We start from the raw sequence: 72,089 nt of genomic DNA on the forward strand, positions 1-72,089 counted from the left end.
TGCTGCATGTATTATCTATTTGCAATTATCCATTGGCAATGTATAATTGCAAAGCGTACGACATGGTTTATTTAGATTTCCAGAAAGCTTTTGATAAAGTCTCGCAAAAAAGATTAATTCTCAAACTGAACGCAGTAGGGATTCAAGGAAATGCATGCACATGGATTAGGGCGTGGTTAACATGTAGAAAACAGAAAGTATTGATTAGAGGAGAAACCTCAAAATGGAGCGAGGTAACCAGTGGTGTACCACAGGGATCAGTATTAGGTCCTCTGCTATTCCTAATCTACATTAATGATTTAGATTCTATTATAGTAAGCAAACTTGTTAAATTTGCAGACGACACAAAAATAGGAAGAGTGGCAAACACTGTTGCAGCAGCAAAGGTCATTCAAAATGATCTAGACAGCATTCAGAACTGGGCAGACACATGGCAAAAGACATTTAATAGAGAAAAGTGTAAAGTATTGCATGCAGGTAACAAAAATATGCATTATAAATATCATATGGGAGATATTGAAATTGAAGAATTGAACTATGAAAAAGACCTAGGAGTTTATGTTGACTCAGACATTTATTCATCTAGACAATGTGGGGAAGCTGTAAAAAAGGCCACCAAGATGCTCGGATATATTGTGGGAAGTGTTGAATTTAAATCAAGGGAAGTAATGTTAAAACTTCTGGTCACCTTGTTACAAAAAGGATATTGCTGCTCTAGAAAGAGTGCAAAGAAGAGCAACCAAAATTATCCTGGATTTAAAAGGTATGTTGTTTGCAGACAGGCTAAAATAATTTAATTTATTCAGTCTTGAACAAAGAAGACTACGCGGCGATCTGATTCAAACATTCAACATCCTGAAAGGTATAGACAATGTCGACCCAGGGGACTTTTTTGACCTGAAAAAAGAAACAAGGACCAGGGGTCACAAATGGAGATTAGATAAAGGGGCATTCAGAACAGAAAATAGGAGGCACTTTTTTACACAGATAATTGTGAGGGTCTGGAACCAACTCCCCAGTAATGTTGAAGCTGATACCCTGGGATCCTTCAAGAAGCTGCTTGATGAGATTCTGGGATCAATAAGCTACAAACAACCAAACGAGCAAGATGGGCTGAATGGCCTCCTCTCATTTGTAAACTTTCTTATGTTCTTATGTAGCAGGTTTTTGTGTTTTTGTCCTATTTTTGTCACGATTGAAGAAATTCAGAACTGAAAATCAGAACTCAAGGGGTTAAAATACCTCCAGCACTGAGCCATTCTCACCCTCTGCTAGGAAAAAAAATGCAATTCAGTCCACCTCAAAACAAGAGTTGTTGGAGATCGGCTTTCATTTGCAGCCTGCTGGTTAAACATTTTGCTGTTTTTCACTTTTGACTTTTCTTTCAAATATTCAGTCAAGGAGACCAACACTTTGACAACATTTCTTATATACTTCTTTGGTTTAAAAAACCCTTTTTAAGACAGAGGTAAAGGGCAAGTAAGGCTAACTCTACTGTAAAATATTGGCAGCAGATACACAGTGTAGGAGGATCTGAATGGATCTTACTTTTAATACAACATGTAACACTTTGGATTTTAATATATTTTCATTCATCACATTGATCTGTCAGGTTCAGAACTATCAGGGTGGTAGAAATCAGGCTGTATCAGATAAAACCAGAGATCAGAACCCCTAATGCAGGTCCAGACACATGCAAACACACAGCCTGTGTACCTAAACCTTCATTTAAAAATGCATTTAATAAAGAGTGTTACAAAGAAAAGCCCACGCCTGTTAGTTACTATGCGCAGACCTCCAGTCATTGGAATGTGAAACTGGCTAAACCTCAGAATGCAAAAGCACCAGAAGATGTGTTCCACTGTTAGCTGAGCTCCTGCACCTGAGTAAGCAGTGAACTGGTGAAGCTGCAGCAAAGCCATGTCTAGTGTTCACACTGAGTTCATTAGGGGGTTGGTTCCGCACTCAGCACGGCTCCATTGGAGTGGAGTGTGAGCAACAAAGCTCACTTTGCAAACGAACCTAACTGAGTCCAGCTGAAGAGGTGAGGTCAATTCGTTTGGTAAATGAGTTGAGGTCGGTTCGCTTACTAAACTGCAGGGTGAACATCAGAGGAACTCAGCTCATTTGCACACATGAAACAAACCACACATTTTGACCTTTGTAGCTGGATGAGGTGAAAGTGAAGTTTCCATGTTGTTTTTGTATAGTTAGTTGGTTGGTAGGGTTGTGTGCATAAATTTCAGTCAAAAAATACAAGGGGAACAATATGGACAGTGCAAGAAACAAGGAGCAAAATTTCTCCTCCAGTGCTCCTTTCCATAGCAATATAAAGAGATACAAAATTATATAAAATTGAAATACATGCTGACAAAAAGCAGAAGAATCCCCCAATGACTGCCATCTAAAAGATCCCAAGATGCATTGCAGACGGTGTGAAAATCTAGTCCATTCATCATAAAGAAACAAACTGGCTTCACTAAACCTTTGTACCGAAGCCAATGTGAACAGGAGCTTAGTGCAAGTGATGACTAGGACATTAGCCCCCTCAACGCAAAACAATTCCATAGTAATGTGAGTTGTAATGTGAGACTGTTCTTACTACCCTGGTGAGCTCTTCAATCCTGACCTCTCCAGCACTGCACCACAGGGACAGTGTTGAAGGCTTACTACTCTGGTAAGCTCTTCAATCCTGACCTCTCCAGCACTGCCCCACAGTGACAGTGTTGAAGGTTTACTACCCTGATGAGCTCCTCAATCCTGACCTCTCCAGCTCTGCTCCACAGTGACAGTGTTGAAGGTTTACTACCCTGATGAGCTCTTCAATCCTGACCTCTCCAGCTCTGCTCCACAGTGACAGTGTTGAAGGTTTACTACCCTGATGAGCTCTTCAATCCTGACCTCTCCAGCTCTGCTCCACAGTGACAGTGTTGAAGGTTTACTACCCTGATGAGCTCTTCAATCCTGACCTCTCCAGCACTGCTCCACAGTGACAGTACTGAAGGTTTGCTATGTGCTGCTTGTTTTGTTTTAGCTCTCATGACGTTTTAAACACTGACCTTATTTGCATGCTCCTCTGAGCAGGGCAGTTTGTTTTTAACAAGGTAGTTTCATCCATAGTGTATTGAAGACCTGCAATGAGTTTTGCGGTTCTTCTTACTTTGTTTCTGCTTGCTATCGCTATTGTGATTGAATTCAAGTGGAAGGACATCATTCATACAGCTTGGTCCAGAAGCTTTGCATCACCCTTATAGAATGAACTAATATTGCTTCATAAAGTCGAATGAGACCTGCTGAATTATGTTACGTTAACATATTGAATTACATACCACTTTGTAGTTTTCCATATACTTAACGAAAAACTGACACAAATTTAAAAAATGTAAGATTTCAAAATCTAACATGAAATACTTCTATTATGGCTTCCGGTAGACTTTTACGATATCATTTTGTAGTTTATTTGATAACACAATGTTAAATAAAATATCTAAATTATGTTCATATATTTGTGGTGGGTTAGGGGAGGAAGTGACGTGACCCAGAAGTGATGGAGACAGGAAGCACGTAGTTTGGATTTTATTTACAACACCCACAAAAGTACAAAGTCCCGAGCAGTGGGTTTCCACACAATTGCAGCAAACAAAAAAAACTGCATCTGTTACCAGAGGCTTGCAATGAAAACAAATAGTCCAAACAGAACAGAAACACTGCCACGTGGTATTTCAGTAATCCACACAGCACAGCAGGCGGCTTGGGCTCCCTCTCCAAAGCAGGATAAGTAGTTCCTGAAGCTGCCAAGGATCACAGGGGAAAGTCCGGGCTCGAAGGCAGTCGGCCTGGGAATCCTCAGTCTGGGTATAAGCAAAACAAACAAATGACCAACACTCACAGCGCTCACGCAGCACAACTGTCTCAGTCCACGATAGGGAGACCGAATGGCAGAACCCCACAGCCTAAATAGTGCCGAGCCCTGCCCCTACAACCAGTGAACTGCCCCACCTCAGCCAATCGTCGAGCGCAGCACAGCTGATTGCAATAATGGGGCTCAACCATGAGGTCCTGCCCCAAGTTAAGATGGCCGCCACCACTGCAGCTTCTGCCCCAACCATGACTCCGCCTTTCTCCTGTGTCTCGGTCCTTCTTGCACAGCGCTGCCAGTAGTCGGGAGGGCGAATTACAAGAGGGACTCCTTTCATTCCTGTCACAATATTTTAATTGTCTCAAACCTAAAATTCTAGGTGATACTAAACTTTTGGTCATCGCTGTAGTCATGGTAAAAAATATAGTCATGGGAATCTTTGATAATTGTAATCTTGTGAGATGACGGAGAGAGTCCACTTACACAGAAATGGAGAAGGTCTGGTTGCAGTAAATGGAGATTTGGGATATGATGTTTCCAGTCTGATGCTGTGATGTTGTGTTTTATTGTTTATTTAATTGTAATAATTAATACAAACCCACATGGAAACTGCAATAATGGAAAAAAGCATTTTATACTATTTGAACTATTATCCAGTCTGACACAGGAGGTACCTCACAGTAGAAGGCATTATGAAGAATGAAATAGGTGTGTCTACTAATTACCCATATCAAGTTCGCTAGAGGAGGAAGCAGTAACAGAAAAGCATGGAAGATAGATGGATAAGCCATTCTAAAAGGAGATTTGGGAATAAAATGGGGGAACGCTGGGTTTTGGGATGCAGAAATGGATAACGGAAATAGGAACTGAGAACCTGAATCTAGTAAAAGAAATGTTAATGTGAATGTGTTACCTGAGTGGTTAGTTAGACAAACCAATTTGATGTATAGATTTAAGTGAGCAAGTGAATAAAGTTTGGGAAAAATTGAATTGAAAAGAGCCAAGCTTTTGTAGAGGACAAGAGTAAGAGGCACCGTGTATATTTAGAGATGGATCTAAGGACCCAAAACAGGGAGAGTGGCAATGGCGTATAATATTCCAGAAGCAGACATATGTAAAATAGTTAGGTAGTCTAATCATTTATCATGTAGTAGAAATGGTAGCAATTACATTTGCAATAAGTAAAAAATCAGAATTAAACCTTAAAAAAGCAATAATTTTTATGGACTCATTAAGTGTGGTAATAGCATTAAAAGGAGGTTTGACTTACAATTGTTACAAGATATCACATTATTTTTTAAATACAATTACATTATTTTACATACAATTGCATTATTTTTTTACACATTATTTTTACATACAATTCCTCATTTATACAGTTGGGTTTTTACTGGAGCAATTTAGGTAAAGTACCTTGCTCAAGGTTACAGCAGCAGTGTCATCCACTTGGGATTGAACCCACGACCCTCCGGTCAAGAGTCTACCAGCCTCTGATTCCTTCAGGTTGTGTTGTATTGGGGGTGGAAATCTGCAGTCAAGTCAGAATGGCCCGTACATAGAGAGAGGCACTTCACTTTTGAAACTGTTCCTTGTGAAAAAGTAATTTTTAGTAATTTGTGCCTTCTTGAAAACAGAAACACCTGCCAACCAAGCACCTTTTATCAGCCTCTATCAAAGTGTGTCAGATCTGTGGTCCTGTGGTCCCATTGTGGTTATAGAGCTTTTACCCTCATCTCATCTCACCGACAGGAGACAGAATCTGTAACACAGAGCATCACACAGCACTGCCTGTTGCATAGTCTCATCAGTAAGTGCTTGCAGATACACACTCCCCAGCTCTACACTGTATCACTGCACTAAAGGATTTTCTCTTAGAGATTATGAATAATGTAACTAATCTCAGATTTCCATGTTATTGTGACACATCAGGACCAGTACACTCTCTAGTTATTTCCTTTTGTTTTCCAGTTTTCTTTATTTTCACTCTGAGTTTTTATCCTGTCCAGAACATTACTTTGTTTCCTCTCCCCACTGACCTCCTTCCTGTGTCACAGGTAATAGGGCCCCCACTTGAATTGGGAGAGGAAACCAAGTACAACCAAGTCTGGAAAACAAAAATAATGTTCCGATCAGGAGAGATCTCTTCATAAATCTATTGTCAAGGTTCTATGTATAAACAGTGTGTAACCCCAGCCTGGGATTTGACAGCACGGTTTTCTGCAACAGGTGCCCAAAGTCTTCATTGTATCACTTAGATTATATGATTCTTTTTATTGAGCAATGTAAACTTTCCATTTGGCACAGCAGGTCCAGTACATGCTGGTACTATTTCCCCTTGTCATTGTACCACAGAGCTGTGCTTTGTTCCCTTTCTCTCTTCACTTTCTCTCTCCCTGTACCAGGACCCCTCTTGAGTCCTGCACTGGGGTCTGGGGTCCTATTACCTGTAACACAGCAGTGAAGTGAGTGGGGAGAGCAAACCAAGTACTGCCAAGTCTGGAAACACAAAAGAGAAGAGAAGGTTGTTCTGTAATGAGAGGATTGGAACGTCTCGGTTCAGACACGTTTAAAGGGATCCGGGTTGAAGAACAGATCAGTGAGAAACACTTTAATGAAAGTTCACGGTGGAAATATTTGGAATGATATCATTTGTTTTGCTTGTTTTGCTTCGTGAGGATGAGGAATGAGAAGGAAATAGAAAGATACCTGAAGTTCCAGTGCTCAGAAAGTAAACAGAGTGCAAAGTCCACTTTCTTCGTAGAAACAGGCAATGTACCTTGGGTACTCCAGTTCAAAATCAGCTTAGTTGACTTTATCAGGACAGCCTTGCAAAATAATCAAGAACACAAAAAGCAACGGATAAGGGTGCTTTCCATACATGCACAGACGTGCAGAAAATTCACCCTGTCTGCTTGTCTGTATTTCTGTCTGTATCAATCTACACTCCCCTCCAGTATTGTGTCAATTGAAATATGAGTATTTAAAGATTGTTTAAAATCACTAACTTCTTTCTCAGTATGGTATATTACTATAGTGTGTTTTTATATACTATAGTTAAAATTGACCGGTTACTTTGGGGAATCAGCCTATTCTGCTATATTACACAGTGATGTTTTGTTTAGTTGTATTTATTTATCTAATGAGTACTGTTGAAAAAAAATAAATAGAGGGTATTTAATTATTGTATATTCTTGTTGGGTGAATATTGTAGTAGGAAGCAAATAAAGTGTCACTGGCACTTAAATGTTTTCTTTATTGCTGTACTTTCTTGCTTAATAAAGATTAAGTAATCTGTCACACTCTGATGCCGTGAGCATTTGCTCTGTTCACTCTCAAAGTCCTGCTAGAATATTTTAATGTTTTTTTTTTTTCATAATGACTGTACATTCTAATAGGTTGCGGTGATTATTATTCTTAAATGGAAATACAAAACTAATAAAACACAGCTCTAAAACTCATTTCAATATGCATATTTTCTAAATGGTAACATGAGTTCATATCCTCTCCTTCCACATTACTCACTGCTCTTGTTTAAACACACACTGAGAGCAGGGAGGGAGGCTCCATGTTAGCAGTGGAACAGGAACATCTGCTGGATGCCATTCCACCACAGGGTGGGGTCCCTGTGCTGGTTGCCATGGTGACACAGTGTCTCCAGTATCTCTCAATGGACTCTGACCAAAGCATGACTGAATGAACCTGTAATAAACTGATAAAACAGGCAGTCATAAATATTAACAAGCAGACAAACTGTCTATGCGTGCAGAAATGTGGAGAACCTTTGATCTGTCTGCTTGGCTATCTTTTTGTAGAAACTCCCCTCCAACACGTATTGGGGCAGATGAGTAAATGCAGACTGACTGGGGAATGTGTGTGCATTTCACCCCACCATTTAGACATTGTTCTTGCTGAGTAACATGATATCTCTGAATAGATGTGTGTCTCCTTTTTGGATTTTAATAAGCAAGCTGTCTCAAATGAGCAGTGGTACCTGAAAATTTCTAGAAATGGCAAGCAACTAAATAACCATTAAATATATTGAGATCCCTGAATCATCTTCCCTTCAGTGTACTATCGTTCCAGGTACAGTATTCCTGTTAGTTTTCACATTTCCATTGCTTGATTTTCAAACAGGATATTTTTAAGCAACACAGGGTAAATATTTCAGAGCTTTCAATGACTTCCTGTGCTGGGAACCTCATCACTACCTGTGCTGCCTGGGGTCATTCAACTGCATCATCAATATCTTGGTAACTCCAGGAAATCATAAAGACTTATCATAAAGGTAAGTTTTGTTTGTTGTGAAATCATCAGTCTCTCCGTCTCACTGCAATGGTCCGAAATCTGAACAGAACTTAACATTTTCTTGTTATGCGATTCTAAAATACTGAAAAATTCTTAATAGCTCTCCTTCTGATTCCAGCCTAGGATCAAACTACATGCGGAATCTAGGGTATTGACACAGCTATTCCAAAGGCTGGAGTTATATCCTTCTCATAAACCTTTGCAAAACTAGACTATAACAGCATTCTGCTTTTATTCTAACATTGCCATTCTCAAACTCCAGTCCCATTCATAACTCTCTCCTCTCTGCCACTCTCACATTGTTTCAACAGTTTCTGCACAGCCTGCTCGTCTAAACTTGGCCTCAGTCCAAAGCCTCTTGGAGCTTTACAGAGTTCCAGGAGATCAGAAGCACAGTTACGTTTCGTATGTTGTGAAATCGTCAGTCTCTGTGTCTCACTGCAGCAAGAATGGCAGAAGCAAATATTATGGTAGCAGAGGACCAGTTTAGCTGCCCAGTGTGTCTCGAGATATTGAAGGATCCAGTCACTACAGCATGTGGACACAGTTACTGTATGGGGTGTATTAAGAACTGCTGGGATCAGACTGATCATACAGGTGTCTACAGCTGCCCCCAGTGCAGAGAGACCTTTACCCCAAGGCCTGTTCTGCGCAGAAACACTGTGCTGACTGAAGTTGTGGAGAAATTAAAGAAGACAAGGTGTAAACCTCCTCCTGTTCAAACTTATGCTGGACCTGGAGATGTGCCATGTGATTTCTGCACTGGGAGAAAGTTCAAAGCTGTGAAATCCTGTTTGACGTGCCTGGCCTCTTACTGTGAAACACACGTCAAGCCACACTATGAGGGTGCTGCTTTCAAGGGGCACAAGCCGATCAATGCAATTGGAAATCTGGAGCAGAAGCTTTGTGCAGAACACCAAAAGGTTTTGGATGTCTACTGTAGAAGAGATCAGAAGTGTATTTGTGTGTTATGTACTGTCAAGGAACACAAGAGCCATGCTACAGTCTCAGCTGAGAAAGAAAGGACTGGAAAACAGGTAAGGGTTTGAACCATTTTCTTATATCCATCCTAGAAGATAAGAATCCCCAGGGTTATTTAACATGTCTGTGTACACAATTACTCAGTTTCAGTTTTAATTTTGTATTAAGGCCTATGTAAAGAGCAGTAGTTTGTTATTTTCACTGCCTAAACTATTATGGATCAAAATGTATTTCTGGGTGTGACAGGGTAGCCTAGGGTGACGTTCCCAGACCAGATATGGAAGTTGACAGATACAATACAGACAGCCAGGCACTTCGGCGACATTTTTTATTGCACAAAAATAAAATAAAAAGGTTGTACAAAAACACTGCTCACAGAGCAAAATAAAATTTCAAACAAAAACAAATCATGAACACATACAACACGTAGGTAAGGCTGGGCAGTAGCCTTCACTGATCCTGCCATGCAGTCAGTTTTACTTTCATTTTCTCCTCACTCTCGCACACATGTTCCTCCTCTTTGAACACCCGCCCTGAACACAGAAGCTGCTGGGTTTCTATATATGTGACTATCTCCGGATTAACAATCAATTAATCAGTCCGGAGATGGTCAAATTCTGCACAAGGTTTTAGTTTGCATGGTCGACAGTAAATAATCACAGACCATGCATTCACACAAGCTGTATGGCAGAGACGAGCTGCTAATACCGCCTCTGCCAGATCACATTCAAATCAATATATTCGAGAACCACTGATAATTATTGCTAACATTGTAAAGAGGTATGGGGACAAAAATAAATGCAATATATTTTAACTAAAATTATTCTGACATTTTCAATAGCATACTTAAACAGGCCTATGTTCGGTGTGACAGGGTATCACTCAATACTGTGTCACTGTTTTTACACAGAAGCAGCTGGGAGAGACACAGACAGAAATACAACAGAGAATCCAGGAGAGACTGAAAGAAACTGAGGAGCTGAAACAGGCTGTGGAGTCACTGAAAGTGGGTATTGACAAGAGGGTAGCCAACATTATTAGAGATTTCAATTGCTACTTGAATAACTAGTTCAGTGATTAATAAGGCATTTCTTCCAATATCGTTCAACCTACCGTCTATTATTATTATTATTGTTGTTGTTTTTGTTGTTGTTGTTGTTGTTGTTGTTGTTATTGTTGTTGTTGTTGTTGTTGTTGTTGTTGTTGTTGTTGTTGTTGTTGGTTTAGTTGACAAATGGACTGGAACACATCTACAGAAGTTTACTGTCTATGCCTGATGTGTTTTTGATATCAATTCTAACCATGTCTCCTCTACTGTGTTCTTTCACTCAGAGATCTGCATGCATAGAAATAAAGGAAAGTGAGAAGATCTTTACAGAGCTGATCCGATCCATTGAGAAGATCCACACTGAAGTTATTGAGCTGATTGGAGCTAACGAGAAGGCTGCAGTGAATGAGGCTGAAGGACGCATGAAGAAACTGGAGCAGGAGATTGCTGAGCTAAGGAGGAGAAACGCTGAGCTGAAACAGCTTTCAAAGACAGAGGATCACATCCATTTTCTACAGGTAACATCACTGCTTTTTAGAAAATCTCAAGTACATAACTGGGACGGTTTCAGACAGACCTCTCCAATTGAATGAATCCTTGCTTTTCCCCAGGAATGTTTTGGACCCCATTCAGTTTCACTGAAAACAAATGTTCTCTACTTTCCTGTTATAGAATTTCCAGTCTCTCTGTGCCCCTCCTGACTTACTCAGCATTACTGTCAATACAGACATCTCTTTTGGGGCTGTGAGGAAAGCTGTATCTGAACTTAAAGACCATATTGAGGACTTCTGCAAGGGTGGATTAAGCAAAATAACCAAAACAGGTTGGTGTGAAATAGATTCCTTTGGTAGAGATTTCTCAAATAGACCATGGCTTGCAGACTGTGGGCTATATGAATATTGCAGATGTTTTATTTCAAATGATTTCCTCAGGTTGAAACGCCCCACCTCATTTACAATAACATCCCCAGTGATGATAGCAGGAAAGAATGCACGGTTTGAATGCACAATAGCATTCAAACAGAGACAGGGATTCAAACAAGTAGCAGTGTGGAGTAGTGGTTAGGGTTCAGGACTTTTGACCGGAGGGTTGTGGGTTCAATCCCAGGTAGGGGACACTGCTGCTGTACCCTTGAGCAAAGTACTTTACCTAGATTGCTCCATTAAAAACCCAACTGTATAAATGGGTAATTGTATGTAAAAATAATGTGATATCTTGTAACAATTGTAAGTCACCCTGGATAAGAAATAAATATTAATTAAACTACACATTAATTCCATATAGGATGCTAACTTATAGCCTTGCCCTTTTTTATCAACGAGGTATAGGAATTGGAGGTCATGGTCATGTTTGTACAGTAATCCATCGTGTATCCGCCCATCACATATCCACCCTAAACGTTTATCCGCCATGATCAGGCTCTTCAGCGACGCAAATCACATGTACAGAGCTAATGTAAAATGGCTACAGGAAAGCTAAAGTGAGTTGTGCTTACAATTGATTTGTTTTTCTTTTTTCATAAACCTATGCATTTTGCTACTGTGTAAATTACCCGACACTAATGTAAGTGTATGTAAATATATCTCAGTCTTCTAAACACCCACAGATAGATTTGAATTGCTACATGACAGGCAATTGGATACAAATGTCACCTGACCCTTCCACGACTTTCATTGCACATTCCACAGTACTAGCACTGCCTTTGAGAATAAAACCTGAAACGCTAGACTGAGAAACTGCTCATAGAATAGAATGGGAAACTTGACATAAGCAGGTACGGCATGGTACTGTAAGTGGGTTTTAATTTGACATACGTGCGTATGTCATGGTGTTGAAGTGGTTAACAATCCTCTCAGTAGTCTTTTGGTTTAAAACAGTTTTCTGTATTTTATTCAGTGAATGAAACAGCAGTTTTTACCCTGGGGTCTAGGAGCAGTGACAGGCGTTTCAAAGGTAAGGCTTTTCTTCCAGTAAAACATTTTATCTACAGAGACATTCTCCTTTTTGGAAGGACCTAATGGCTCAGTAAAAGAGTGGCTGGAGATGTATTAGATTAGTTTTTGTGTGAGAGATTCCTGATTAGGGTGGAGATAGCTGGGTCATTTGCTACTGATAAATTTAACATGCATTTTGTCTTTAAAAATTAAGAGCATGGCAGATTGCTGTTTGGAGTCTTGTGTGTGTTGTGTATTAATCCACATGTTTAAATTATATTTTCTCTCTTTTTTCAATCCAGTGAATCAAGTTGCAGTTTACAGTCTGCAGACGCCAGAACCAAGGAAAAGAGCTGAGTTTTTAAAATGTAAGTCTGTTTTCACTGAAACATTTTATTGAAAGATGTGTCACTCCATTTTGAGAAGAGCTAACATTACAGAAAAGGGAAGGGTGGAGATTATTATTATTATTATTTATTTCTTAGCAGACCCCCTTATCCAGGGCGACTTACAATTGTTACAAGATATCACATTATTTTTACATACAGTTACCCATTTATACAGTTGGGTTTTTACTGGGGCAATCTAGGTAAAGTACCTTGCTCAAGGGTACAGTAGCAGTGTCCCCTACCAGGGATTGAACCCACAACCCTCCGGTCAAGAGCCCAGAGCCCTAACCACTACTCCACACTGCTGCCCATTGAGGGCAGCAATTATTATTATAATCATTTATTAGTAATTGTAAACCCATTAATCTACACTCCTCTCTAACAAGCATTTGGACAGCTGAATACATACATAATGACTGGGGGTGGGGCATTTGTTGCCTGTTTTTCCACTCAGAGCTTACTCTCCCTAAATATCTTGGCATCTCTGAATAGATAACCATCACCTCTGTTAATTCATGTACAACACATGTAAAAACAGTCTGGGGTTAAAATGAACAGCTATCCCTCCCAGTCATCCTGTGTTGGTAGTAAATGTATAATGCAGTATCACTGCACTTATGGGATGGATTGCTCATATATTTGAAGAGTTGATGATATTCTATTCAAGATATTTAGTAAGCAAGGGGTCTGGGTGGGTAAAGGTGCAACAAAAACCCCACCGCAGTGGTTCTGTATTTATCCATCTGTCCCAATATTTGTTGGAGGGGAGTGTATAATATTTTACAATGAATAGCATAATTATTGTGTGCATTGATTGCCAACTGTAAAATTAATACACACAAACTCCCCCAAAATAATAAATATTACTCCCTTCTGTACCTTTGTGCCTCAATGCATCTTTTGTAATATTTATGTATGTATCTATCTTTTTGTTCTTTCTGTACCATTCAAACTTAGTGGAGATTGTTTAAGTGATTTGACTTTTCTAACTGTCTCTCCTCTAACCGTCCTCTTCTCTTCATTCAGATTCCTACACTGGACCCCAACACCGCGTATAGAGAGCTCTGTCTGTCTGAAGGGAACAGAAAGGTGACCCTGAGGGGAGAGACCCAGCCATATCCTGATCACCCAGAGAGATTTGATTACTGGGAACAAGTGCTTTGCAGAGAGGGTTTGTCTGGGACTCGCTTTTACTGGGAGATTGAGTGGAGTGGAGACGGGGCTGAAATGGGAGTCACATATAAAGGAATCAGCAGGAAAGGAGAAGATAATTCCTGCATCCTTGGACGCAATGATAAGTCCTGGAGTTTGGAGTTCGATGACTCCAGTTACACTGCCTGGCACAATAACAAGAGAACTGTAATAACTGCCCCCTACTCCACCAGAATAGGAGCATAGACTTTAATGCCGGCACTCTGTCATTTTATGGAGTCTCTGACACAATGACCCTCCTGCACAGATTCCAAACCACATTCACTGAGCTACTCTATCCTGCGTTGTGGCCTGATTGTGATTCCACTGTAACAATCTGCCAGCTGAACTAGACTGTTTTGTGTTTTAACACTAGAACGGCCACATTTATAGGCATATCTAGAATGACCAAGACCAGTCCTTTTGACCGGTGTATTCATAACAACATAAATATTATAATGAAAGGGCAAAAAATCAGATATAAGTCATACTTTTATTGAGACACATCATATATAGCATCTCCACAACCGAGAAAATGTAAATGAATGGACATTCAGACATAAATGAGTTTATATACAGACGTATTGCATAAAGCACAACCACAAAAAACAATTTAAAAAATAAATAAACGTCTGAAATGAAATTAATATATACAGTATATATATATATATATATATATATATATATATATATATATATATATATATATATACAGTATATATATATACAAGTATATTATCTATATACAAAACTATAAAACTGAAACTATGTAACTAAGTACCAAAAAAGTAAAATAAATGGGTGTATATTGCCTATATACAGTAAAGTATATGACAAAGTGCATACACAACCGAAAATGGATGTAAAAAAAATGTGTCTGTATAAATGTGCTTATACAGTCATAATATAATCTAAATGACAAACACATAAATATTTGGACAGAATGGGTGTTATATACAATAACGATAGCACAACATGTTATCAAAGAAGCTTATTCACATACCTGTACTGTATTTACATTTCACTGCCTTTATGCATTGGGCAGCTACAGTACTGTAAAAGAATGTTAAAAATTAAATACAAAATAAATAAACATTTGAATATAACTGCGTTTCTACAGACTTTATGTGCTGGCACAAATCACACAAATCACACCACTTACCACAGTATTTTATCTTGCATTGTCTGTCTTTTGCTCCATTATAATCTTGTTTGTAAAATTTGCAGTTATTCCAAATAGTAAGACCTTCTTCTTCAGCCACCTATTTGCAATGTTTTTGGAGCTAAGAATGAACGTGAATGAAACACGTGACTAGTAGCCTAATTAGTGCCAGACAGCCTGGAACCATGAGCTGCCAAGGCTAATTGATGGGTCAATGAAACACAGCAATGCTAACAGACAGCTCACTTGAGAAATGCAGACTGATGATTCAATACGGCTGCAAGTCACGACTGATAAACACAAAAAATACCACAAAATGTAATTGTTATAATGTTTTATATGCATCGGTCAGTTTGACCACGCCTGGTTGTTATATATATTTAAGGAAAGTCAGGAAAGCACAGCTCCATATCTTAAACACACGCATCAGTATAAAATGTTCAATATGTCCTGAGTATTTATTGATTACAAACACATAAATAGCACCAAGTGGCAGACTTAGTTGGCATCTCTGCACAGTGCTAGAATTCCCACAGCAAGTACTGATAAGTATCTCTTAAAGTGATTGTAGCTCACTAAATAATTCCACAATGTGATCCTATATTGCACTTCCATTGGATAAATAGGTCTCAAATGTGCAGGTTTCAAAAACATTATGGGCAAGATTCTTAGAAATCTGTGTTCTTGTATCGAATTGGATTGTCTATCAAATGGATATTTATAGATATGTATAGTATCTGTCTGAACTATTTTGGATTTAGGTGCATCTGGTAAATCTATAAACTCTGGGGCTTCAGACATACCTTTATACAGGCAACCAATAGGTATAAGATGCCTTTTCCTCGTGTTATTATAATTTTGTTTGTAAATTATCTCATTGGAATTCTGAAATGGTGGATAATTACCCTGACAAGCATTTAATTAGATGCATCGGGTCTACTCGTCAGGCAGTTCAAAGTTTCAATATTATAATTGTTTGTTTATTTTAACAATAATGTGAGTAAAGTATCATCACAAAAAAGAAGACATTTCCATGGATATCGTAAATCACAATCAAATTGCATTACATGTTCTATTTGCCCACAGTGGAAAAGCACCTGCACAGAGTCAGAATGAAAGCAATTATTTTCACTTGGCACTTTGTAGATCCCTGTTCACGCAACCTTAAGGACTGTTCCAAGCACTGTTTTATTAAAGACTGTTGATTAAAATTCTATTTTGGTGGTATAAAATCAAGTTTTCTAGAGGGTGATTTTTTTTTAAGCACAGTTTAACCGTAATAATACTTATAATGAGGTTTTAAATTAGAAACAAAACTATAATTGTAAATAAGCACTCAGTTTATTAACTATTTTGACCTTTTTTACTGCACTTTTTCTTTAAATGTTCTGTCAACAGCAGCTGCTCTCCAGAAACTTGAAGTGCACAAAAAAGCTTTGGAGAAAATGTTAAACACACATAAAATATATTATACTGCAGCAGAGGCGTATCTGGTCTGCAGCAGTAATAAATGAAGAGAACAGGTTGTTATTTTTATTAAACTGGAATGGCAAAATGATAAAGTTCAGATAGGCAACAACACACCCACAACACAACACAAAGCTGTGCACAGGAAGCTCCTAAATAGGGATTCCCTCGAGCCCTATTGGCTCACACACACAGGGTACATTTACATACACACTGACCAATCGCTCAGACCCTCGGTCCCTCGCAAACAGCTGACTGGCGGAACTGAACACAAATCACAGTGCAGCCAACACAGACCCCCTCTCTCATACAGCTGCACTCTGCACGTGACACCTTAGGCAGCACGCTAGTACTGCCTAGACATGAAACAAGCTTCCACTCACAAACTCACGCAGGGTGACACACACAAACGGCGGGGGAGACAGAACAGCACACACACACACACACACAGACACACACACACACACACTGTACAGCAATACACAGAAATGCAACTATTTACAAGAAAAGCAATAGCCCTGGTCCCCCCACAAGTTCAATGTAGCACACAAAAAGTCATATTTCATACAGGTCTTTGTAACTAAACTATACCAGCAGACCAGCCTATTTCATACAGGTCTTTGTAACTAAACAATACCAGCAGACCAGCCTATTTCATACAGGTCTTTGTAACTAAACAATACCAGCAGACCAGCCTATTTCATACAGGTCTTTGTAACTAAACAATACCAGCAGACCAGCCTATTTCATACAGGTCTTTGTCTAGTGACTGCTGGGTCTGATGGAAGAAAAAAAAAACAGAGCAATTCAATCTAATGTATCTTTCAAAGGTTTTACTGCCAGTTGAAGGAGCCAATGATAGCAGGGTAATACTATTGTGGAGGCTGTGTGGTCCGGTGGTTAAAGAAAAGGGCTTGTAACCAGGAGGTCCCCGGTTCAAATCCCACCTCAGCCACTGACTCATTGTGTGACCCTAGCAAGTCACTTAACCTCCTTGTGCTCCATCTTTCGGGTGAGACATAGTTGTAAGTGACTCTGCAGCTGATGCATAGTTCACACACCCTAGTCTCTGTAAGTCGCCTTGGATAAAGGCGTCTGCTGAAATAAACAATAATAATTGTGAAGCTGCTCAAAGAACACTACAGGTACAATCCTGAATCTTCCCAGAAGCTGAGGGTTTGAAGTACAGAAGAACTGAAATGTCTACTCTGGATAGACAAACACCACAAAGTTACAAACTGAATGAAAGGAGACAGTACAATATTGTGGGATCAAATAAAAGCAGTTTTTTCACATCTTCACTGCAGTGATGTAGTCCTAAATCCAAAAGTACCGGAACGCCAACAAAATCTAGATTTCTTAAACAAAAATGATACAAATTACCGTTTTATCTGTTCATTAACCCTTTGCAGTCCATTTATGAAGTGCGTGTCAGGCGCGTCAGGTCCAATTTATTTTCACACGCGCAGTTAATTTTAGACGCGCTGTTAAAAGTATTTTTTTTTCACAGTCAAACAGGTTTAAAAAGCCCTGCATATCAACAAAGCACTCACTAGGCATCTCCAGCCCCACCCCACCCTTTCATTCGCTATATTTCACATATGCTAAGAAATAAATAATAATAATAATAATAGTCGTACATACCGATCGATCATCTCCTGATCACTCGTTTTATCGCCAAACAGATCAATAATGCGATCCAAGTCATTATTTTATTACTATAACTGAAAAAAGCTCTGCAAATGTCAGTGATATTCTCTGAGCGCTGATGCAGTATCAGCCAGCTTGTTTCCTTATGGCTGCTGTTATCTGATGCCAGGGGCAAGTATGACTATTCATGAGATACGCCCTTTTTTTTCGGCTTGTCTCGGCTCCTGTCGCTCCCACTCGGCCATTGAATGGTTTTATCGGCTTTTCCGGAAAAAAAATGACTAGAAACCCGTTTTTTGCGTTTTTTTGATGATGTCGGACAGGGTCCGACAATGGACCGGAAAGGAATAATTGGATCAGGTCCGACATAGGATCGCAAAGGGTTAAGCTTGAGGTAACATTTAATAGGTAACTGTGACAGAAATATAATGAGTTCTGGTTGTAAATCTCCCTCCCGACCTGTGAGGGTGCTAAGCAGCAAAAGGGAAAGGCTTTGGACAGGTTGGCCTGACAGTTCATTTCCTGGGTTGGGAAGTCGGTCAGCCTGGAAGAAGGCGAGACTCCGTTGCAGGAACTTATTGACCCACAAGGTAAAAGAGTTAACAGCTGCAAGCCATAGAGACAGCTACAATCGTTTCCCAAGGGGCCATGCATGACAGTATAAAGGGGCCGGATTATTGTAAATCTTTTCCTTCGTTTTTGGTGTTGAAGTAGACCCGGAAACCCATGCACTGTGTATTAAGAGTATTGTGAGTGTTTGTTTTGTTTGTCTTGTCTATAATTGTGTGTTTATAGATGGCTAACACGTTCTGGAGCTGTCGCTAAGGGCCAGCACTGAACCCAGAACAGCACATGGTTGTATATTGTGGGAGAGATACTGTGTTTATTGTTTAGGGCTGCAATCCCTTTTACTGTTCTTCGTGTTTTACACATCCCGGTGTATAACTGAAGTTTATTATTTGGTCACCAGACCTGGATTATAACAAAAAATAAAAACAACTATTTTCCTAAATTAGCTCAGGTGTAACCAATCGCCTTCAAAATCACACACCAAGTTAAGTGGCCTCCACCTGTGTTAAATTGTAGTGATTCACATGATTTCAGGATAAATTCAGCAGTTCCTGTAGGTTCCCTCTGCTGGGTAGTGCATTTCAAAGCAAAGACTCAACCATGAGCATCAAGGCGCTTTCAAAAGAACTCAAAGGACAAAATTGTTGAAAGGGGATGGGTATAAAAAATATCAAAGGCCTTGATTATCCCTTGGAGCACAGTCAAGACGATTATTAAGAAGTGGAAGGTGTATGGCACCACAAAGACCCTGCCTAGATCAGGCCATCCCTCCAAACTAGATGACCAAGCAAGAAGGAGACTGATCAGAGAGGCTACCAAGAGACCAATGGCAACTTTGAAAGAGATACAGGCTTTTATGGCCAAGACTGGTCAAAGTGTGCATGTGACAACAATATCCCAAGCACTCCACAAATCTGGCCTGTATTGTAGGGTGGCAAGAAGGAAACCATTACTCAAGAAAGCCCACCTTGAATCCCATTCGAAGTATGCAAAAAACACTCAGGAGATTCTGTAGCCATGTGGCAAAAAGTTTTGTGGTCTGACGAAACTAAAATGGAACTTTTTGGCCTAAATGCAAAGCGTTATGTTTGGTGCAAACCCAACACAGAGCATCACCCAAAGAACACCATCCCTACTGTGAAGCATGGTGATGGCAGCATCATGTTATGGGGATGTTTCTCATCGGCAGGGACTGGGGCACTTGTCAGGATAGAAGGGAAAATGAATGGAGTAAAGTACAGAGAAGTCCTTGAGGAAAGCCTGCTGCCCTCTGCAAGAAAGCTGAAACGGGGATGGAAGTTCGCCATTCAGCATGACAACGACCCAAAGCACACAGCCAAAGCTACACTGGAGTGGCTAAGAAACAAAAGGTAAATGTTCTTGAGTGGCCCAGTCAGAGCCCCGACCTAAAACCTATCAAAAATGTGAGGAATGACTTGAAGATTGCTGTCCATCAACGCTCCCCAAGGAACTTGACAGAGCTTGAACAGTTTTGTAAAGAAGAATGGTCAAATATTGCCAAACCTAGGTGTGCAAGTGTCACAAGTGACGAATTTTAAATGGGTTTTGCGTAATGTTTTTTTTTTTTTACTGGAATCTGCTTATCTCAACCCCCAGTTGGTTTTATGTGGTTGTGGTTGACTGTGGGTAGAGCATTTTCTCCACAGCAACTGGAAGTCCTGCCTGGTTATCGCCACAGCCAATGGCAGTCCAGGCAGGACAATATAAAGGGCTGGATTTGAGAGCAGAAGAGGAACACGTAGAGAACCAGCAGGAGTGTGTGCAGGCAGAGCGCACAGCCTTGGGGAAAATATACTGTGGAAGATTTATTGTTTTTGAATATTTGGGGAAACGACTATTTGGCAACAAGAACTTCGTTGTGGGGACGGACTAGCACTGGAACAACATTTAGGAACGGGTTTGGAGTTTTGTCTTGTTTCTTTTGTTGTGTTGGGACAATGCAGAGTGGTTGGTTGTATTTTTTTTTACATGTTTTGTTGTTTTTTTTTCTCTCTGTGCATTGGGTGACAATAATTCTTCCATTCAAGGATTTTACAAACATCGTTTTCCTTGATCTCTGGAAGAGGGGAAAGGACAATCAATCGTCAAGTTCTGTGTTAACTGTTTTGTCTATACTGCTTACCTGAACTGGTTGGCCCCCTGGACCCCCGTCAGAGTGTGTTTGACGCCTCCAGTGGTTTACCTACCTTGCCTTTAGGTCTGGAGTCCAGCTTTCAGGTCGGGTCCAGTGGCGGCAGACGGAATCGGGACGAGGTCCAGGGAGCGTGACGAGAGAGAGGAGAGAAACTCGAAGGGAAGTGACCAGAACTTTCGGGTGGAAGGTGTAGTTTACTTACCTGTATGTCAGTTCCTGATGGCCCCTTTTCTTTGCCCCGCTCTCCTGTCAGAGGTGGCAGCTGATTGGCAGTGAAGAGATCCAGCAGGGGGTGGTGGTTCCCGCATTGGTGGGAGGAAACAGAAGCGGACCGAGGAAGTTGGGGGGAAGCCCCGGGAGTGTGGGGTCTACCCCCTGGACTATTTCTTTGTCCTTGTTTGTTTTGTCAAACAGTAATTGTCCATGTCCATGAACTTTTTTCTTTTTTCTATTACTGTGTGGTTTGGTTTTAATAATTTTTACCCTGTTGAGAACAATAAAATTTGTTTTACCAGACGCCGTTCCATTGTGTGTGTGTGGGGGAACCCAGGGAACAAAGAACCTAACTATTCGGTTACTAAGGTCCTTGCCTTACCAAAAACAAGGTGACGTAGTCGTCAGCTACACAGGTACACTAGCTAGGTTATCTCAGGTCACCCTACCCTGCCAAAGGTGCTTCCACCAAGTATTAACTCAGGGGGGTGGAGACTTATCCAGTTATGGTCTTTCAGTTTTATATTTTTAATATATAATTGTTTTCGCAATAAAAACTTTTTTCCCCTTAACAGTGTGGAGTATGGTGTGTAGATAAGTGGAAAAAATCCTCATTTAAATGCATGAAACTCTAAGGCACTGACACAACAAAATGTGAAAAAAGTTCAAGGGGGTGTAAACTTTCTATAGCCACTGTTTAGACGGGGCAAATACAGGTGTGCTGGAATGCTGCACCTGGAGGTGTTTGATGGTGGCTGGCTCCTTGGAAGACTCATGTGCATTCCAATTGTCCCCCGTTAACCCAGTGTCAAAATACAAAAAAACAACATTTAATGTCACATATGTAATATTAAAAAATAATTAAATTAGTGGTGCACAACAAGCCATAATACACAAACAACCCAAACCAATACACATACCATTAATCAAACCAATTTTTGTGTCAATTTACTAATAAACCCCTGTGATAGAGAGAGAAAGTATCAATGTTGTAAATCTCTCTCCCGATCAGAAAGGACACTATGTAAGGACGGTGGTATGCTGCCTCCTAGATGGACCGCCTTGATGGTAGGTGGAAGCCAGAAGGTGACCATATTAGGGGGAGCGCGTAGTTGCAAGTGCTCGGAACAACTCCATTGCAATCAGCTGCGGGACGGCCCTTTATTGGAGAAACCATGGTGACGGGTTGATTGCAGGGAGGAGTTTTGTGGGTACAAAGGGGAAGCAGCTACGTCAGTACCTCCCCTTGCGCTGAGAGAATGAGCGACCAGCTGGAGCTCTTTGTTGTTTTATATTACATGCTGTTTTGTTGTGTGTTTACAGAGGAGGAGTAGGAGCGAGGGGATGCAGCCACGGAGCCAGCCTGAACCACCGGAGCACTACCTTCACTTCACAAACACCAGCCCCCCCCCCCCCCCCCGGATTAAGGAGCACAGGACGTGTGGGGATTATAGTGGATTGTTTTGGTTTCTTTTGTTTGTTTTTGTTTGGCCTGCAAGCCAGCCATGTTCCCCCCGATACCATAGTTGGTAGAGGGATGGATGCTTTTAAATAAATAAAACACGGACATTATTAGGAAGTATTGTTTCAGGACTGTTTATTTATTCATTACACCACTTGCACTTATCACAACCCCTGGTACTTGGAAACAGTTGTTGACACAGACTTCACCGCGTGCAGAGATATACATGTGTGACGGGGTACATCCTGCCCTTATGTTTATAACAACCAAACGAGCAAGATGGGCTGAATGGCCTCCTCTCATTTGTAAACTTTCTTATGTTCTTATGTTCTTATGTATTGTTTTGTATTTGTGTCATGTTATTATTATTTAAAATGTATGAATGTTTGGTGTACATGGGTGTTTTAGGTCGGCAGGGAAGGAGTAATTACCTTCCCTGACAAATCACTTCACTTGCAGACTGTGCCTGGGCCTGATTGAATGATTTAACAAGCAGTCGAGCCCAGGCACAGCTGCATAAAAGAGGCATGGATCACAGCTCTATAAAAGAGGCACGGATCACAGCTGCATAAAAGAGGCACGGATCACAGCTGCATAAAAGAGGCACGGATCACAGCTGCATAAAAGAGGCACGGATCACAGCTGTATAAAAGAGGCATGGATCACAGCTGTATAAAAGAGGCACGGATCACAGCTGTATAAAAGAGGCATGGATCACAGCTGCATAAAAGAGGCACGGATCACAGCTGCATAAAAGAGGCACGGATCACAGCTGTATAAAAGAGGCAAGGATCACAGCTGTATAAAAGAGGCACGGATCACAGCTGTATAAAAGAGGCACGGATCACAGCTGCATAAAAGAGGCACGGATCACAGCTGTATAAAAGAGGCACGGATCACAGCTGCATAAAAGAGGCACGGATCACAGCTGTATAAAAGAGGCATGGATCTCAGCTGTATAAAAGAGGCATGGATCTCAGCTGTATAAAAGAGGCATGGATCTCAAATGTATAAAAGAGGCATGGATCTCAGCTGCATAAAAGAGGCACGGATCTCAGCTGTATAAAAGAGGCATGGATCTCAAATGTATAAAAGAGGCATGGATCTTAGCTGTTTAAAAGAGGCACGGATCACAGCTGTATAAAAGAGGCACGGATCACAGCTGTATAAAAGAGGCATGGATCTCAGCTGCATAAAAGAGGCACGGATCACAGCTGTATAAAAGAGGCATGGATCTTAGCTGTTTAAAAGAGGCACGGATCACAACTGCATAAAAGAGGCACGGATCACAGCTGTATAAAAGAGGCATGGATCTCAGCTGCATAAAAGAGGCACGGATCACAGCTGTATAAAAGAGGCATGGATCTTAGCTGTATAAAAGAGGCATGGATCACAGCTGTATAAAAGAGGCACGGATCACAGCTGCATAAAAGAGGCACGGATCACAGCTGCATAAAAGAGGCATGGATCTTAGCTGTATAAAAGAGGCACAGATCACAGCTGCATAAAAGAGGCACGGATCACAGCTGCATAAAAGAGGCACGGATCACAGCTGCATAAAAGAGGCATGGATCTTAGCTGTATAAAAGAGGCACAGATCACAGCTGCATAAAAGAGGCACGGATCACAGCTGCATAAAAGAGGCACGGATCACAGCTGCATAAAAGAGGCACGGATCACAGCTGTATAAAAGAGGCACGGATCACAGCTGCATAAAAGAGGCACGGATCACAGCTGCATAAAAGAGGCACGGATCACAGCTGTATAAAAGAGGCATGGATCTCAGCTGTATAAAAGAGGCACGGATCACAGCTGCATAAAAGAGGCACGGATCACAGCTGCATAAAAGAGGCAGGGATCTCAGCTGCATAAAAGAGGCACGGATCACAGCTGTATAAAAGAGGCACGGATCACAGCTGCATAAAAGAGGCACGGATCACAGCTGCATAAAAGAGGCACGGATCACAGCTGTATAAAAGAGGCATGGATCTCAGCTGTATAAAAGAGGCACGGATCACAGCTGCATAAAAGAGGCACGGATCACAGCTGTATAAAAGAGGCATGGATCTTAGCTGTTTAAAAGAGGCACGGATCACAACTGCATAAAAGAGGCACGGATCACAGCTGTATAAAAGAGGCATGGATCTCAGCTGCATAAAAGAGGCACGGATCACAGCTGTATAAAAGAGGCATGGATCTTAGCTGTATAAAAGAGGCATGGATCACAGCTGTATAAAAGAGGCACGGATCACAGCTGCATAAAAGAGGCACGGATCACAGCTGCATAAAAGAGGCATGGATCTTAGCTGTATAAAAGAGGCACAGATCACAGCTGCATAAAAGAGGCACGGATCACAGCTGCATAAAAGAGGCACGGATCACAGCTGCATAAAAGAGGCATGGATCTTAGCTGTATAAAAGAGGCACAGATCACAGCTGCATAAAAGAGGCACGGATCACAGCTGCATAAAAGAGGCACGGATCACAGCTGCATAAAAGAGGCACGGATCACAGCTGTATAAAAGAGGCACGGATCACAGCTGCATAAAAGAGGCACGGATCACAGCTGCATAAAAGAGGCACGGATCACAGCTGTATAAAAGAGGCATGGATCTCAGCTGTATAAAAGAGGCACGGATCACAGCTGCATAAAAGAGGCACGGATCACAGCTGTATAAAAGAGGCACGGATCTCAGCTGCATAAAAGAGGCATGGATCTCAACTGTATAAAAGAGGCACGGATCACAGCTGCATAAAAGAGGCACGGATCACAGCTGTATAAAAGAGGCACGGATCACAGCTGTATAAAAGAGGCATGGATCACAGCTGCATAAAAGAGTCACAGATCACAGCTGCATAAAAGAGGCATGGATCTCAACTGTATAAAAGAGGCACGGATCACAGCTGCATAAAAGAGGCACGGATCACAGCTGTATAAAAGAGGCACGGATCACAGCTGTATAAAAAAGGCACAGATCACAGCTGCATAAAAGAGTCACAGATCACAGCTGCATAAAAGAGGCACGGATCACAGCTGCATAAAAGAGGCACGGATCACAGCTGTATAAAAGAGGCATGGATCTCAGCTGTATAAAAGAGGCACGGATCACAGCTGCATAAAAGAGGCACGGATCACAGCTGCATAAAAGAGGCAGGGATCACAGCTGCATAAAAGAGGCATGGATCTCAGCTGTATAAAAGAGGCACGGATCACAGCTGCATAAAAGAGGCACGGATCACAGCTGTATAAAAGAGGCATGGATCTTAGCTGCATAAAAGAGGCACGGATCACAGCTGCATAAAAGAGGCACGGATCACAGCTGTATAAAAGAGGCATGGATCTCAGCTGTATAAAAGAGGCACGGATCACAGCTGCATAAAAGAGGCACGGATCACAGCTGTATAAAAGAGGCACGGATCACAGCTGCATAAAAGAGGCATGGATCACAGCTGCATAAAAGAGGCACGGATCACAGCTGCATAAAAGAGGCATGGATCTCAGCTGTATAAAAGAGGCACGGATCACAGCTGCATAAAAGAGGCACGGATCACAGCTGCATAAAAGAGGCACGGATCACAGCTGCATAAAAGAGGCATGGATCTCAGCTGTATAAAAGAGGTACGGATCACAGCTGCATAAAAGAGGCATGGATCTCAGCTGCATAAAAGAGGCATGGATCTCAACTGTATAAAAGAGGCACGGATCACAGCTGCATAAAAGAGGCACGGATCACAGCTGTATAAAAGAGGCATGGATCACAGCTGCATAAAAGAGGCACGGATCACAGCTGTATAAAAGAGGCATGGATCACAGCTGCATAAAAGAGGCACGGATCACAGCTGCATAAAAGAGTCACAGATCACAGCTGCATAAAAGAGGCACAGATCACAGCTGCATAAAAGGCATAGATCACAGCTGTATTAAAGAGGCACGGATCTAGGGACATAGGGATTGACTCCCCATTCCTACAAACAGGCAGGCGGGTTACATTATACACGGGAATACACACACAAAAGATATACAAAGCAGTGTCGGAATACAGCAGGGAGGGAATAAACACACAGCAGGTAAACACAGACCACGTAAAGTGCCAAGTGAAAAGAATTGCTTTCATTCAGACTCTATGCAGGTGCAAAGTTTTTCCTGTAGAGGGCGACAAAGGTAAGGCCTAAAACACGTTTCTGCTTTTCCACTGTGGGCAGATTGCACATGTAATGCAATTGGATTGTGATTTACGATATCCATGGAAACGTCTTCTTTCTTATGATGATATTTCACTCACATTATTGTTAAAATAAACAAACAATTACAATATTGGAACTTTGAACTGTCTAACAAGTAGACCTGATGCATCTAATTAAATGCTTGTCAGGGTAATTATCCACCATTTCAAAAATCCAATGAGATAATTTACAAACAAAATTACAATAATAACATGAGGAAAAGTCATCTTGTACCTATTGATTGCCTGTATAAAGGAATGTATTGTTATTCCAATTGTTCTCCTTGTTGAAGAAAACTCCCCTCCACTCCAAAAACAATTGAGAACTGAAGTGGGGGCATTTCTGTCCATTTTATCCACTCAGATCCCTCACTTTCTAAATATATTGGTGTGTCTGAATGAGGTTTAAGAGATTTTATTTCAACTCTAGGTTGACGTTCAAGCCTGGTGCTGGTAGCCCACATCCATAATAAAGCCATTGGCAACGAATGCCCAGTTATCCTGATTTCATTAATTTTGGGGGTAGAAATGTGACTTTTTGGTCCATGGTAGGTACCCATGACAGATTCTACTGAAGGCTAGTGTACAGTGTATTGCATCTTATAGCCATGGGACAGACACTTCTAAGCTTAAAGTAATTGGTTATGCGATCACCAAACACGAAGACAACAAAAGCGTAAAAGGATGAACAAAATATCTGTGCTTTGCAAAGGGCTTCATTGTTTATTTATTTATGAATTGCAAAAAGCTCCATTTTTTAAGAATTTGTAGTAGCTTTAGAGTTTTGTTTATAACCTTACTTATTAAACAACCTAATTATAAAACACTATCATTTTATGAGTCAAATGGCAATAATTTGAAACGTTGAATAAATGGTGTTACATAAAAAAAGAATAATAATAACACGAGAGATCTCAGTGAATGATCAATGGTAGCAAACATCTCAGTTTCTGCTAAACCTATTTATTAAAACTTGGTCCAAAACCCTGCCTCTTAGAGCTTTATATAACTCCTGGAATTCAGAAACTCAGGTAAGTTTCGTTTCTTGTGAAACCCATCCCTGTCTCTGTGTCATTGCATTGGAATCTGCATTGGAATCTGGCTGCATGTCTGATAATGCACATCTGTATCTGAAGAGTAACTCTCCTGTTAAGCCTGTACTATATGTGCTACCTGAGCTCCATAAATCACTTGATAATCCACCAGGTCATCCCATAGTTTCTGCTCTTGGTTCTCTCATTGAACCTCTGTCAAATTACATTGATTAGTATCTCAGACCACTAGTGGTGGAGTTACCCTCAACTCTAAGGGATGCGTTCATAAAACAACTTTATAAAATGAAGTTACAAAATCAGAACGTTATCCTTATTTCCCCTGATGTTGTGATTGTACATCAATATCCCACATGCAGATGGCTTAAATGCATTGAGGATCTTTTTAGATAAACTAACCACAGTTTGTTCACTTGATATGGCACAAATTGCTCTCACTAGAATTTTTATTTTTTACACAAGAATTTGTATTTTTATTTAAAGAAGTTTTATTTGCAGGTACAGGGCACAGCCATGGGTGCTTATTTTTCCCTGGATTATGCCAATCTTTTTATGGATTTTCAGAACATCACCATGTTTACTCACAACACATTATACTGATGACATCTTTTTAATCTGGTCTGGTGCAAGTTTTGAATTGGATGCCTGTGTGGATTACCTCAATGCTTTTCTAAACCTGGCCTCAATACAAACCCCTCTTAGACCTTTATAGAACTCCTGGAAATCAAAAACACAGGGAAGTTTAGTTTGTTGTTGTGAAATCATCAATATCTCTGTCTCACTGCAATAAGAATGTCGGGCCACCATGGAACTCATTCACCTGCATTATCAATAGGGTGTACACTATGGTACTGATACACCTGTCATAGCACTGTCAATAGAATCAGTCCTGTGAAGGTCAGACCATTTCTCACATCACAGTGTATAGTATCAGTAGATAAACTCTTCTGTTCTCTTGCATCTGTTCCTTTCATGAAAACTGATTTTTCTGACTTCACTATGATGTCATGGTATGTGATGTCATTGTGCACGACACCCCTTAGCTGTGATTTCACACTGGTGCTCTCGGCTCTCAGGTGTCCAGTCTTCTGTCTAGAGCAGAGGGAGAAGCAGCAGAAATAGCTGCACAATACATTGCATCCTGCAGCCACCTCATGCAGCCTCCTAGTGCATCTGCTGTGCTCTTATAGTGAGGAGCATTGCAGTGTATTGGATGCACTAGCTTTGGCAGTACTTTTTGCAAACCTTGTCATGCGAATAAAGTCATTTTGAGTTTGACAGGGGGAAGAAGGGAGGAGAGGAGCTGAGCAAGAGAGATAGATGAGAGGGAAGTGAAAGAGACGTTGGTAAAGAGAGGTACAGTGCCTTGCATAAGTATTCACCCCCCTTGGACTTTTCCACATTTTGTAGTGTTACAACCTGGAATTAAAATGGATTTAATTGGGATTTTTACCATTTGATTTACACAACATACTTAACACTTTGAAGGTGCAAAATATGTTTTATTGTGACACAAAAGTTAATTAAACAAAAAAAAGACATTTGTTGGTTGCATAAGTATTCACCCCCCTGAGTCAATACTTGGTAGAAGCACCTTTGGCAGCAATTACAGCTGTGAATCTTTTTGGGTAAGTCTCTACCAGCTTTGCACATCTGGATCCTGCAATTTTTGCCCATTCTTCTTGGCAAAATTGCTCAAGCTCTGTCAAGTTGGATGGAGACCATTGGTGAACAGCAATTTTCAAGTCTTGCCACAGATTCTCAATCGGATTGAGGTCTGGGCTTTGACTGGGCCATTCTAAGACATTCAGGTTCTTGTTTTTAAACCACTCCAGTGTAGCTTTGGCTGTGTGTTTAGGGTCATTGTCCTGCTGGAAGGTGAACTTCCGCCCTAGTCCCAGGTCTCTTGCAGACTGAAACAGGTTTTCCTCTAGAATTTCCCTGTATTTGGCTCCATCCATCTTGCTCTCAATCCTGACCAGTTTCCCAGTCCCTGCCGATGAAAAGCATCCCCATAATATGATGCTGCCACCACCATGCTTTACCGTGGGGATGGTGTTCGCAGGGTGATGAGCAGTGTTGGCTTTGCACCACACATAGCGTTTTGCGCTAAGGCCAAAAAGTTCAGTTTTGGTCTCATCAGACCAGAGAACCTTTTTTTCCACATGTTTGCTGTGTCTCCCACATGCCTTTTGGCAAAATCCAAACGGGATTTGATATGGGTTTTTTTCAGCAATGGCTTTCTTCTAGCCACTCTTCCATAAAGCCCAGCTTTGTGGAGCGTTCGGGTTATAGTTGTCCCATTGACGGTTTCTCCCATCTCACCTGTAGATCTCTCCAGCTCCTTCAGAGTTACCATTGGCCTCTTGGTTGCTTCTCTGACTAATGCCCTCCTTACCTGGTCACTGAGTTTTGGTGGACGGCCTTCTCTAGGCAAAGTCGCGGTTGTGCCATAGTCTTTCCATTTTTTAATAATGGATTTAAGGGTGCTCCGGGGGATGTTCAGAGTTTGGGATATTTTTTTATAACCCAACCCTGATTGGTGTTTCTCCAGAACTTTATCCCGGACTTGTTTTGATAGCTCCTTGGTCTTCATGATACTGTTTGTTTAGATATGCTCTCTAACAAACTCTGGGGCCTTCCAGAAACAGGTGTATTTAATCTGAGATCATGTGACACTTTAATTGCACACAGGTGGACTCCATTTAACTAATTATGTGACTTCTGAAGACAATTGGTTGCACCAGAGCTTATTTAGGGGTGTCACAGCAAAGGGGGTGAATGCTTATGCAATCAAGACTTTTCAGTTTTTTATTTGTAAATAATTTTGAAAAATATGTAGATTTTTTCCCCACTTCGACATTATGGACTATTTTGTGTAGATCAGTGACAAAAAATCTTAATTAAATCAATTTTAATTCCAGGTTGTAACACTACAAAATGTGGAAAAGTCCAAGGTGGGTGAATACTTATGCAAGGCACTGTAGAGGAAGGGAGAGATGGGCAAGGATACAGAAATAGCTAAACATGCTATACATGCTAATTTTGAATGTACAGACATTTTATATTAAACTAGAAACAGTGCTCACTAATTAAAGTGCTGATACTTGTGGACAAAGACATTCTACTGAACAGAACAGCAAATCTGCACAAACCAATCCTGTTTGTATTGTATACAAGGCTGAGATCTAACACACTATAAACATGTAGTTAAATAATAACATATGCAGTCTAAACATGCCCAAAGCTTCCTTGAATCTCCATTGACTTTAGAGTCCTTTCACAGAGGAACATGTTGTGATGTTATAAGGAGGGTCACACTCCAATCACTCATCAGAGTCATTTTAAGAATCACAAATTGTATTTTAAGACGATGGTTATGTTCTTTTTGTATTTAACATAATACTTTTCCCTTTTCCCAAAGCACGATTGATTTGAAGATCTTGTTGTGTTGTTCAGATCCTTCATGACCCAGCTCATCAGTACCTTTCAGACATGTTGTCTGAATATGTTCCAGTCCGTTCTCTACACTCTTCTACTGCAGGTCTCCTGACCATCCTGAAGGCTGGACTCCACACTGTGGGAGGCAGGGAGGGCATTCAGGTACCAATTGTTAAATCAAGATTAAAAAACTTTTGTTTTAACAAAGCGTTTTATTATTATTATTATTATTATTATTCCATGTACAGCGCTTTGAGGCGTTTCACAGCAGGATCTGTATAAATCCCTATTATATTGTATTATTGTATTGTTCCCTAATCTTTGAAAGAGTATATCCCTGTTAACCGATTCCAACATTACTGCACTGCTCCTAGATTCACTCAAAATTGATATCTCTCTTGAACATGTTAGAACACTCCACTATGGTGTCTCTAAAGTGCTGGTAGACTTTCCAGCAGAGATTCTGGTCTAGTGTCTTAAAACACACAGCAACTCCCAGTGTGGAATGCATGGCTTGTGTGCACTGAAACTAGTGAGCTGAGCAGGAGAGATCTCAGGAAATGACACATTTTTGACACGTAACTCAGTTTCCGCTCAAGTTGTTTATCCAAACCTGCCCTCAGTCTAAAACCCCGCCTCTTAGAGCTTTAAACTTTCTGTTTGTTGTGAATTTGTCAGTCTCTCTGTTTCACGGCAACAGAAATGGCAGAAGTGAATATTCTGGTAGGAAAGGACCGGTTTAACTGTTCAGTGTGCCAGGAGATATTGAAGGACCCAGTCATTATTCCATGTGGACACAGTTACTGTCTGGGGTGTATTAAGAACTGCTGGGATCAAATTGATCATACAGGTGTCTACAGCTGCCCCCAGTGCAGAGAGACCTTTACCCCAAGGCCTGTTCTGTGCAGAAACACCATACTGGCTGAAGTTGTGGAGGAATTAGAGAAGACAGGACTCAATCCTCCTCCTGCTCAAAGTTATGCTGGACCTGGAGATGTGCCATGTGATTTCTGCACTGGGAGAAAGTTCAGAGCTCTGAAATCCTGTTTGATGTGCCTGGCCTCTTACTGTGAAACACACATCAAGCCACACTGTGAGGGGGCTGCTTTCAAGAGGCACAAGCTGATCAATGCAATTGGAAATCTGGAGCAGAAGCTTTGTGCAGAACACCAACGAGTTTTGGAGGTCTTTTGTGAAACCGATCAGACGTGTATTTGCTTGATGTGTACAGACAAGGAGCACAAGAGCCATGATACAGTCTCAGCTGAGACAGAAAGGACTGGGAAACAGGTAAGCATTTGAGCCATTTCTTTGTAGTTATCCTAGAAAATAAGAATCCTAGGGATATTTAACAATCTGTTTACAAGATTACACATTTCACAGTAGATCAGATTTTAATTTTTTATTAAGAGTTATATAAAGAGCCATAGTTTTTAATTGCACTACCTAAAGTATAATAGATTAAGAAAATTGTAATGTATTTCAGGGTAAGAAGGATTTGTTCAGAAATGTTGTGGTACATTGTTTAATCACTATTATTTATATTCCTAGTATTATATCAGACTAGTTGTTTAAGATATTATAGTTTAATTGGTTAAACTGTGAAAAGTAAAACAGTTATTGAAAATGTCCCTGTGGAAGGGTGGTGGGCAATTCACTGACACACACGGGAGACAGAAGTTGTATTTGAAAACACTGCACTGGTGCCCAGTTTTATTATTTTTGAAGTCTTTTCTTTTTAGCCCGCAGAGGGCGCTGTTGTCCATGGCCTGAGTACCGGCAATGGTAAACAGGACCACAGGAATACCAATACTGGTAAACAGTAAAACAAACTGGCACACTCTCAGGTGCTCGAAATAATAATGAACACACAAGGCGAAAGAAAAAAGGAAAATAAAACACAGTAATAAAACTACAAAACAAAAATGCTGCTTGTGCAGTGCCCCCACTGCCACTAAGCTGGTCAGAACGGGCCTCCGTCCTACGCTCAGGTATCCTATACACTGGGGTGGGAAGAGTTCCCTGTACAGCTACACACGTCCCATCGGGTACGTAATTATTGCGTTTATTCTTTTTTTAATGCTTGCCTGTTCTTTGTTCATACTGACGTCTTCCGCCAGCGTCACTGGGTATCCTCTCTCCGGCCACCCGAATGCACAACCAAGCGCAGTTCTTATGGGTAGAGCAATCCCCCAAGGCCCACCTCTCAGCCACTCAGAGAGAGGGAAAACCAACACACCCTCTTCCCCACCTCTCCGTGTCATCGCCATGAGTAACAGACGGATCTTGTGAGACTGCTGCCCTCTTCCTGTAGCGCCACAGACACACCAGATAGTCAGTCCAGATCCCAAAAAAGAATATTTGATTTGTTTTGTAAATTCTCAGCTGCACCACATGCTAAATCATATTGTCACAAACATCGCTAAATAAGATGCTTCTTTGTTATTAAAAGAAAGTAGGCATAAATATATAGTTTGTCATATGAGGAGCCGTTTCAGACAAAAGTGTGTCAAGGCAGAGAGAGAGAGAGAGAGAGAGAGAGAGAGAGAGAGAGAGAGAAAGAGGGGGGGGATGAATTTAACTCATTTGTAATAATTTGTTGTTTTTTAGCCTATAAATAAATGTTTGGGATGCTCCATCACCCACAGAGTATACAGTCTTGCCAGATATTGTATATATTTTTTATTTAGTGGATAAGGTAAAACATTACTTTTTGGTTCTTGTTACACCTATATAAATACAAGATACAATTGATAGGAAAGAGTTTTATTTCAATTTTATCAAAATACTGTAACTTTGTTGTAATTGTTAATGTGAATAGTGATATTGCTTCTGGCTGGCTAGGTATCCATATTCACATTTTTTTAAATCATTCTCATCCACATATCTTACTTACTTAATTGACTTTACTCGTATAAGCACATATTTTTACTATAAGTTAACTGCTCTTAGTCAAACTCGCTCTTAAATGTAATTATTTATTGTATTCATTATTTTGCTCTTATTTTAATTTGATCTTATTTTCAACTGATGTTACTGTAAACTGCTCTTGACTGTAATGTGATATTCTGTAATGTGATATTTTGTAATAATTGTAAGCCGCCCTGGATAAGGGCATCTGCTAATAAATAATAATAATAATAATAATAATAATAATAATAATAATAATAATAATAATAATAATCTGTTACGATTACACTGCTGCATTGTCCTGCAATATTACAGATTTCTTAAGAGATAGCAGTGTACATACAGTGAAATAATAATGCTATATACCATGTTTGTTTGTTTTATGTTGTTAAATAAGCAGTTCTGATTAAACCGAGTAATGGGCAACAAACGAAACTTAGGAGCTGACTCATGTCACATGACTCGAGCCTTAGTTTTGGTTTGCTGTAGTTTCGCTTAGGAACGTCTGTTCAGGACATACAATACATCATTGGAAAGCTCTGTTTCTGTTCTTTCAAACAAACAGGTGCCTGAGATATTCACACAAGAAGATCGGGCCTGCCGATACACTGTGACTGGGGTCCATACGGACCCTAAATCTAAAACAATTTCGGAAATTCAACCAGACCACCTGGACTAGAATTAACCTTTGCATAGTGTAACAGGATGGGTGCCTGACAACTACCTAAAAGGAAACAAAATTCAAGTTACTAGATCCACATAATAACTGATACTAAAGCACTGTGGGGTCCAAATGGAACCCAGGTTACCTTATGAGGGTTAAACATGCCTGTGTTAGGTGAGAGGGTATCACTCAATGCCCCATCAGAAATGTCACTGGTACATTGAAATCTGTAGTGTTTAATTAATATTATTTATATTCCTAGTAAAGTGGGTATTGACAAGAGTGTGTGTGGCAACGTGGTTAACAGTGTGCAGGTGCAGGAATACAGCAGTGATCAATGAACAGACAGACAACGGTAATCAAGGTGCAATGTTATTTATTTTTATAATTATATTTTTATAATAAGTCTGATGACCAAACGGCAGTAAACAATAACAATGAGAAACAGGCACTACAGTGTTGTGTATTTAATCCACGGGTTGGTCCCGAAATAATAGTGCTGATCATATACAACCACACTTAACACAAAACACAAACTCAAGTCCACAGTGAGTGCTAAAGTACTTGTGGTGCAAATACAGTTATTCCTGAAACAATGTGCAGTGTAGTCCGGGTTTGTGCTGGCCGTCTAAATAACAACAAACAGTATATTTAATAAAACAAACACTCACGATAATAACACACGTCTTTCCTTCCAATTCAGCTTAACCATAACAAGAAACAGATCACTTCGCTACACCCCCTTTTGTACCGTCAATCATGACCCCTTGGTTAACTAGTGACTTGGTTAACTAGTGACTTAACTAGTGCAACCGCTCCTGCAATCCGCGGCTGCCATGTGGGTTCCCTTCTGGGTTGATGATTTAGTGTGTTGTAGCTCCGCCCCCTTTCTAGATGACCAACTTCCTTCTAACCCTGGGAATGAATTGTCTGGCTATCCAGTCCAGGCACACTCTGTTCATTTTACACAGCACCCTCACAGGTCGGGAGAGAGATTTATCACCAAGAATCATTCTGTCTCTGTCACAGGGTGATATTATTATTATTATTATTATTATTATTATTATTATTATTATTATTATTATTATTATTATTATTTGCAAAATAAATGGAACAAACATAATTTACAAATATCCCCAAATATATAACACTGTTTTAGATCAGACTTAAGATATGAACTACAGTTCCTTAGTTTTATGTTTGTCTTAAGAAGATCCACACTGTTGTTGAGCTGATTGGAGCTAACAAGAAGCTTGCAATAAAGGACTCATAAAGAAACTGGAGCAGGAGATTGCTAAGCTAAGGAGGAGAACCAATTGAATGAATCCTTGGTTTTCCCCGGGAATGTTTTGGACCCCATTCTGTTTCACTGAAAACTCCTTTTCTCCACTTTCCTGTTGTAGAATTTCCAGTCTCTCTGTGCCCCTCCTGAAGCTGGAGACTTACCCAGCGTTACTTTCAATACAGACATCTCTTTTGGGGCTGTGAGGAAAGCTGTATCTGAAATTAAAGACCATATTGAGGACTTCTGCAAGGGTGGATTAAGCAAAATAACCAAAACAGGTTGGTGTGAAATAGATTCCTTTGGTAGAGATTTCTCAAATAGAGCATGGCTTGAGGAAGGACAGGACTTGCAAGACATTAATAAAGAATTCTTGCAGATTGCTGGCTATATAAATATTGCAGATGTTTTATTTCAAATGTTTTCCCCAGGTTGAAACGCCCCACCTCATTTACAGTGACATCCCAAGTGATGATAGCAGTAATTACATGAGAAAACAACACAACAGCATTCAAACAGAGAGAAAGGGATTCAAACATTAAACAACACATTCATTCCATATAGGGTGCTAACTTATAGTCCTGCACTTTCTCATCAAAGAGTTATAGGAATTGGAGGTTGTGGTCATGTTTGTATTCCAAATCCTCTACAGTAAAATCTTTGGTTTTAAACAGTTTTCTGTATTTTATTTAGTGAATGAAATAGCAGTTTATACACTGGGGTCTAGGAGCAGTGACAGACGTTTAAAAGGTAAGGTTTTTTTTCCAGTAAATCATTTTTTTTTCTAAAATTTAGTCGTTGCCAATCAGTTTTTATTATTTTCTCCCCAATTTGAAATGCCCAATTATTTTTAGCTCAGCTCACTGCTACCACCCCTGCACTGACTCGGGAGGGGCGAAGATGAACACACGTTGTCCTCCGAAGCGTGTGCCGTCAGCCGCCCGCTTCTTTACACTCTGCAGACTCACCGTGCAGCCGCCTCAGAGCTACAGCGTCAGACGACAACGCAGCTCTGGGCAGCTTACAGGCAAGCCCGCAGGCGCCCGGCCAGACTACAGGGGTTGCTGGTGCGCGGTGAGCCGAGGACACCCTGGCCGACCTAACCCTCCCTCCCCCCGGACGACACTCGGCCAATTGAGCGCCGCCCCCTCGGAGCTCCTGTCCACGGTCGGCTGTGGAATAGCCTGGACTCGAACCGGCGATGTCCAGGCTATAGAGCGCATCCTGCACTCTAGCAAGTGCTTTTACTGGATGCGCCACTCGGGAGCCCCTCCAGTAAATCATTTTATATACAATGACATTCTCCCTTTTTGGAAGAGTGGTTGGAGATGTATTAGATTAGTTCTTGTGTGAAAGATTCCTGATGAGGGTGGAATTAGCTGGGTGCTTTGCTACACTGATAAACTGAACAGATGCACTTTAGGAGCATGGCATATTGCTGTTTGGAGTCTTGTGTGAGTTGTATGTTAATCCACATATTGCAGTTCTATTTTCCTCTTTTTTTTCTACCCAGTGAATGAAGTTGCAGTTTACAGCATGCAGGCTCCAGAGCCAAGGAACAGAGCTGAGTTTATAAAATGTAAGTCTGTTTTAACTGATACATTTTATTGAAAGATGCATCACTCCATTCTGAAAAGATGTGACTATTTAAAGATACCAAAATATTTAGGGAGAGAAAAGTCTGAGTGGTGTGACAGAGAGAGGAAGAATTTGAACTGTAAATCTCCCTCCCGACCAGAAAGGGCGCTGAGTAAGGTTGGTGATATGCTTCCTCCTAGATGGGCAGTCTTGACGGTAGATGGAAACCGGAAGATGACCATGGGGGTGTAAGTAGTTGCACGTACCCGGAAGGACTCCATTGCAACCAGCTGTGTGGCGGCCCTCTATTGGAGAAACTATGGCGACGGGTTGATTGCAGGGAGGAGTTTTTGGGTACAAAGGGGGATCAGCTACATCAGTACTCGCCCTTGCGCTGAAAGCAGAAATACAGCCTGAGCTTGTGTTTTTGTTTTGTTATTGGTTTTGCTGGGAGCTGCAGCCATGGAACCAGCACCAAACCCTGGAGCATGTCCCTCACAGCACAGCACAGCACCGTACAGCACTACCCATGTACCACTATCCCCGGAGGACCAGAGCACCTTTTTGTCCACAGAGGATTGTGGTTGAGGAGTGTTTTGATTTGTTTAATCAGGACTGTACCCTGCCATGTCCCCCCCCCAATACCATTGCTGGTAGAGGGGTGGCTAATTATAAGTATTATTATTATATTATATTTAGATCAAAATACACATGGATATTTTGGGAGGATACTGTCTGGGCATTGCATTGTTTTACCACACCACTCACATCCTGTTCACAATTGTCAAGATGGACCCTGCAACCTTAACCACAATGATGGAGGCTCAGGCACTGAGTCTTGAGGAGATCTTGGCAGTGGTGATGGAGATGATGAACGCCATGTTCCTCGCTGCCAACCAGAGGAGGGAACCGGTGAACCAGCAGCGGCTCCTCCAAAAGCAAAAGTGGTGAAAATGTTGCAGGAGGATGATCCTGAGTCCTACCACGCTTTAACCCAGAAACAGGCCATGGATTATGACCTGGTGAAGAAAGCCATACTCCAGCGACTGGATCTCACAGAGGAGATGCACCGCTGCCGGTTCCGGGAGTACCAACGCCCTGAAGGTCAACCACGAGTAATGGCCCAGCAGTTGGTGGACCAGGTGACCCGGTGGCTCTGCCCTGGCAAACATATGGCTGAAGAGATGAACAAGATCATCACCATCGAGCAGTTCGTACAGTTGCTGGGGCCAGAGACCAGTAATTGGGTCAGCCGACACCGGCCCACCACGCTGGATGCAGCGGTCAGATTGGCCGAGGGGTACAAGGATTCCATGACCACACTGCTGCCCACCTGGGAAAACACAGTCTTAGGCTGTATTTCTGCTTTCAGGGAGTACTGACATAGCTGCTTCCCCTTTGTACCCCAAAACTCCTCCCTGCAATCAACCCATTGCCATGGTTTATCCAATAGAGTGCTGCCCTGCAGCTAATTGCAATATAGTCCTTCCAGGTACGCACAACTACGCGCTCACACTAATATGGTCACCTTCCGGTTTCCACCTACCGTCAAGGCTGCCCATCTAGCAGGAAGCATACCACCAACCTTACACGGCGCCCTTTCTGGTTGGGAGGGAGATTTACAGTTCATCCTCTCTCTGTCACAGTGGGTAAAATGGCAACAAATGCCACACTCATAGTTATTCTGTATGTATTCATCTACCCCAATACTTGTTGGAGGGGAGTGTATAATATTTTAAAATGAATAGCACTAATACTTTGAGCATTGATTGGCAGCTGCAAAATTAATTCACACAAACTTACCCAAAATAATACAAATTACTCCCATTTGTACCTTTGTACCGCAATGCCTCTTCTGTTTTCAAGTTGTAGCCTTATGTTAGACACAGCCATTATACAAAGAGCCTGCTGTTATGTCTTTTTTCTCAGTGATTTATTTTCAAATTGTCTCTCCTCTAACCATCATCTTCTCTTCAATCAGATTCCTGTCAGCTTACACTGGACCCCAACACAGCGTATAGAAAGCTCTGTCTGTCTGAAGGGAACAGAAAGGTGGAATGCAGGAGCGAGACCCAGCCATATCCTGATCACCCAGAGAGGTTTGACAGCTGGGCCCAAGTACTTTGCAGAGAGGGTTTGTCTGGGACACGCTGTTACTGGGAGATTGAGTGGAGTGGGAGAGGGGCTAATATAGGAGTCACATATAAAGGAATCAGCAGGGAAGGAAGGGGTCATTCCTGTGCTCTTGGACGTAATGACAAGTCCTGGAGTTTGTTCTGCTCAGGTTCCAGTTACACTGCTTGGCACAATAACAATCACACTATAATCACTGACCCACGCTCCCCCAGAATAGGAGTGTATCTGGACTTTAATGCCGGCATTCTGTCATTTTATGGAGTCTCTGACACAATGACCCTCCTGCACAGATTCCAAACCACATTCACTGAGCCGCTCTATCCTGGGCTTGGACTTTATTGGGGTTATGATTTCCCTGGGTTTAGGGTTTGGAGTTATGATTCCACTGTAACAATCTGCCAGCTGAACTAGACTGTTTTGTGTTTTAAGAAAAACCTTTGTATTGAACTCCCTGTCTGTCCTCTCCACTCCTCGGGTGAAGGAATGTTCAATCTGACACAATTTTGTAGGAAAGTTAGGGGGTAAAATGGCAGCACTCTGTCAGGTTAGTGTTTTTGTAATTGTAAACACTCACAAATGGACTGGTGTTTCAACATAAAATGCTTAGTATGTCCAGAGTATTTATTGATTACAAATACATAAATAGCAGCAAGTGGCAGACTTAGCTGGCATCTCTACACAGTGCTAGAATTTCCACAGCAAGGACTGATAAGTATCTCTTAAGGTGAGAGTAGCTCACTAAATAATTCCACTATATATATATACAGTATATATATAATTACTATATTGCACTTCCATTGGCTACATAGGTCTCAAATGTGCAGGTCTGAAAAGCATGAGCTCTGGTGCTACTTGAGGTTAAAGAAAGTGCTCAGTTTCTATGACTTATTCTCAGGGTGCATGTTTACTATAGCAGGTGTTTCTTTCAACACTGCACATTTGAGACCTATATAATGAATGGAAGTGCACAGCAGCTGAGATTCATGGGATTATTTTGTCAGCTCCAATCCCTATCTATGTGAGGTCGTGTAAATAGCAGCTCACAATACTTGCCATGTCAAAAGCATGTCAGTATAGTTTCTAGCAGATCCCTGTATAAAGTAGAATCCTGTTAGCTGAATAGCGTTTGAACTTGATGCTGAAGTTTATGGTAACACTTTATATGAAAGTGTCTTTTTCAAATAGCTTATTAACACATTATAGATGCTTACAATATGAGTTGTATGGTCTTTATAATGCATTATAGAACAAGTAATACAGGGCAGTAACAGCATTTACTAATGTGTTATAAATACTTAATAGATGATAGAAGAAATCTGTAATAAAATATAAAACTGTATATTAGCTGTAACAAATCAGGACAAATCACATTAAACACAAATGATTTTCACTTCGTTATATGGGTCATTTATTTTGCATTTGGGGCAGCAGTGTGGAGTAGTGGTTAGGACTCTACTCCACACTGCTACTCCACTCTGGACTCTTGACCGGAGGGTCGTGGGTTCAATCCCAGGTGGGGGACACTGCTGCTGTACCCTTGAGCAAGGTACTTTACCTAGATTGCTCCAGTAAAAACCCAACTGTATAAATGGGGAATTGTATGTAAAAATAATGTGTAAAAAATAATGTAATTGTATGTAAAAATGATATCTTGTATCAATTGCAAGTCGCCCTGGTGAAGGGTGTCTGCTAATAAATAAATAAATACATTTTAAATTAATCTGCTTATTGAAAAAGGTTTTTCACTATTTGTGCAAAAAAATACACGCCTGTCATAGCAGTGTCAATATGGTGTAGGGTCTCCATGGACAGCCAGCACGGTACTGATTGGACGTGGCAGGTAGCGATTCTGCAAGGTGCTTTTTAAATTGTGCTGGAGGGATACGGGACCATTCCTCAATGATTACCAGCCTCTAATTCCTTCAGGTTATGTTATATTGGGGGTGGAAATCTGCAGTCAAATCAGAATGGCCCGTACATAGAGAGAGTCTCATCCCTTTTGAGACTTCCTTATGAAAAAGTTTTGGTAGTAATCCGTGCCTTCTGAAAACAGAAACACCTGCCAACCAAGCATCTCTTATCAAAGTCTGTCAGATTTGTCTTCCTCTGGTCCCATTGTTTCTGAAACAGACTTGTGTCAGGCATCTGTAGCAGGTTTTCCTATGTTTTTGTTCCATTTTTTGTAACCATTGAAGAAATCCAGAACTGAAAGTCAGAACTGGAGGGGTTAAAATACCTCCAACACCGAGGCATTATCACCCCCTGCTGGGAGAAACAAAGAACGGCAGTTTAGTCATCTCAATACAAGGGTGGTTGGATATCGGCTTCCCTTTGATCAAGGTGTTTTTATAGAGCATTTTACAGCACTGAGGAATCCCCCTGCATTGCTGTTCAGATCAGTAACGACCCTGATAGCTCTAATGTTACCAGTCGTAAACGCTGTGATAATAAGGACCTGTGTATCCTCACCATTTCAAATATAATATATAACACATGATGTGTGAGAGGAGGGGATTGCGTGATTGTGTGTTGGATTTGAATCAGTCTTTTTATACCTTTTTACACCAAGGCCAGCCAGGATGACAGTGATTGGTCCTGGCAGGTTGAGAGTCTGCAAGTCTCTAATTCCTTCAGGGAACTTGTATGTTATTGCATTGGGGTGGAAGTCTGTTCTCCAGAATGAGCCACACATAGAGAGAGTCCTATCACTGTGGAGACTGTTGTTCCTTGTGAATGAAACATCAGGATTGTGTGCAGTCTTGGATACAGCAGTGACGCGAGCACTTCCAACTGTCAGTCCTCTCTCAAAGTCACTGCAATAGGATCTGATGTGCTGTTCTACCATTGGAACTGAAACTGACTGGCAACAGGGAGATGTAGATTTTATACATCCCAGAATCCATGCCAGGGATCTGGAGAACAACTGAAGCAGCCACTTCGGGTCTGCCTGGTTCTCATATCGCAGGGGTCTAGCATCAGTAAGTGTTCATAGGTCTGTGCTGTTCTGTTGTGTCTGTCATTGCTGGGAAAGTGAATGTTCTGACTTCATTGTGATGTCACTATGAAAACTGACACCCAAGCTAAAGTTCATTCTTATGGTAAACCAATTGCAAAAAATAAGTCAAAACTTTTGTGAAGGAGGGCTGCAGAGCAAACTCAGACTTCACCGCTAGAGTATAATGATAGTGCTGCTTGAATCACTATACCTTTTCTACACTCCACAATATTAGAAGAACAAATCTGAAGCAAACTACAGCATAATTTCATTAACTCTGCCAGCTAATGCAAGTGAATAGGATCTGGTCGCTGCTCTATGTCTTTTGAGATGTGAAAGCCCAAAGCTGAACCGTCAGTCCGTTCCAGATATATCTGTATGTGTGATGAAGGACCAATGAGCTTCACAGCTTATCATTTCAAAGCCTTTCATCAATGATGAAGAACACATGACATGTCCCTGCAGATATACTGAGAGTCCCCTATTTCTCTCCAGTAGAAAGGAAAGATCTCTTCTGACTCACTCCAGGACTGCACATGCAAACCCATCACGTGTTCTGTATACAGGACTGGGTTCTTGGAAGGGGGTGCGATTGTTTGTGTGGCCAGTGTCCCTCCCGCATTTAGAGTCTCTACTGGGAATGGGCCTATCCCATTAGGAGTAAGATTTAGTCTTGAAGGAGTGCTGGGACAGAGGGTGCCATTCTCAAACTCCTGTCCTACTCTCTCCTCTCTGCCCCTCTCACACTGATTCAGCAGTCTCTGCTCAGCCTGCTTGTCTAAACCTGGCCTCAGTCCAAAGCCCCACCTCTTAGATCTTTATATAACTCCTGGAATTCAGAAACACAGGTAAGTTTCGTTTCTTGTGAAACCTGTCCCTGTCTCTGTATCATTTCAACAGAAACAGCAGAAGCACATATTGTGATTCCAGCCCCGGATCACACTTCATGGTGAATCGAGGGTATTGACACAACTATCCCAATGACTGGAGTTCCATCCTTTTTATATTTCTGTACAGAACTAGACACTCTAACACAGCAGTCAAACATATTGTTGATATTGTGATAAATCAGGAGAAATGGACAGTCTAAACATGGAAACAAGCTTGTTCTTGTTATTCCACTTGTATACATATAAACAGAGCACCATTAAAGTACACAAGACAATGAATATTTACATGGCAACCAACTAGCCTAACAAGTACATATGCTATTCAAAACGACATCAATTTTGTAGAATCCCCATCCAAAAACAATTGAGAACTGAAGAGGGAGCATTTCTGACCATTTTACTCACTTCAGCACCATCTTCAAATACAAGTAAAGATGGTCAGATTGTCATTATAATTTCTTTTTTTTTTTTGCAATTTAACCAACACAATAGATTTGATTTAAATTTGATCAGCAATAACTGTATGTAAATTGATTTTTCATGAAAAAAATACAATTTAAAATATATTTTTAATATTACATTTCTGACCTTTAGTATCCTATTAAGTGTGTGCTGAATGATTCAATGTGATTTTTGCTTAGATCTTTATTTGTCAAGATGATTAACTATTCCAGCAAGAAATGACTCTGAAAACTCTTGTCCAGGCTGAATCTGGGGAAATGTGGGGAAGCATATTGGTGGTGCGCTGGGCATTGGAGTCCACAGGGTAAGCATTGTGCACTGCAGCCCGTGCAACAGTCATATGCTTCCCCACAATCAGCCTCCAGGAGTTTTTTCAGAAGCAATGTTTTGCAGGAATAGTTAGTAAACATGGTGAATAAAATCTTTTCAGAAACAGCCATAGAAAATCCTCATCAGGTAAGAAATATAAAGAACATGATGCAGTTTAAACCTTTAACCTCAGTGTGGTCCCCATGAGTGTTCATTAATATCTATCTATCAGGAGAGTTTTCAAAATGAGCAATTGTATCTGTTCATGAAAACACAGCAGCACGGCTGATTGAAATGAAATCTGTTTGAAATGTTTGATGAAGGGGGTCAGGAGGTGGGGTCCTATTACCTGTAACACAGGAAGGAAGGAAGTGAACGGGGAGAGGAAACCAGTGTGGGGGCTGCAGGATCAATGGGCTTCACCTGAGTCAAAGAGAGTGGAAATAAAGAAGTGTGGAAAACAAAACGAGCAACAGCAAAACAAGAAGGGACTTGAGAGAATGATGTTCTGCTTATGAGAGGGAAGACATTGTCTGAAAGCCTTGACACCTGTGCAATAGCTCTGTAAACATTTTTTTTTTATTTGCACTGCTGTCCATTACTGGTTAATGTTAATGTTATTTTGTAAATATAATTATTATTATTTTGCATTTTGTAACTGTTTTTGTTTTCTAATTAATGTTTATTGTTTCTCTCAAAAGTCTGCTTTGCAAATAAGACATGAAAGCAGAGCTTCATTAAAAAAAGATACAACATTAACCTTGTGTCTCTGGGTGTCTGTTCTGTATAAAATAGTTTATTATTATTATTATTATTATTATTATTTATTTCTTAGCAGACGCCCTTATCCAGGGTGACTTACAATTTATTTTTTACATACAATTACCCATTTATACAGTTGGGTTTTTACTGGAGCAATCTAGGTAAAGTACCTTGCTCAAGGGTACAGCAGCAGTGTCCCCTACCAGGGATTGAACCCACGACCCTCCGGTCAAGAGTCCAAAGCCCTAACCACTACTCCACACTGCTGCACTATATTAAATATGTACAGTATGTCAGTAGCCTACATACCCTCTGTGATAATATGCCAATTGATCAAAGTTGAATAATTAGCCTTGTGTTTAAGGGTTAAATCATGTTGGGCCACTTTTTTCTCAGTACATATTCTAAATGAATATATAAACTGCAATTACAATTGCCATGTATTTGTGTTCTTACCTGTTGAATCTTATTGCATATTTGTGAAAAATATTACCAAAAAGAAGAAAAACATTTAGGCCTCCTGTGTAAACCAGTGTGCAATCACATTTATTAATATATATATATATATATATATATATATATATATATATATATATATATATATATACTGTATATATATATATATATATATATATATATATATATATATATATATATATATATATATATAACTAGAAGGTCACTGGTTCAAATCCCACCTCTGCCACTGAATGAGTCACTTAACCACCTTGTGCTCCATCCTCTGGATGAGATGTTAAATCAATGTCCTATTGGAAGCGATCAGACATGCGTCACATGCGTTTAACCGTCACTGAAGTCCAAATTTTATAGGGTCAGATATGTGGTGACTGACTGTAGTAGGGTGTGTTTTAATTTCAATAACATTTTGTGTTACTTCTCAACCTTCCATTTTAGAGCTCACACTCTACTTGTCAGAATAAAAACTACAAATATGAATCCATAAATAACTCTGGTTGGTTTAAGTGTAGTTTTACTTTACTATATAAAATAATATAAAACAAAAGAAAACTTTTCGAAGGTATAGAGATAATAATAAGAAAAGTATTCTTCACAGCTGCCAATTCTGAGGTGACTTTCTTGTAGTTTGCTTGATCTCTGCCAACTATTTTTCCAAAAAACCTGCCCATTTCCTGAAAAACCTCCCAGTGCACAGTAATAACGAAACTTACATTTCTGGGAAATGGTAGATTCTAAAATAAATCCAAACAAAGTGCACAGTAAAAACTAAACTTAACTTGAAGGGCCTGCATTGCACATGTAAAGTTACCCACCAGTTTACCAGCGCACTTGATCTGAAACTTGAGTTTATTTTTTTCAGACCTGGAGAGCTAACAAGAGAACAGCTACAGCTACATCAACGACAATGGGTGACAACAGTGAGTCTCAATAGATATTTATACTATATATATATATATATATATATATATATATATATATATATATATATATATATATATATATATATAGTGTGTGTGTATGTATATATGTATATATGTATATATATATATATATATATATATATATATATATATAATATATATATATATATGTGTGTGTGTATATATATATATATATATATAGTGTGTGTATATATATATATAATGTACTATTTATACAGCAACAACAGCAGAAAGGGTGGTCATACTTAACTAACATACTTGACTTTTTGGCAATGCTTTTGAAATCATTTATCCTTATTTTCAAAAAGCCTTCACAAAGTCTCACATGAAAGACTAATAAGTAAATTAAAATCAGCAGGAACACAGGGGATGACATGTAATTGGATACAGAACTGGTTAAAAAACAGAAAGTAGAACAATTGTGAGAGGTGTAAAATCGGATTGGGAGATGTACTTAGTGGGGTACAGCAAGCGTCTGTACTTGGACCCTTACTTTCCATTATTTACAGACGTGCTCAAATTTGTTGGAACCCCTCCACAAAAAACGAAGAATGCACAATTTTCTCTGAAATAACTTAACTGACAAAAGTAATTGGTATCCACCATTGTTTATTCCATATTTAATAGAAATCAGACTTTGCTTTTGATTTTTTATTCAACAAAATATTGTAAATAATAAAACAAATGAAAATGGCATGAACAAAAATGATGGGACCGCTAACCTAATATTTTGTTGCACAACCTTTAGAGGCAATCACTGCAATCAAACGTTTTCTGTAGCTCTCAATGAGACTTCGGCACCTGTTAACAGGTAGTTTGGCCCACTCTTCCTGAGCAAACTGCTCCAGCTGTCTCAGGTTTGATGGGTGCCTTCTCCAGACTGCAAGTTTCAGCTCTTTCCATAGATGTTCGATAGGATTCAGATCAGGACCCATAGAAGGCCACTTCAGAATAGTCCAATGTTTTGTTCTTATCCATTCTTGGGTGCTTTTAGCTGTGTGTTTTGGGTCATTATCCTGTTGGAGGACCCATGACCTGCGACTGAGACAGAGCTTTCTGACATTGGGCAGTAAGTTTCACTCCAGAATGCCTTGATAGTCTTGAGATTTCATTGTGCCCTGCACAGATTCAAGGCACCCTGTGCCAGGCCGCGCCCAGGGAGGTTGGCTACAGTTCCATGGACCTTAAACTTCTTAATAATATTTGCAACTGTTGTCACAGGAACATCAAGCTGCTTGGAGATGGTCTTGTAGCCTTTACCTTTACCATGCTTGTCTATTATTTTCTTTCTGATCTCCTCAGACAACTCTCTCCTTTGCTTTCTCTGGTCCATGTTCAGTCTGGTGCACACAATGATACCAAACAGCACAGTGACTACTTTTCTCCATTTAAATAGGCTGAATGACTGATTACAAGATTGGAGACATGTGTGATACTAATTAAAGAAACTAATTAGTTTGAAATATCACTATAATCCAATTATTTATGATCTTTTCTAAGGGGTACCAACAAATGTGTCCAGGCCATTTTAGAATATCTTTGTAGAATAAGCAATAATTCATCTCTTTTCACAGCTTCTTTGCTTTATTCTATGACATACCAAAGGCATGCAAGTATACATGATCAAATAACTTTTAATTTCATCACTTTTCAGGAGGATTGAAGCATTATTTCAATGAGCTGTAAGGGTACCAACAAATTTGAGCACGTCTTTATATAAAAAACAAAACACTAACCTGACACGTATTGGGTGAAAAAATAATAGTTTCCTTCCTGTCAGCTACTGCTAAACACCGTTCATGGGTCACATGACCTAGTGTTTCAATGAACCACATGAACCTTTGCTTTGTAACACTGTTTGCTTCAATTGGTTCATGTGGGGTCCAATCAGCTAAGACTTCAGTCCCGTCACTAGTAAAAAACATTTTTTTACATTGAGTTATGCATGGAATAGCCTACCAGGTGACACAGTAGGATCTAAAACACTGAGCACATTAACAAAAGGCTAGATTCTGTGCTTTTAAATTAGTTTCCCCAGTAGGGTGTGCTCAAAAGCAATGAGCCTTGATTGGCCGAATGGCTTTTTCTCGTTCTCAAACTTTTCTTATGTTCTTAACTCAGTCTGATCAAATTATGCAGGTTCTTATTTATTTGTTTAAAAGGCCACCAGTCACTTCATCTGAGACACGCTGCCTGCTGTGTTTGATTCGGGGAAAGGTAGCTGGGATTTGACAGCTGCAAATTCCTAACCAGCAGGTAGAGCATCTCACTGTTAAGGAAGACATTGACACACCCTCAAGGTTGATAAGCCAGGATTAACGCTTTTTCATACCCAAGTCTGTCTGTGTCTGTGCTGCTTCTTCCGGGTCTGACGTCACCACAAAGCCATCTCTCACAGGGAGGCAAAACCGGCAGGGAGTGTTTTTCCTCATTGCTTTGCAGACACCTGCAGGGCTGGCCTTTGTCCTCCAGTGACCAGTATCTCCCTGATAGCCGCTCTCGAGTTCCTGGGTGTAGAAGAGGAAGCTGGCTTTCTTTTCTGATTGCTGTTTGGAGTCTTGTGTGTGTTGTGTATTAATTCACATGTTTTAATTCTATTTTTCTCTCTTTTTTCTACCCAGTGAATGAAGTTGAAATTTACAATCTGCAGGCTTCAGAGCGAAGGAACAAACTTGAGCTTTTACCATGTAAGTCTGTTTTCACTGTAACATTTGGTTCATTATTATTATTATTATTATTATTATTATTATTATTATTATTATTATTTATTTATTTATTTATTTATTTATTTATTTATTTTTAGCAGATGCCCTTATCCAGGGGCGACTTACAATTGTTACAAGATATCACATTATTTTTACATACAATTACCCATTGTAATTACAGTTGGGTTTTTACTAGAGCAATCTAGGTAAAGTACCTTTCTCAACGGTACAGCAGCTGTGTCCCCCACCTGGGATTGAACCCATGACCCTCCGGTCAAGAGTCCAGAGCCCTAACCACTAATCCATACTGTTGCTTCATCTTACAGGATCAGATATGACAGGCTATGTATTAATAGAGGGTATTGTATCTTACAGGATCAGATATGACAGGCTCTGTAGTAATATGATGTGTTCTACTGTAGTTATTTTTTAAAATATATATATTATAGCATTATTTATGCAAAGCCACCAACAGGATAGATTTTCAATAGGGCAAGCATAAGAAAGATTCATAAATAAGAGGGGAGAGTAAGACTGCTGTTTGAATAGGGATGTATGGAGAAGGGTGGAGGGAACAGGGATTGATGAGGGAGTGATGTGAGGATGGAGCAGACAATGACTGCTGTATATTTGATGCACAAGGGTGTCCTAATATGGACACCGTACTGTTATGCAAAGGTATCTGATAGAGAGAAACAAACACAAGACTTCAGTGCAGTGGCAGACGTGTTCACATTGACTTTGGCTGCTGCACCGATATGGAAGGAACACATATTCATTTTAATCATAAACATCTTGAAGTACGGATTTTTACATCCTGAAATGCCATGAATAAGCCTTGTTTCTTTTCAGATTGCTGTTTGGAGTCTTGTGTGTGTTGTGTATTAATCCACATGTTTCAGTTCTATTTCTCTTTTTTTCTGCCCAGTGAATGAAGTTGCAGTTTACAGTCTGCAGGTTCCAGAGCCAAGGAACAGAGCTGAGTTTTTAAAATGTAAGTCTGTTTTTACTGAAACATTTGGTTGAAAGATGTGTCACTCCATTTTGAGAAGAGCTAACAGTATTCAGGGATACCAAGATATTTAGGGAGAGAAAGTTCTGAGTGGGTAAAACGGCAACAAAAACCCACCCCCAGTGGATATTCATCTGTCCCAATACATGCTGGAGGGGAGTGTATAATATTTTACTTTGTGCATTGATTGCCAGCTGCAAAATCAATTCACACAAATGCACTCAAAATAATCCTATTATTTCCTTCTGTACCTTTGTACCTCAATGCTTCTTCTGTTTTCAAGTTGTAGCCTTATGTCAGAAAAAGAACCTGCTGTAATATGTATTTATCAGTCTGTCTTTTTGGTTCTATACCATTCAAACCTAATGGAGATTTTCTCCATGATCTTCTCTTCAATCAGATTCCTGTCAGCTCACACTGGACCCCAACACAGCGCATACAGTGCTTTATCTGTCTGAAGGGAACAGAAAGGTGGCAGTGAGGAGACAGACCCAGTCATATCCTGATCACCGAGAGAGATTTGAATATCGGGCCGAAGTGCTTTGCAGAGAGGGTTTGTCTGGAAATCGTTGTTACTGGGAGATTGAGTGCAGTGGGAAAAAGGTTTCTATAGGAGTCACATATAAAGGAATCCACAGGAAAGGACCTCATCATTCCTGTATCCTTGGATTCAATGACAGGTCCTGGAGTTTGGACTGCTCTGGTTCTAGTTATGTTGCCCGGCACAATAGCAATCACACTGCAATAACTGCCCCCCGCTCCCCCAGAGTAGGAGTGTATCTGGACTTTAATGCTGGCACGCTGTCCTTTTATGGTGTCTCTGACACAATGACCCTCCTGCACAGATTCCAAACCACATTCACTGAGCCACTCTATCCTGGGTGTTGGCTTCCTTATTACAATTCCACTTTAACAATCTGCCAGCTAAACTAGACTATTTTGTGTTTTAAGAAAACCTTTGTATTAAACTTCCTGTGTGAAGGGAATGTTACTGTTTAATCTTTGTCAGGTTAGTGTTTTTGTAATTGTAAACACTCGCAACTAGATAGGTGTTTCAACATAAAATGCTTAGTATGTCCAAAGTATTTATTGATGACAAATACATAAATAGCACCAAGTGGCAGACTTAGTTGGCATCTCTACACAGTGCTAGAATTTCCACAGTACTGATAAGTATCTCTTAAGGTGATTGTAGCTCACTAAATAATTCCACAATATATTATTATATATATTATTTATTAATTACTATATTGCACTTCCATTGGCTACATAGGTCTCAAATGTGCAGGTTTGAAAAGCATGCGATCTGGTGCTACTTGAGGTTAAAGAAAGTTCTCAGTTTATATGCCTTATTCTCAGGGTGCATGTTTACTAGAGCAGGTGTTTCTTTCAACACTGCACATTTGAGACCTATATAATGAATGGAAGTGCACAGCAGCTGAGATTCATGGGATTATTTTGTCAGCTCCAATCCCTATCAATGTGAGGTCGTGTAAATAGCAGCTCACAATACTTGCCATGTCAAAGGCATGTCAGTATAGTTTCCAGCAGATTCCTGTATACAGTAGAATCCTGTCAGCTGAATAGCATTTGAACTTGATGCTGAAGTTTATGGTAACACTTTTTCTGAAAGTGTATTTTTCAAATAGCTTATTAACACATTATAGATGCTTACAATATGAGTTGTATGGTCTTTATAATGCATTATAGAACAAGTAATACATGGCAGTAACAGCATTTAATAATATGTTATAAATACTTAATAGATGCTATAAGAAATCTGCAATAAATGTAAATATAAAACTGTATATTAGCTGTAAACAAATCAGGACAAATCACATTAAACACTTCATTGTATGTGTCATTTATATTGAATTTTAATTGAATCTTTTTACTGAAAAGTTTTTAATTATTTGTACAAAACAATAGAAACACCTGCCACAACATTGTCAATATGGTGTAGGGCCTCCATGTTAAACACCTGCCAACCAAACACCTGTTATCAGCCCTCTATAAAATTCTGTCAGATCTGTTGTCTTGTGGTCCCATCGCAGTTGAAATAAGAACATAAGAGAGTTTACAAACGAGAGGAGGCAATTCAGCCCATGCATCTTTTACACATCACAGAATACAAGTCAGGGATACTATTTCAATCACATTTTTGTAGACATTGAAGAAATCCAGAACTGCAAATCAGAACTGAAGGGGTTAAAATAACTTCAGCACTGAGACTTTGTTGCCCCCTGCTGGGAGAAACAAAGAACTGCAGTTTAGACTCCTCAATACAAGGGTGGTTGGATATCAGCTTCCCTTTAATCAAGGTGTTTTTAAGAGCATTTTACAGCACTGAGGAATCCCCCTGCATTTCTGTTCAGATCAGTAACGACCCTGATAGCTCTAATGTTACCAGTCGTAAACACTGTGATAATAAGGATCTGTGTATCCTCACCATTTCAAAGATAATATATAACACATGATGTGTGAGAGGAGGGGATTGTGTGGTAAGGATTTGAATTAGAATCTTTATACTAAACCTTTGCCGCATACATTGGATTTATTTTACTGTGAAAATTAACAGAAATAAATACAACCAAAGAAAACACATCATGATCTTATTGAATTCAAAAGTGACATTTTACAGAATTTCACTCAACACAAGTGATGTTGCTTAACTCAGGAAAATAATTAGAAACATTGGTAATAATTAAGAGCCACACTCAGAACTGCAAACTGGTTTCTTCTCCATTTTAGAACACTCTGACGTCCATCAGCTAGGCTTTCATCAGAGCAATGCCTGCAGACAAACCCAGGTTTCCTCTCCAGTATAATGCAATATTACACAGAGACAGACAGAGTGAGCTGCTTCAATTCCAATCAAAGGGAATCATGTTAGATATCTGCTGGACAGCTGCTCCAATGCATTGCTATTTTTGAAGAGTGAAGAAAGAACTGTTACAGAGGAGCCTAAAAACCCTTCAAGAAACAACATCTAAACAGACAGACGAGCACATCAGTGTCAAAACAGACACCATGGGACTGAATCACCTGCCATACCACTGTCAGTAGGGTGTAGGACCCCCTGGGACTGATAAACCTGCCATACCACTGTCAGTGGGGTGTAGGACCTCCCTGGGACTGAGTCACCTGCCATATCACTGTCAGTAGGGTGTAGGACCATCAAGGCCAGCCAGGATGACAGTGATTGGTCCTGGCAGGTTGAGAGTCTGCAAGGTGTTTAAATTGTTCTGGAGGGATACATGATCATTCCTCAGTGATTCCCACCAGCCTCTAATTCCTTCAGGGAACTTGTATGTTATTGCATTGGGGTGGAAGTCTGTTCTCCAGAATGAGCCACACATAGAGAGAGTCCTATCACTGTGGAGACTGTTGTTCCTTGTGAATGAAACATCAGGATTGTGTGCAGTCTTGGATACGGCAGTGAAGCGAGCACTTCCTACTGTCAGCCCTCTCTCAAAGTCACTGCAATAGGATCTGATGTGCTGTTCTACCGTTGGAACTGAAACTCTCTGGAAACAGGGAGATGCAGCTTTTAGACATCCCAGAATCCATGCCAGGGATCTGGAGAACAACTGAAGCAGTCACTGCGGCTCTGCCTGGTTCTCATATCGCAGGGGTCTAGCATCAGTAAGTGCTGACAGGTCTGTGCTGTTTTGTTGTGTCTGTCATTGCAGGGAAACTGAACGTTCTGACTTCATTGTGATGTCACAGTGCCTGTGATGTCACTGTAAAAATTGACACCCAAGCTGAAGTTCATTCTTATGGTAAACCAATTGCAAAAAATAAGTCAAACCTTTTGTTAAGGAGGGCTGCAGAGCAAACTCAGATTTCACCTCTGGATTATATTGATAGTACTGCTTGAATCATTATACCTTTTCTACACTCCACCATATAAGAAGAACAAATCTGTTTCAAACTACAGCATGATTTCAATAACTCTGCCAGTTAATGCAAGTGAAGTGTTTGTGTGGCCAGTGTCCCACCCACATCCAGTCTCTACTGGGAATGGGCCTGTCCCATTAGGAGAAAGCTTCAGTATTGAAGGAGTGCTCTAACAGAAGTGCCATTCTCAAACTCCTGTCCCACTCTCTCCTCTCCGCCCCTCTCACACTGGTTCAGCAGTCTCTGCTCAGCCTGCTTGTCTAAACCTGGCCTCAGTCCCAAACCCCGCCTCTTAGAGCTTTATATAACTCCTGGAATTCAGAAACACAGGTAAGTTTCGTTTCTTGTGAAACCCATCCCTGTCTCTGTATCATCTCAACAGAAACAGCAGAAGCACATATTGTGATTCCAGCCCAGGATCACACTTCATGTTGAATCAAGGGTATTGACACAACTATTCCAATGGCTGGAGTTCCATCCTTCTTATATTCCTGTACAGAACTAGACACTCTAACACAGCAGTCAAACCCATTGTTAATACTGTGATAAATCAGGAGAAATGGACAGTCTAAACATGGAAACAAGCTTGTTCTTGTTATTCCACTTGTTCTCCTTGTTGAAGAAGAAAACTCCCCTCCTCTCCAAAAACAATTGAGAACTGAAGTGGAGGCATTTCTGTCCATTTTACCCACTCAGATCCCTCGCTTTCGAAATATATTAGTGCTTCTGAAAAGATAATAGCACCATCTTCAAATACAAGCTAAAGATTGTCAGATTGTCAAAGTATTTTACATTCACAATTAAAATAAATAAACTAATTTAAAATTAATAAATAACACTGTGTAACAATTTTTTTTTTTTTTTTGTTCCTGGGTAGTAAATGTTATTTCCTAATTGCTTATGCCTCAAAAGTATAGAAAATGGCTATTATTCCCCACAAACTTTGCTTTTGTGACCAGGACAGTGATATTTTGAAATTTACCTATTTTCCAGAACATTCCAGATAGATTCAGTGCTGAGTAAACTTGGAGTAACTTCTAGAACTTTCTAGAACTTTCCAGTAATATAAATAGTAGTATAAATACAGGGGCCTTAAGCCCACCAGTTCAGTTTAGTTCCAGCTGCCTAAGTGGATACATATCTGCATTTTTCTGAGATGGCATCAAGAGGCTGCAAACATCCGGCAGACGCATTTTGCTATGTCTGCGGCCAATTTATCAAGACAAGAGCGAAAAAGTACTCCGTGGAAGCATCTGCTAACATGTGTGAGGCCTACAAGGCATATTTCGGCATGCCTGTCGGGGATCAAGACAAACCCTGGGCACCTCATTTCACCTGCGAGCACTGCAAAAAAACTCTGGAAGGTAAGATGGACAATTGTTGCTCGGAATTTTATGTTGTAAAATTTGTTAACATTTTTAAAATTGTAAAAGTTTTTAATTTGAAAATGTTTTACAATTTTCAATGTTATTGAAAAAATATATCATATGTGAAAAATGTTGCGAGAATCTCTTACACATTAGTCATGGGTGAAATAAATGTATTTTTGTAGGATGGTACAGCTCTGCTTCTGCCACAATGTGACCAGTCTGTTCGAGGCAATCGGAATCGCCTGTAACCAGAATGAGTGGCGCCTCTTCATTGACAGCTCATCCAGGAGCCTCAAGGCCGTGCTGCTCCATAATGGTAACAAGTACCCGTCTCTTCCCCTGGCTCAATTGGTGCACCTCAAAGAGGATTACAACAGCATCAAGACCTTGCTGGACTCCTTGAAGTATGATGAGTACGGCTGGGAGGTCATAGGAGACTTCAAAATGGTGGCATTCCTGATGGGTCTCCAAGGCGGTTTTACCAAGTTTCCCTGCTATCTTTGCCTTTGGGACAGCAGGGACACCAAGGCGCACTACCACAGCGGACCGAGTTCTCTGTGGGGAGGAACAACGTCAAGTGGGAGCCACTGGTGGACCCCCGGAAGTTGCTGATGCCACCACTGCACATCAAATTGGGCCTTATGAAACAATTTGTCAGAGCTCTAGATAAGGAGTTTTGCAGCCTTCAAGTACCTTCAAGACTTCTTCCCTAAGCTGTCTGAGGCAAAGGTCAAAGCCGGTGTCTTCGTCGGACCACAGATAAAGAAGATCCTGGAGTGCAATGAATTCCCCAAGAAGCTCACTAGTAAGGAGAAAGTGGCTTGGAACAGCTTTGTCGCAGTGGTTCGGGGCTTCCTGGGCAATCACAAGGCCGAAAACTATGTGGAGCTGGTTGAGACTCTGGTGAAGAACTACGGCACAATGGGCTGTAGGATGTCCCTCAAAGTCCATATCCTTGATGCTCATCTTGATAAATTCAAGGAGAACATGGGAGCGTACTCGGAGGAGCAAGGCGAGCGCTTCCACCAGGATATACTGGACTTTGAACGCCGCTACCAAGGACAGTATAACGAGAACATGATGGGAGACTACATTTGGGGGCTGATTCGTGAAAGTGATTTACAGTATAATCGTAAATCTCGAAAAACTACTCACTTCTAAATCTTTTGTAGTCATTTTTGTAATACTTTAGTATAAATACATGTTAATTTGGATTCATATGTTGTTTTTTTCTGACTTTATGTGAACAAAAAGACACAAATTCGCCCGTTTTCTCATTGGAAATAGGTAGATTTCAAAATATCACTGTCCTGGTCACAAAAGCAAAGTTTGTGGGGAATAATAGCCATTTTCTATACTTTTGAGGCATAAGCAATTAGGAAATAACACTTACTACCCAGGAACAAAAATTGTGTTACATAGTGTAATGTTGTATTTAAGTTTTAATATAAGAGACATGATTTTCAATTTGCACTTCAATCAAAACAATTGAATGGTTGTAAATTTGATCAGCAATAACAGCATGTAAATATTTTATTAAAGAAATACAATTGAAATAGGTTGATTAAAGTATTGTTTATATCATCTATACATTCTTAATATTACATTTCTGATCTTTAATATCCTAGTATGTGTGTGCTGAATGATTCAATGTGATTTTTGCTTAGATCTTTATTTGAAATGCTTACTAACTATTCCAGCAAGAATTGCCTCTGAAAACTCTTGTCCAGGCTGATTGTGTGGAAACGAGGTGGGGAAGCATATTGGAGGTGCTCTGGGCACTGAAGTCCACAGGGTAAACATTGTGCACTGCAGCCCGTGCAACAGACATATGCTTCCCCACAATCAGCCTCTAGGAGTCTTTTCAGAAGCAGTGTTTTGCTGGAATAGTTAGTAAGCATGTTGAATAAAATCTAATCAGAAACAACCATAGAAAATCCTCATCAGGTAAGAAACGTAAAGAACATGATGACGTTTAAACCTTTAACCTCAGTGTGGTCCCCATGAGTGTTCATTAATATCTATCTATCAGGAGAGTTTTCAAAATGACCAATTGTATCTGTTAATGAAAAAACCAATGAAATCCATTTTAAACCAGTGTGGGGGCTGCAGGATTAATGGGCTTCACCTGAGTCAAAGACAGTGAAAATAAAGAAGTGTGGAGGTGGTGTGGTCCAGTGGTTAAAGAAAAGGGCTTGTAACCAGGAGGTCCCCGGTTCAAATCCCGACTCAGCCACTGACTCACTGTGTGACCCTGAGCAAGTCACTTAACCTCCTTGTGCTCCGTCTTTCAGGTGAGATGTTGTTGTAAGTGACTCTGCAGCTGATGCATAGTTCACACACCCTAGTCTCTGAAAGTCATCTTGGATAAAGGCGTCTGCTAAATAAACAAATAATAATAATAATAATAAAACAAAACAAGAATGGACTTGGGAGAATGATGTTCGGATGATGAGAGAGAAGGCACTGTATGAAAATAATAAAACAAATAGTGCACAGATTTGAAAAGTAGGTCCCTTGATTGTAAGCTTTGTTTGAGTGTCTGTTCTGTATAAAATGGTTTTAACTCATGAAATCAGTGCTGTAATAAATTAGTATGTCAGTAACGTACACACTCTGTCTGATAACACTAGAACATGTCTAGTTCTCATAATATACAGCCTCCCCTGGACAGGAGGGACCACCCTTCACGTTCTCTTAGGGGGGTGAGCAGTTCAGACTCTGTGCCTCAAGCTTGCCGTGAACTGGAGGGAAGTTGGTGCTCAGAGACAAGTTTGTGGTTGAGGTCTAATGGACTTTGAGATGTGGCCATGAAGATTGAACTCCACCAAACTCCCTTCCCTTGTGAAATCTGAGGATTCAGACCCACACAGAAGTGAAGGTCTAGTGCAGTCAAATACATACTGTAGCTATAGAAGGGTTACTGTGACAATGCCATTCTCAAACTCCAGTCCCACTCCCAACTCTCTCCTCTCTGCTCCTCTCAGACTGATTCAGCAGTTTTTGCTCCTCCTGCTTGTCTAAACCTGGCTTCAGTCCAAAACCCTGCCTCTTACAGATTTACACAACTCCAGGAAATCAGCACAGTGACGTTTCTGTTGTGAAATCGTCAGTCTCTCTGTCTCACTGCAGGAAGAATGGCTTCGGATTTGTGGTCAGAGGAGCACTTGAACTGCCCAGTGTGTCTGGAGATATTGAACGACCCAGTCGCTATTCCATGTGGACACAGTTACTGTACGGGGTGTATTAAGAACTGTTGGGATCAGACTGATCATACAGGTGTCTACAGCTGCCCCCAGTGCAGAGAGACCTTTACCCCAAGGCCTGTTCTGCGTAGAAACATCGTGCTGACTGAAGTTGTGGAGAAATTAAAGAAGACAGGACTCAATCCTCCTCCTGCTCAAAGTTATGCTGGACCTAGAAATGTGCCGTGTGATGCCTGCACTGGGAGAAAGTTCAAAGCTGTGAAATCCTGTTTGACGTGCCTGGCCTCTTACTGTGAAACACATGTCAAGCCACACTATGAGGGTGCTGCTTTCAAGAGGCACAAGCTGGTCAATGCAACTGGAAATCTGGAGCAGAAGCTTTGTGCAGAACACCAACGATTATGTGAGGTCTTCTGTAGAACCGATCAGACGTATATTTGCTGGCTGTGTGCAGACGAGGAACACAAGAGCCATGATACAGTCTCAGCTGAGAAAGAAAGGAGTGTGAAACAGGTAAGCGTTTGAACCATTTCCTTGTAGCTATCCTAGAAGATAAGAATTCCCAGGGATATTTAACATGTCTGTTTACTAGGTTATGCAGTTTCACATCAGATCAGATTTTAATTGTATATTAACAGCTATTTAAAGAGCCCTAGTTTTTTAATTGCTCTATCTAAACTATGATGTACTACAATGTATTTCAGGGTGTAACAGGGTGTTGTTACGGGTGTGGCTATCGCTGATTGACAGGAGAGACACAGGAGGTTTTCTTTGATACGAAATACAAAACATTCAAAACAAAACACTGGGCGAAAACAACTAGAAAATAAAAGGTGACCAAACAAGAAAGGAGGTCCCGCTCCAGGAACAGTCTCCCTGACACCTCCTCTCTAGACTTGGGTGGGATTAAAATCCCCTAAACTTGTTCCCTATTCCTTCCAGTGCTAGCGATCCTGGTTAACTCACACAGTGATCCGAGATACATTTTTCCTCTTGTGTTTTTCTCACCCTGGTTAACACACGCAGTCGTGAGGATCCTACAGCAACACTCTCCTTCCCAGACAGTCTGTATCCCTGCTTGCAGAACCAAGAAACTGGATTTTTCAGACCCTTTTTAAAGGCATGATTTTGAATATGCCCTGCCATATTTAACACAAACTTAATTTGAAAAAACATTATTTACAATCAAACAAAAACACACTATTTACATGTGCATGGTTTATATTCCTAGTTTTTTTTTATATATGTATCTTGCAACTTAATACAATCATATCAGTTTCATTGTTTAAGACATTATAGTTTAATTAGTAAAACTGATTAAAAAATATTTCCAGCAAAGTCAAGCACCCAGTTTAAATAAGCAGAAAAGACCAAGAGCTAACCATGCCTGTGTTTTTAGTGATGTGGGTGGAAATATGATCTGCGCTTGGAAAATTTGCAATGCAGCCAGAGGGCGGAGCGAGCTTCACCCAGTGCTGCCTCTATGATGCAGGGCCTCTTTAATATATTGAAACAATGATTGCAGCTCAGTGATAATAATATCTTCTTAATAAACTAATACATCAGATTTTAAACAAGACTTTAAAAATTGTGTTTACAGTACGCCAGAATTTGCAATTCTGTTTCAAATTCCACAAGCGTGTGATTTCTCCCTATTGAATTGTAATATTACTTTAAATCTGCTAGCAAGAACAACCCTCAGTTTCTAAATCTCACAAGCGTGTGCAATCCTCCAATAGGAATGCAGGAATGTGCTGCTACTCAGTTTAAAGTATTCAGAATGAATCAATGTGAGATACAAGTCAGGAAAGAGAGACATTGCCATACTGCTATTTTATTGTATTTTTTTCACTGGGAAACGGGTGAAGTCAACGTGAATTGAGTAACCATTTCCAGTGTTTATTGGCTATACACCAATTTCAGAAATCAGAAATTTTGCTTGACAAAACAAAGAAACTGTTAGCATAACAGAGGCAGAAGTGTTAAAGGGACTAGGAGCTCTTAAAATAAACAAATCCCCTGCGCTGGATGAGATACTCCCAGTAGTACTCAAAGAAATGAAAGAAGTTATTTACAAACCGCTAACCAATATCTCTTGACACAGGGGTTGTACTGACAGACTGGAAAATTGCAAACATAATACCGATCCACAAAAAGGGAGAAAAAACCGAAACAGGTAACTACAGACCAATAAGCCTGACTTCTATTATATGTAAACTTATGGAAACTATAATAAGATCCAAAATGGAAAATTGCCTATATGGTAACAGTATCCTGGGGGTCCTCTGCTATTCCTAATGATTTAGATTCTTTGCAGAAAATGCACTTTTCTCTGCAGATTTCCTTGGGGACCTACCCAAAACAATGGGTTTATGCTGCCATCTAGTGGCTGAAAATAAAACCCAGGCTTTACTGTGTTGATATGATGCTCGATTCAAAATGTGCTTCTCTTTTTTGAAGCGCCAAAATTACATCACGTAAAACGACTGGCCGAATACTCCTTTCTCATGAATATTAAGCAACCCTCACCTACTGAATATTAAAAGAGGAATGAAATATGTGTATATTAAAATGAACATGTTTATTTATAAGCGCAGCAGTGTGGAGTAAAGGCAGCAGTGTGGAGTAGTGGTTAGGGCTCTGGACTTTTGACCGGAGGGCTGTGGGTTCAATCCCAGGTGGGGGACACTACTGCTGTACCCTTGAGCAAAGTACTTTACCTAGATTGCTCCAGTAAAAACCCAACTGTATAAATGGGTAACTGTATGTATAAGAAAAAAATAATAATAATATGTATCTTAAGTTAACTTTGAAGAATTTGAATGGATGTATTAGTAATTGAATTTATGGAATCATAGGCTGTTATATTATTGCAATAAATTAATGATTAATGAATCTACATGAAACTTGTAAGCAAACTTGTTAAATTTGCAGACGACACAAAAATAGGAGGAGTGGCAAACACTTTTGCAGCAGCATTCAGAACTGGACAGACACATGGCAAATGAAATTTAATAGAGAAAAGTGTAAAGTACTGCATGCAGGCAACAAAAATTGAAGAAGGAATCTATGAAAAAGAACTAGGAGTTTATGTTGACTCAGAAATGTCTTCATCTAGACAATGTGGGGAAGAAATAAAAAGGCCAAAAAGATGCTCGGATATATTGTGAGAAGTGTTGAATTTAAATCAAGGGAAGTAATGTTAAAACTTTACAATACATTAGTAAGACTGTGTCAATGTGCCCCGCCCCTGTGTGCATTTGTTTGTTATATGTTGTATGTTGCATGTGTTAATGTTGGTGTATAGAGATGGCTGCACGGGATATAAATCGGTGTGTGCAGCACGAGTTATTTAAGATGTAGAATTGTATTTAGGCACGAGGACTGCACTATCACTTCAAGTGCATTTAAAGTATTTAATATGTGAGCACGAGGTTGCACATAATTAATTCACGTGGTGGGATTCAAGTGAATAATTAATTGGTAATTGAATCCCGGCACAACAGTATATATAGATGCACGTTTTACTCACTCGGGGTGGTGTGTTCGGTGAGTGGAGAACGGGTGTGGAGAGGAGAAAGAAAAATAAAAAAACGTAAATAATAAGTGTTTAAACTCACTGTGTTGTGTGTCTGTCCGTGCACCATTTGTTAAGTGTTAGTCTGTTTTGTTTGTCTATTTATTTTGGCCTCAAGTGCTGTGTCCTGTGTTTTGTTTTGTTCAAACCTTTTATTTTATAATAAAACGGTGCAAGCAAGCGCATTTACCATTTCATCCACCGTCTGTCTGTGTACTCCTTTCTGGTCTGACGTAACCACTAGAGCCTGCTTGTCACAAAGACTCACCTAGAATATTGTGTTCAGTTCTGGTCACCTAGTTACAAAAAGGGTCTTGCTGCTTTAGAAAGAGTGCAAAGAAGAGCAACCAGAATGATAACGGGTTTAAAAGGCATGTCGTATGCAGACAGGCTAAAAGAATTGAATCTATTCAGTCTTGAACAAAGAAGACTACGTGGCGATCTGATTCAAACATTCAAAATCCTAAAAGGTATAGACAATGTTGACCCAGGGGACTTCTTTGACCTGAAAAAAGAAACAAGGACCAGGGGTCACAAATGCAGATTACATAAAGGGGCATTCAGAACAGAAAATATGAGGCACTTTTTACACAGAGGATTGTGAGGGTCTGGAACCAACTCCCCAGTAATGTTGTTGAAGCTGACACCCTGGGATCCTTCAAGAAGCTGCTTGATGAGATTCTGGGATCAATAAGCTACTAACAACCAAACAAGCAAGATGGACTGAATGGCCTCCTCTCGTTTGTAAACTTTCTTATGTTCTTATGTAACACATGCTAGATCAGCCATCATTCACTGTTACTAGTATGAAATAGTAACATCTAGTGGACAGTTAATGTGGCTAAAGTGTCTTTTTGTGTTGCTGGCCACTGTGCACTAGATGGTGTTCATGCACCATCTTAGTACTATACACACATGTTGTCTGATCTAGCCTGTGCTATAGATGTCTGTGGTGTGCAACTGGAACTGAACAGCAAAATTTATTCGAGAACCACTGAGAATTATTGCAAACATTGTAAAGAGGTAAGGGGACAAGAAAATAGAATATATATTTGAACTAAAATCAGTCAGTTTCAATAGAATACTTAACCAGGCCTGCTTTGGGCGTGACAGGATATCACTCAATACCCCATCAGAAATGTCACTGTGTCACTGTGTTTCTACACAGAAGCAGCTGGGAGAGACACAGACAGAAATACAACAGAGAATCCAGGAGAGACTGAAAGAAACTGAGGAGCTGAAACATGCTGTGGAGTCACTGAAAGTGGGTATTGACAAGATGGTGTTATTATTATTATTATTATTATTATTATTATTATTATTATTACTATTATTATTATTATTATTATTATTATTATTATTATTATTATTATTATTATTATTATTATTATTAACAGATGGACAGCAACACATCTACAGAAGTTGACTGTATCAGCCTGATGTGTTTTTGATATCAATTCTAACCATGTCTCCTCTACTGTGTTCTTTCACTCAGAGATCTGCACAGATAGAAATAAAGAAAAGTGAGAAGATCTTTACTGAGCTGATCCGATCCATTGAGAAGATCCACACTGAGGTTATTGAGCTGATTGTAGCTAACAAGAAGGCTGCAGTGAATCAGGCTGAAGGACTCATGAAGAAACTGGAGCAGGAGATTGCTGAGCTATGTAGGAGAAATGTTGAGCTGAAACAGCTTTCAGAGACAGAGGATCACATCCATTTTCTACAGGTAACATCACTGCTTGTTAGAAAATCTCAAGTACATAACTGGGACGGTTTCAGACAGACCTCTCCAATTGAATGAATCCTTGCTTTTCCCCAGGAATGTTTTGGACCCCATTCTGTTTGACTGAAAACTCCTTTTCTCCACTTTCCTGTTGTAGAATTTCCAGTCTCTCTGTGCCCCTCCTGAAGCTGGAGACTTACCCAGCGTTACTGTCAATACAGGCATCTCTTTTGGGGCTGTGAGGAAAGCTGTATCTGAACTTAAAGGTCATATTGAGGTCTTCTGCAAGGGGGAATTATTCAAAATAACTAAAACAGGTTGGTGTGAAATAGATTCCTTTGGTAGAGATTTCTCAAATAGACCATGGCTTGAGGAGGGACAGGACTTGCAAGACATTAATAAAGAATTCTTGCAGATTGCTGGCTATATAAATATTGTAGTATTGAGAAGGGAGGAGGCAGCAGGGAGGAGGAAGGAGTGAGGTGGCAGCAGGTAGGAGGGAGCAGGGAGCATGGAGGCCAGAGCAGGGAGGGAGGGAGCATGGAAGAGGGAGTGGGGAGGAGGAAGGAGTGAGGAGGCAGCAGGTAACAGGGATGAGGGAGCATGGATGAGGGAGCAGGGAGGGCAGAGCAAGGAGCAGGGAGGACAGAGAAGGGAGCAGGGAGGATGGAGCAGGGAGTGATGAAGCAGACTGGAGGGAGAAGGGTGCATGCAGGAGGGAGCAGGGAAGTGGTAGGAGGGAGCATGGAGGATGGAACAGGGACTGATGAAGCAGGGAGGAGGGAGTGATTGAGGATGGAGCAGACAATGTTAATAAAGACTTTTTGGAGACTGTTGGCTATAAGAATATTGCAGATGTTTTATTTCAAATGATTTCCCCAGGTTGAAACACCCCACCTCATTTACAGTGACATCCTGAGTGATGAGAGCAGGAATGAGAGAGTTTCTATAGACATTACATGAGAAACAACACAATAGCATATAAACAGAGACAGATGGATTCAAACATTAAACAACACATTCATGCCATATAGAATGCTAACAGTTTTCTGTATTTTATTTAGTGAATGAAACAGCAGTTTATACCCTGAGGTCTAGGAGCAGTGACAGACGTTTCAAAGGTAAGGCTTTTCTTCCAGTAAAACATTTTCTCTAGAGACATTCTCACTTTTTTGTATGTATTAGATTAGTTCTTGTGTGAAAGATTCCTGATGAGGGTGGAGTTAGCTGGGTCATTTGCTACACTGATAAACTGAACAGATGCACTTTGTGTTTAAAGATTAAGAACATGGCAGATTGCAGTTTGGAGTCATGTGTGAGTGTTGTGTATTAATCCGCATGTTTCAATTCTATTTCTCTCTCTTTTTTCTGCCCAGTGAATGAAGCTGGAGTTTACAGTCTGCAGGCTCCAGAGCCAAGGAACAGAGCTGAGTTTTTAAAATGTAAGTCTGTTTTCACTGAAACATTTTATTGAAAGATGTGTCACTCCATTGTGAGAAGAGCTAACACTACAGAACAGGGAGGGGTGGAGCTTGAGGGCAGCAATTATTATTATTTATTAGTAATTGTGAAGCCATTAATCTACACTCCTCTCCAACAAGTATTGGGACACATGACACATGCACAATATTTTACAATGAATAGCATCATTACATTGTGCATTGATCGACAGCTGCACAATTAATAAACACAAACTCACCCAAATAATATTATTACTCCATTCTGTACATTTGTACCTCAATGCCTCTTCTGCTTTCAAGTTGTAGCAGGGAGCATGGAGTAGAAAGCAGGTAGGGGGGAGCATTGAGGGATGAGGGAGCAGGGAGCATGGAGGAGGGAGCAGGGAGCAGAGCACAGGGAGTAGGGAGGAGTGAAAAGGGGGACAGAGGAGGGATCAGGGATTAGGGAGGAGGGAGCATGGAGAACAGAAGAGGGGGTCTCTTCCAACCCTGTGTATTTTTTCAGTGATTTGACTTTTCTAACCATCTCTCCTCTAACCTGCCTCTTCTCTTCAATCAGATTCCTTTCAACTCACACTGGACCCCAACACAGCACATAGTGTGCTCTGTCTGTCTGAAGGGAACAGAAAGGTGACATGGAGGAGAGAGACAGAGCGATATCGTGATCACCCAGAGAGATTTGACCGATATTCCCAAGTGCTGTGCAGAGAGGATTTGTCTGGGTCTCGTTGTTACTGGGAGATGGAGTGGAGTGGGGTAGGGGCTTTTATAGGAGTCACATATAAAGGAATCAGCAGGAAAGGAAGGGATGTTTCCATTGTCCTTGGATACAATGACAAGTCCTGGAGTTTGGACTGCTCTGTTTCCAGTTACACTGCCCGGCACAATAGCAATGAAACTTCAGTAGCTGCCCCCCACTCCCCCAGAATAGGAGTGTATCTGGACTTTAATGCCGGCACGCTGTCCTTTTATGGCGTCTCTGACACAATGATCCTCCTTCACAGATTCCAAACCACATTCACTGAGCCACTCTATCCTGGGTTTAGGCTTCGTGCTGATTCCACTGTAACAATCTGCCAGCTTAACTAGACTGTTTTGTATTTCAAGAAAACCTTTGTATTGAACTCTATCTGTCCTCTCCACTTCTCGGGTGAAGGGAATGTTCAATCTGACACAACTTTGTATGAAAGTTAGGGGCTAAAATGGCTCCACCTGTAGAGTGAAACAAGGTGAATTATTTGTTTTTACATTGGGGCAGAGGCAGCCTAAATTTTACCGTTTAATCTCTGTTAGGTTAGTGTTTTTGTAATTGTAAACATTTACTGGACAGGTGTTTCACTGCCATTTTGAGATTGTTGCTGTACTCTTTAGTTTTAACCATTTTTGTTGCTTTTTGAATCACAAATTTAATTTGTTTTTCAATACTTGATGATTATGTAATCATCAGGTGTTGTTTTTTTAATTGATAACTGTCAATCATTAGCAACAAATGGGTTTCACACGAAATATGTTGATTATTATTATTAGTTTTTGCATGTTATTTTTCAAATTATAGAAATCATTTTTTTGTGTTTTTTGTATATTTACTGTAACAGCAGCGGGATGTGTGAGACAGCAGGGAGGGGGTTAAAGCCTCCCTGAAGAGAAAAAAACATGTAAAAATGCACCTTTCTTTAGTTTAATTGTTTTGTTTTATTGTTTAATTTAACTGTTTTATTATTTAATTATCCCCTGCACCTGGGCAGTAATTAGGAATTGGGACCAGGGTAGGGTATAAGAGAGGATCAGTTAATCTGATCGAGGCTGCTGAGTAGAAGGAGGCAGATGAGGTGCTCTGCTTCCGAGCAGTCGCTGAAGTAAGTGCTATGAAACCCGCGTAGTTTGTTTGTGTTTTGTGGTGCCAGGTAAACGGCTTAGCCATCCTGCGAGTTAGTGAGGGAAATAACCTGTTTAGGTAGCGCTCCAAAGCGGAGCTAGGTGTTTATTTTGTGTTTTGTTATATTTGTTTTATTTTGTGTTTATTAAAAAAAAAATAGCGCGTCAGCGCAGGAAAATCCATTTCTGTGTACTGGGTCGTATTTTTAAAGGGGCACGAACCTGTGAGTACAGTGGCCCTGAAGTGCAAAACACGAGCAAATAAAAAAAATACAGACTAACAAAAAAATGTGTACCTGCACTTAAAAAAAAGCTTACCTGCAATTAATAAAACGACGGCAAATACAAAAACAAACGCCTGCATCTTAATTTGTGTACAAACACAAAAAGGGCTTACATCTTAAAAAAACAGCACCAAACAAATCAAATCCTATAACGGAAATGACATAGGCAAGTGACCGGATGTTGGTTGTGGAAAGACATAAATCAGATCTCCGATTGGATGAACATTTACTCAGTTACTGTGATCCTGAACCATGGAAGCTGTCGTCTTTATACACTTTTGGGTCTCTCTCTCTCTCTCTCTCTCTCTCTCTCTCTCTCTCTCTCTCTCTCTCTCTCTCTCTCTCTCTCTCTCTCTCTCTCTCTCTCAATTCAATTCAATTCAATTCAAAGTGCTTTATTGGCATGACTTATTTTCCACAGTGTTGCCAAAGCAAATACATACATATTATGAACAGATGCATCTATATACAAACAAGGAACAATGGTAACAAAATAATAATAAATAAAATAGAAGATAAATAATAATAATACAGAAATTGAAATATTGAAATAATGATATTGAAACTATTAAATTGTGCCGTCACTGCGTGCCCCTCAGGTTGTGGCAGGTGGCTACATATTTGGCAGCCAGTGGAGCTGTGTGTCCCTCCCCTAGGAGGACAGCAAGTTTCTCTGAGTCTGCCATTTGTCTGAAAAGAGGATATTTTTCTTGTATTTTAATGAAGAATGATTCTCTGATATGGCTGTATTTTATACAGTGTAGGAGAAAGTGCATCTCAGTTTCCACCTCTCCTGTCTCGCAGTGACCACAGAGCCGATCTTCTCTGGGCAGCCAGGTCTGCCTGTGTCTGCCTGTCTCTACGGCCAGGCTGTGGTCACTGAGCCTGTACTTGGTCAGGATCTGTCTCTGCTTCGTATCTCTGACAGTGGAGAGATACTCTGCTAGGCTGTAGTTTCTTTTTAGGGCCCGATAGCAATCAAGTTTATTTTGGGATTTTATTTCTGTGTCCCAGTGTTCCAGATAGGAGTTTTTGGTTTGTTTTATAATTTGGTTTACTCTGATTGGGGGCTGGTAAGCAGTGCTGACCTGAAGCTGGTTGGAGTTAGTATTGGAGGGGGTCAGTGTGATGAGCTTCAAAGCCAGCTGGCATAGGGGACTCTTTTCAGGGCTGAGCTCTTGGGTCTGGAGGGCCTTGTACTGGAGTGAGTCAGGTTCACTTTTTTCAAGGTGCAACCAGAATTTGAGTGCTCTTTTCTTTATATTAATAAGAGCTGGATATCGGCCTAATTCTGCCCTGCATGCGTGGTTTGGTGTATTTCTTTGCACCTGCAGTGTATTCTTGTATAGTTCAGCATGCAGGGTCTCGATTGGGTGTTTGTCCCATTTAGTGTAGTCTTGTTGACTGAGTGGACCCCATACCTCACTTCCATACAGCGCAATGGGCTGGATAACACTGTCAATTAATTTTAGCCAGATTTTGACAGGTATATTGATTTTATAGAATCTCCTTTTGATGGCATAAAAAGCTCTGAGTGCTTTTGCTTTTAGTGCATTCACTGCCAGGTTAAAACTGCCTGACGCACTGATGGTCAGACCCAGGTAAGTGTAGCTGGTGCTGTGCTCTAGGGTGGTGTTGCCGAGTGTAAAGTGATATCTGTTTCCCTGAGATCTGGCCTTTTTTTGAAAAATCATTATATTGGTCTTTTTGAGGTTTACTGCCAGGGCCCAGGACTGACAGTACTGCTCTAGCAGTGCCAGGCTCTGCTGCAGCCCCTGCTCTGTGGGTGACAGCAGGACCAGGTCATCTGCGTAGAGCAGGAACTTGACTTCAGTGTCATGTAATGTGAGGCCAGGGGCTGCAGACCGTTCCAACATCGTTGCTAACTCATTGATGTAAATATTGAACAGTGTTGGACTCAGACTGCAGCCCTGCCTCACCCCCCGCCCCTGAGTGAAGAAATCTGTCCTTTTGTTGGCAATTTTTACTGCACATTTGTTTTCTGTGTACATTGATTTTATTATATCATAGACTTTACCCCCTACACCACTTTGCAGAATTCTATAATATAAACCTTCATGCCAAATTGAATCAAAGGCTTTTTTAAAGTCAATGAAGCAGGCGAAAATTTTGCCTTTACTTTTTTGGTGTACATGTTTATCTATTAGGGTGTGCAGGGTGTAAATATGGTCAGTTGTGCGATGGTTTGGTAGGAATCCAATCTGACTCTTACTCAGGACATTGTGTTCGGTAAGGAAGGCCAGTATCCAGGCGTTAATGATACTGCAGAACACCTTCCCCAGATTACTGCTCACACAGATGCCCCGGTAGTTGTTGGGGTCGAATTTGTCTCCACTCTTGTGAATTGGGGATATAAGCCCTTGGTTCCAGATGTCAGGGAAGTAACCAGTACTTAGTACCATGTTGAACAATTTAAGCATTGCCTCCTGTAATTTAGGGCTGCTGTGTTTTAGCATCTCAGTACAGATGCTGTCAGGGCCGCAGGCTTTTCCAGGTTTAAGTGCCTGGAGCTTCTTTGTTAATTCTTGTGGGGTGATTGGAGCATCAATTGGATTTTGGTTATCTTTAATTGATTTTTCTAGTAAGTTAAGTTTTTCTCTAGTTTCATTTTGTGTATCTGTTAGATCTTTTTGAGGGATATCTTTATAAAGGTTTTCAAAATAATTTTTCCAGGTTGTTCCATTTTGTATGGTCAGTTCTTGTTTTTTTGTTGAGTTTAAATTGTTCCACATTTCCCAGAACTGGTTTTTGTCGACAGCTTGTTCTATGTCAGTGAGGGTTTTGTTTGTGTGTTTTTGTTTTTTCTGTGTCAGGGTGTGTTTGTAGTATTTGAGGGTCTCACAGTACCTCCGGCGTAAATCTGGGTTTTGTGGTTGATGGTGTTTTTGATTGGATAATTTTCTTAGGTTTGTTCGAATAGATTTACACTCGTCATCAAACCAGCTTTGTTTGTGTTTTTGTTTCTGCTGTATTTTCTTTTTGTTCTTTTTAAGATTTGCCATTGTGGCTGCATTCTCAAATATCTTATTGATGTCTTTAACTGCCAGATTTAGTCCTGACACATTTGGTTGGTACTGTGTGTTGAGGAAAGTGTTCATGAGGTTAGTTATTTTAGTAGAACTGATTGCCTTGTTAAATTCCTCTGCACTATTTGAAGCCCATCTGTATGTTTGATTCAGATTGTACAGCTTACTGGGCTGTGTCTGTGCGGTGCTAGACTGACCTGTCCTTTTCAGGAACACAGTGATTTGATTGTGGTCCGATAGAGGGGTTTGTTGCCTGACAGTGAATGCATTAAGAGAGGAGGGGTCCATGTCAGTGATGGCATAGTCGACTACGCTTGTCCCAAGAGCTGAGCAAAACGTGAACCTCCCTAAAGAGTCCCCTCTGATCCTGCCATTAACGATGTACAGACCCAGGGCTTGACAGAGATGCACTAATTCTCTCCCGTTCTTGTTCACGGCACGGTCAGGGTTGTTTCTCTGGATTGTGGTGGGTGTGAGGTACAGAGGGGTCTGTCCAAATACATGCCTGTTACCCTGGGAGTTTATACAGTCAGGCTCTGAGCCTGTCCTGGCGTTGAAATCCCCACAGAGCAGCACATTCCCCTGGACCTGGAAGTAGCTGATCTCTGTGTGGAGGGTGTTAAAATATTCTTCATTATAATAGGGGGATTCAGAAGGGGGCGTGTATGCTGCACACAGGTAAATATCCTTTTCACACTGGGCTAGTCCCTTGTTAATTTTGAGCCATGTGTGTGTTTGGCCCTGTTTGACTGGGCTGATGTGGTTGGCGAGCTCCCCTCTGTACCACACTATAATCCCCCCTGAGTCCCTGCCGCGCCGGACAGTACTCAGTTTGATAGAGGGCACTATTACCTCCCTGTAGCCTGAGGGGCAGTGAGTGATCACGTCTGTGCGGCACCACGTCTCTAACAAAATGAGAACGTCTAAATTATTTACATTTTTAATAAACTCAGGGTCTGTGCTCTTCAGCCCGAAAGCCGAGGAATACAAACCCTGTATGTTCCAACAACTCACTGAAAAAGATCTCATGTTTATTTTTATTTATATATATATATATATATTTTTTGTTTGTTTTTATACTTATTAATTCTAGTGAAATGCAATGCAAACAGCAACACAAGAATAGATTTTGGTACTTATCTATACTGTATATAAGTACACACATACATATATATACCGTATACATACACACACATACATATATACATACATACATAGAGATATATACATATCTATAGATATGTATGTATAGCAGGGTTTTTTTTTTTTTTTTTTTTTAACACTATATATATGCATGCGCGTGCACATACACACACATATACACACACACATATATATATATATATATATATATATATATATATATAATTTATTTACCTGTTTATGTATTACTTTTAGTTTTCATGTATATTTTCA

At 40.5% G+C, this 72,089-nt stretch overlaps 3 protein-coding genes across 3 annotated transcripts; all 3 read left to right on the forward strand.

The window, feature by feature from the left end:
• The first annotated feature begins 8,195 nt into the window (after positions 1–8,195).
• On the forward strand, positions 8,196–41,342 carry LOC117433015 (tripartite motif-containing protein 16-like protein). The gene is made up of 7 exons (XM_059016149.1): positions 8,196–9,201; positions 10,056–10,151; positions 10,478–10,711; positions 36,080–36,239; positions 36,652–36,708; positions 37,472–37,537; positions 39,518–41,342. Exons 1-7 carry the CDS (start codon positions 8,614–8,616, stop codon positions 40,081–40,083), a joined length of 1,767 nt encoding a protein of 588 aa, XP_058872132.1. The 5' UTR covers positions 8,196–8,613; the 3' UTR covers positions 40,084–41,342.
• Positions 41,343–46,350: 5,008 nt separating this feature from the next.
• Positions 46,351–52,068, forward strand: LOC131722960 (tripartite motif-containing protein 16-like). Its single transcript, XM_059016168.1, has 4 exons — positions 46,351–46,487; positions 49,133–49,198; positions 50,145–50,210; positions 50,629–52,068. Exons 1-4 carry the CDS (start codon positions 46,475–46,477, stop codon positions 51,159–51,161), a joined length of 678 nt encoding a protein of 225 aa, XP_058872151.1. The 5' UTR covers positions 46,351–46,474; the 3' UTR covers positions 51,162–52,068.
• Positions 52,069–58,612: 6,544 nt separating this feature from the next.
• On the forward strand, positions 58,613–67,673 carry LOC131722957 (tripartite motif-containing protein 16-like protein). The gene is made up of 7 exons (XM_059016154.1): positions 58,613–59,217; positions 63,450–63,545; positions 63,777–64,010; positions 64,165–64,324; positions 65,072–65,128; positions 65,384–65,449; positions 66,027–67,673. The coding sequence occupies exons 1-7, from the start codon at positions 58,636–58,638 to the stop codon at positions 66,554–66,556; spliced, it is 1,725 nt and encodes a 574-aa protein (XP_058872137.1). The 5' UTR covers positions 58,613–58,635; the 3' UTR covers positions 66,557–67,673.
• The last annotated feature ends 4,416 nt before the right edge of the window (positions 67,674–72,089 follow it).

This window comes from Acipenser ruthenus, chromosome 52 (assembly GCF_902713425.1).
Source record: "Acipenser ruthenus chromosome 52, fAciRut3.2 maternal haplotype, whole genome shotgun sequence".
NCBI lineage: Eukaryota > Metazoa > Chordata > Actinopteri > Acipenseriformes > Acipenseridae > Acipenser > Acipenser ruthenus.

Bases quoted from the DNA above. Each gene is read 5' to 3' on its own strand.
- LOC117433015 (XM_059016149.1), top strand. From the start codon at position 8,614: ATGGCAGAAGCAAATATTATGGTAGCAGAGGACCAGTTTAGCTGCCCA. The intron at 10,712-36,079 runs GTAACATCACTG...TTCCTGTTGTAG, and splicing joins ATCACATCCATTTTCTACAG to AATTTCCAGTCTCTCTGTGC. The intron at 36,709-37,471 runs GTAAGGTTTTTT...TTTTCTACCCAG, and splicing joins CAGTGACAGACGTTTAAAAG to TGAATGAAGTTGCAGTTTAC.
- LOC131722960 (XM_059016168.1), top strand. The intron at 49,199-50,144 runs GTAAGTCTGTTT...TTTTCTGCCCAG, and splicing joins CAAACTTGAGCTTTTACCAT to TGAATGAAGTTGCAGTTTAC. The intron at 50,211-50,628 runs GTAAGTCTGTTT...CTCTTCAATCAG, and splicing joins CAGAGCTGAGTTTTTAAAAT to ATTCCTGTCAGCTCACACTG.
- LOC131722957 (XM_059016154.1), top strand. From the start codon at position 58,636: ATGGCTTCGGATTTGTGGTCAGAGGAGCACTTGAACTGCCCAGTGTGT. The intron at 64,325-65,071 runs GTTGGTGTGAAA...TATTTTATTTAG, and splicing joins ATTCAAAATAACTAAAACAG to TGAATGAAACAGCAGTTTAT. The intron at 65,129-65,383 runs GTAAGGCTTTTC...TTTTCTGCCCAG, and splicing joins CAGTGACAGACGTTTCAAAG to TGAATGAAGCTGGAGTTTAC.